We start from the raw sequence: 50692 nt of genomic DNA, 5'->3' as shown, positions 1-50692 counted from the left end.
AGTCAATTATCATCATGGTGGGACCATGGCAGTATCCAGGCAGGCATGGCACAGGCAAAGCTGAGAGTTCTATGTCTTCATCCAAAAGCTGCTAGTGTAAGACTGACTTCCAGGTAACTAGCGTGAGGATCTTATACCCACACCCAAAGTGACACACCTACTCCAACAAGGTCACACCTATTCCAACAAGGCCACACGTCCACATGGTGCCACTCCCTGGTCCAAGAACATTCAAACCATCACATAGTCGAAAGAAACAAGCTGGAGTAGCCATTCTAATATCGAATAAAATCAACCTAAAGTTATCCAAAATGATAAGGAGGGAAACTTCATACTCATCAAAGGTAAAATTTATGAAGATGAACTCTCAATTGTGAACATCTATGCTCCATAAAGCTCAAAACACACATAGCACCAAACACAATAATAATGGGAGATTTCAACACCTCACTCTCATCAATGGACAGATCCTGGAAACAGAAACTGAACAGAGATAGAGTGAAACTAACAGAAGTTATGAAACAAATGGATTTATCAGATATCTACAGAACATTTTTTCCTAAAACAAAAGGATATACTTTCTTCTCAGCACTTCATGGTACATTCTCTACAAAATTGACCATATAATAGGTCACAAAAAGGGCCTCAAGAAGATTGAAATAATTCCATGCATCCTATCAGATCACCATGGACTAAGGCTGATCTTCAATAACAACATAAATAATAGAAAGCCCACATACACGTGGAAACTGAACAACACTGTAATCAATGATAACTTGGCCAAAGAAGAAATAAAGAAATTAAAGACTTTCTAGAGTTTAATGAAAATGAAGACACAACAAAGGTAAAATTTATGAAGATGAATGTACCCAAACTTATGGGATACCTTGAAAGCTGTCCTAAAAAGAAAACTCATAGCTCTGAGTACCTCCAAAAAGAAACTAGAGAGAGCATACAATAGTGGCTTGACATCACACCTGAAAGCTCTAGAACAAAAAGAAGCAAATTCACCCAAGAGGAGTAGACAGCAGGAAATAAACAAATTCAGGGCTGAAATCAACCAAGTGTAAACAAAAAGAACTATAGAAAGAATCACCCAAACCAAGAGCTGTTTTTTTGAGAAAATTAACAAAATAGACAAACCTTTAGCCAGATTAACTAGAAGGCACGGAGATAGCATCTTAATTAACAAAATCAGAAATGAAAGGGGAGACATAACAAAAGAACCTGAGGAAATCTAAAAAAATCATTAGACCCTACTATAAAAGCCTATATTCAACAAAACTGGAAAACCTGCATGAAATGGACACTTTTCCAGACAGAAATGGACACTTTTCCAGACAGATACCAGGTACCAAAGTTAAATCAGGATCAGATTAATGATTTATACAGTCCCATATCCCCTAAAGAAATAGAAACTGTCATTAATAGTCTCCCAACCAAAAAAAAGCCCAGGACCTGATTGGATTAATGGAGAGTTCTATCAAAAATTCAAAGAAGACCTAATACCATTATTCCTCAAACTGTTCCACAAAATAGAAACAGAAGGTACTCTACCCAATTCGTTCTATGATGCCACAATTACTCTAATACCTAAACCACACAAAGACCCCCAAAAAGAACGAGAACTTCAGACCAATTTCCCTTATGAATATTAATGAAAAATACTCAATAAAATTCTCACTATCCAAATCAAAGAACACATCAAAATTATCATCCATCATGATCAAGTAGGCTTCCTCCCAGGGAAGCAGGGATGGTTCAATATACCGAAATCCATGAACGTAATCCAATATATCAACAAACTCAAAGACAAAAATTACATGATCATCTCATTAGATACTGAGAAAGCATTTGACAAAATCCAACACCCATTCATGATAATTGTCTTGGAAAGATTAGGAATTCAAGGCCCATACCTAAACATTGTAAAAGCAATATACAGCAAACCAGTTGCCAACATCAAACTAAATGGAGAGAAACTTGAAGCAATCCCACTAAAATCAGGAACTTGGCAAGGCTGCCCACTCTCTCCCTACCTATTCAGTATAGTGCTTGAAGTCCTAGCCAGAGCAATTAGACAACAAAAGGAGATCAAAGGGATACAAATTGGAAAGGAAGACGTCAAAGTAACACAATTTGCAGATGATATTGTAGTGTACTTAAGAGACTTTAAACATTTCACCCTAAAACTCCTAAACCTGATAAACAAGTTCAGCAAAGTGGCTGTATATAAGATTAATTTAAACAAATCAGTGACCTTCCTCTACACAAACGATAAACAGCCTGAGAAAGAAATTAGGGAAACAACACTTTTCACAATCATTAAAAATAATATAAAATATCTTGGTGTGAATCTAAGCAAGTGAAAGATCTGTATGATAGAACTTCAAGTCTCTAAAGAAAGAAATCGGAGAAGGTCTCTGAAGATGGAAAGATCTCCCATGCTCTTGGATTGGAAGGATTAATATACTCCAAATGGCTATCTTGCCGAAAGCAATCTACAGATTCAATGCAATCCCCATCAAAATTCTAACTTCATTCTTCAAAGAGCTTGAAAGGGCAATTTAACCCAACTTCCTTCCCAGGATTGCAAGCTGGTACAACCACTCTGGAAATCAGTCTGGTGTTTCCTCAGAAAATTGGACATAGTACTACTGGAAGATCCAGCAATACCTCTCCCGGGCATATACACAGAAGATGTTCCAACTGGTAATAAGAACACATGCTCCAAATATGTTCATAGCAGCATTTTTAATACTAGCCAGAAGCTGGAAAGAACCCAGATGTCCCTCAATAGAGGAATGGATACAGAAAATTTGGTACATTTACACAATGGAGTACTACTCAGCTATTAAAAAGAATGAATTTATGAAATTCCTAGGCAAATGGATGGATCTGGAGGCTATCCTCCTGAGTGATGTAACCCAATCACAAAATAACACACATGATATGCACTCACTGATGGGTGGATATTAGCCCAGAAACTTAGAATACCCAAAATACAATTTGTAAAATACATGAAAATCAAAACGGAAGATCGAAGTGAGAATACTTCATTCCTTCTTAGAATAGGGAACAAAATACCCATGGAAGGAATTGCAGAGACAAAATTCAGAGCAGAGCCTGAAGGAATTTCCATCCAGAGACTGCCCACTTGGGGATCCACCCCATAAACAACCACCGAACCCAGTCACTAGGCAGATGCCAACAAGAGCCTGCTGACAGGACCCTGATACAGCTCTCTCCTGCAAAGCTCTGCCAGTGCATGGCAAATACAGACGTGGATGATCATAAATTAAACAAAGCACAAGGTCCCCAATGAAGGTGCCAGATAAATACCCAGTGAGCTGAAGGGGACTAACGCCCCATAGAGGAATATCAATATGAATTAACCAGTAACCCCAGAGCTCCTTGGAGCTATACTACCAATCAAAGAAATCACATGGTAGAACTTGTGGCTCTAGCTATATATGTAGCAGAGGATGGCCTACTTGGTCATCAATGGGAGGAGAGGCCCTTGGTCTTGTTAAGGCTTTATGCCCCAATATAGGGGAATTCTAGGACCAGGAATGGGAGTGGTTGGGTTGGGGAGCCGAGGGACTGGGGAGGGGATAGGGGATTTTCAGTGCGGAAACTAGGAAAGGGAATAACATTTAAAATGTAAATTAAAAATGTCTAATAAAAAATTACAAAAGAAAGACACATTCACAGGCACAATGCATACCATACTCAACAGAAGCACACATTTACATCATCACTTGCATCACTGCACTCTACAAATAAAACACAATCACAAGCCCAATTGGTACCGCACTCTAGAGAAACACATTAAAATATCCACTGTGGTCCTGCTCTCTACAGAAACATACATTCTCATGCACATTACCTAAATAATGCCTGCTTGTTTTTTGCCAAATATATCGAACAATAAATATTCCATTTGGGGGAGGGAACCCTCCTTAAATGGTTTTACTTAAATTTCATAGAAATCATCCTCATACAACATCTAATATTATGTCCAGAATTACAGACTACATACTGCAAAATATACATAAACAGAAGTACAGAAATATGAACCTCAAACACATGAATGTGTGAGAAACTAGCAGAAATTGGTTACAAATTGAAATAACAATGACAGTGAATTAAAAGTAAAACAAGGCAGAATTTCTTCAAAACCAAGTATTCAAGTACAAAATATGCATGCATGCTGTTTTAAAGAAACATGTAACAGGTATATTTATCATTATGTTATACAAAGAATTATTCCTGTGCCTAATGTAAGTAAAATTAGCTGTACATTTGGGATATATATATATATACATATATATATATATATCCCAAATGTATGTGTGTATATATATATACATGAATATCATTTATATATTATATGTAAATTATAAAATATATGTATAATCAGACAAAAATCATTACTAGTGTATATTAATACCTTTATTTTTATGAAGGTGAACATACTGTGTATGTAAAATGACCTATTACCAAAATGTACTTATGGCAAAAATCTGTGATCTTTGTGTTTATATGTAAATTTGACCATGTAAGCTAGGAACACAGTATAGAATGGGCACTCTATGGTTAGTGGTGAAGATTTTTATTGTAGGTAAGAGAACACCCAGAGACATCTGGAAGCATCCAGAACAGTGAGAAAAATAAATGGACATAGGGCAGGAAAAGCAGGATATGGAGCAGTTATATTAGTTATAAGGTAGAAGAGAAGCTGAGGAGTAAAAGCCATGACCTGGACCAGCCTGGGATTTTAGAGTAGAGGAGGGAGTGAGACAGAACAGGATCCTAGCCCTAGCTTTGAGACCTTTAACAAGTGTAAATAGGAACTTAAATAACCTGGAGGACAGCATGGGCTTTGATATGGGATCACAGGTATCTGCCATTTGGAAAAGGAAGGAACTCCTTTTGGCTGCCAAACCAGTTTCTCTAGTTCCTGAGGAACTCTGACTTAACCTAACTACCAGCAATCATACAATATAGTTCAGTTTAAGACTACCTTAGATTCAAATTTGGACCAAGTGGCCCTGTGCTTTGAGGGGAAAATGGGGTGCCCTCTAACTATTTGAGAAAGAATTCATAGAATTTCAGAAGCAATGTGCCTGAAGCAAGAAAAAAGAACTGAGGAACTAAACAGGATGAAGAAGCCAGGAGAAGACTTACCAAAAAAGAATACTGAAAGTAAAAGTGTGAGAAAGACTCCAGGCATAAAACAAACCTACCAACAAAATCAAACTAAACCAACCAAACAAACAAACAACCAACCAAACAAACAAACAAACAAAAAACCTAAAACGACACCGGGCAGTGAAGAAACCAGGAAACAATAAAGCTAGCATAACATAAACCAGAGGGCACACTAATAAATACACAGAAAGAAAAATGAGCAGCAGGCTTCCACAGAATCTGCAGGTGGCAGGGGAGTTGTGTGAGCTAGACAGAAGGAAGCACGAGCCCACCAGCAGCACCAGGACAAGCGCGAGCCCACCAGCAGCACCAGGACAAGCGCGAGCCCACCAGCAGCACCAGGACAAGCGCGAGCCCACCAGCAGCACCAGGACAAGCGCGAGCCCACCAGCAGCATCAGGACAAGCGCGAGCCCACCAGCAGCACCAGGACAAGCGCGAGCCCACCAGCAGCACCAGGAAACCATCAACGGTCACTTCAACTGCTCTGCCACCGGCTCACACAACTCTTGCTGGTGAGCTCTCCCTGGGCTGGACTCCTTCACCTCACCTAGGGCTTTTAGCAAAAGTGGCCACAAAGTGTCTGGAGACCCCTCTGGCAGCCACTATCTCTGGCAGCAGGACACCAGAAAGGGTAGGCTAAAAGGTGGGCTTCCTGGAGCGGTGGGGGGTAGGGGGGAGGATGGGACGGAGCCCCACAGGAGAAACTAAGTAGCAGTGGCAACAGGCGCCCAGGGGAAGACAAAGGGAGGGGGGATCTGCAGTGAGCAGCAGGAACTGGGATGTCCTTCAGAGCCAGACTGAGGTTCTGGAAAGAGCAAGGTGGAGCCTGGAGGTAGGTACCTGGAAGCAGCCAGGGAAAGCAGAGAGGACTGGGGGCAGCAGGCAGGGGAGCTCAGGACACTAAAGTGGAGGGAGGAGAGGCACTTTACAGCTCTTCTGGACTTCCAAACAGATTTGCAGCTATCCTATGGGGGCAGGGCTCTAGACTCAGCAGAGCACCTAGTCTCTGGGAACAGAACAGCCAGTCACTGAGGAGAGTCTCTTGTTCCCCTGTTGGGGGATTCCTGATTCTATTGGACACCAGCCACCCCTTCCCCAGTGCACTCTCTAGTACTTCCTTCACAGGGGCGTTAGGGAACCCCAGAGACAGCACCACACAACCAGGTGCCAGGGCAGGTTTCAAGCTTCATCCTCAGGTTCCTGGCACCAGCAGTTAGGGACCAGCAAAAAGCATGGAAGCAATCACTGGGAAGAGTTCATCATTTACCCCCATAGTCAACTGTCTCTCCCCTTTCACACTGCAGCCTTGGAGCCCTCCAGGACCCAGGAAGCAGAAGGGCAGCAAAGCTGCATAACACGACATGGAAAGTTCAAAGCTGACCAAGAAAAGAGCTGGTCGGAAGAGGCAGAGGAGCAGATCTCCAGCCCTGCCCAAAAGGAACATCGTGGGCTGCAGAATTTCTCATAAGTGGAAAGAAGGAGATGAGCATATCACACAGTGGAATGGAACTGTGCTGGATCAGGTGCCAGTAAACCCTTCCCTGTACCTGGTTAAATATGATGGGATTGACTCTGTGCATGCTCTGGAACTTTACAAAGATAAGAGGGTATTGTCCCTAAAAGTTATCTCCAAGAGGGTGGTATCATCCGGAGTCACTGATTCCAGCTTTGCTGATGCCATAGTGGGCAAAGAAGTTAATCATCTATTTGAGGGTGAGCATGGCTCTAAGGAAGAGTGGAGGGGGATGGTCCTGAGCCAAGCGCCTATCTTGGATAACAGCTTTTATATTACTTATGAGAGAGATCCCATATTATACACGTACCAGCTTCTGGATGACTTTAAAGAGGGTGACCTACAAATCATGGAGGGGTTCAGTGACCCCCCTTCTTTAGACATCGACCTGGAGCTTGTGGATGGCCTGATAGGAAAACACGTGGAATACACAAATGATGACGGCTCCAAGAGGGATGGCCTGATCATTTACCAGATTGAAACCAAACCTAGAGTGTACCTCGTCAAGTATGAAGATGATGTCCATATACATGTCACTCACTTGGAGAAAGAGTTGTAATTATTTATCACGGCATTGTCACAACTGTAGAAATAAAGTTAATTTCTTTGGAAATAAAGTTGAAGTTGTAATTTCTAGATGGGCTCAGGTTGCTGTTCTTGAGTGTGTCCTGGGCTCAATGCAGGCATACCAGTTGTCTTGAAGAATGCAGGCTTCTGTGGGTATGGCATGCTGTCTGAAGCACTCTGCTGGGTGTGTTTGGTGAGTGGAAAATGGACGGATGGAGCAGCTGTCAATTCAGCCTGTGAGAAAAGTGAGCTAGTATCATAAGCAGTCATCTAAAAATGGAATGGGGCCGGCTGGGGAGGCGGCCTAAGCCACAGCAGCAGCGGTCGCCATCTTGGTCCGGGACCCGCCGAACTTAGGAAATTAGTCTGAACAGGTGAGAGGGTGCGCCAGAGAACCTGACAGCTTCTGGAACAGGCGGAAGCACAGAGGCGCTGAGGCAGCACCCTGTGTGGGCCGGGGACAGCCGGCCACCTTCCGGACCGGAGGACAGGTGCCCGCCCGGCTGGGGAGGCGACCTAAGCCACAGCAGCAGCGGTCGCCATCTTGGTCCGGGACCCGCCGAACTTAGGAAATTAGTCTGAACAGGCGAGAGGGTGCGCCAGAGAACCTGACAGCTTCTGGAACAGGCGGAAGCACAGAGGCGCTGAGGCAGCACCCTTTGTGGGCCGGGGACAGCCAGCCACCGTCCGGACCGGAGGACAGGTGCCCGCCCGGCTGGGGAGGCGGCCTAAGCCACAGCAGCAGCGGTCGCCATCTTGGTCCGAGACCCGCCGAACTTAGGAAATTAGTCTGAACAGGTGAGAGGGTGCGCCAGAGAACCTGACAGCTTCTGGAACAGGCGGAAGCACAGAGGCGCTGAGGCAGCACCCTGTGTGGGCCGGGGACAGCCGGCCACCTTCCGGACCGGAGGACAGGTGCCCACCCGGCTGGGGAGGCAGCCTAAGCCACAGCAGCAGCGGTCGCCATCTTGGTCCCGGGACTCCAAGGAACGTAGGAATTTAGTCTGCTTAGGTGAGAGTCTGTACCACCTGGGAACTGCCAAAGCAACACACTGTCTGAGAAAGGTCCTGTTTTGGGCCTTCTTCTTCGGCCAGGAGGAGGTCCAAATACAAGATATCTGCGCACCTTCCCTGTAAGAGAGCTTGCCAGCAGAGAGTGCTCTGAGCACTGAAACTCAGAGGAGAGAATCTGTCTCCCAGGTCTGCTGAGAGACGGTAACAGAATCACCAGAAGAACAATCTCTAAACAGAGTCAACTATAACTACTAACTCCAGAGATTACCAGATGGCGAAAGGTAAATGGAGGAATCTTACTAACAGGAACCAAGACCACTCACCATCACCAGAACCCAGCACACCCACTTCGCCCAGTCCAGGGAACCCCAACACACCTGAGAACCTAGACCTAGATTTAAAAGCATATCTCATGATGATGGTAGAGGACATCAAGAAGGACTTTAATAAATCACTTAAAGAAATACAGGAGAACACTGCTAAAGAGTTACAAGTCCTTAAAGAAAAACAGGAAAACACAATCAAACAGGTAGAAGTCCTTACAGAAAAAGAGGAAAAAACATACAAACAGGTGATGGAAATGAACAAAACCATACTAGACCTAAAAAGGGAAGTAGACACAATAAAGAAAACTCAAAGCGAGGCAACACTAGAGATAGAAACCCTAGGAAAGAAATCTGGAACCATAGATTTGAGCATCAGCAACAGAATACAAGAGATGGAAGAGAGAATCTCAGGTGCAGAAGATTCCATAGAGAACATCGGCACAACAATCAAAGAAAATGGAAAATGCAAAAAGATCCTAACTCAAAATATCCAGGAAATCCAGGACACAATAAGAAGACCAAACGTACGGATAATAGGAGTGGATGAGAATGAAGATTTTCAACTCAAAGGTCCAGCAAACATCTTCAACAAAATTATTGAAGAAAACTTCCCAAATCTAAAGAATGAGATGCATATGAACATACAAGAAGCCTACAGAACTCCAAATAGACTGGACCAGAAAAGAAATTCCTCCCGACACATAATAATCAGAACATCAAATGCACTAAATAAAGATAGAATACTAAAAGCAGTAAGGGAAAAAGGTCAAGTAACATATAAAGGCAAGCCTATCAGAATCACACCAGATTTTTCACCAGAGACTATGAAAGCCAGAAGAGCCTGGACAGATGTTATACAGACACTAAGAGAACACAAACTGCAGCCCAGGCTACTATACCCAGCCAAACTCTCAATTATCATAGAGGGAGAAACCAAAGTATTCCACGACAAAACCAAATTCACGCATTATCTCTCCACGAATCCAGCCCTTCAAAGGATAATAACAGAAAAAAACCAATACAAGAACGGGAACAACGCCCTAGAAAAAACAAGAAGGTAATCCCTCAACAAACCTAAAAGAAGACAGCCACAAGAACAGAATGCCACCTTTAACAACTAAAATAACAGGAAGCAACAATTACTTTTCCTTAATATCTCTTAACATCAATGGTCTCAACTCGCCAATAAAAAGACATAGACTAACAAACTGGCTACACAAACAAGACCCAACATTTTGCTGCTTACAGGAAACTCATCTCAGAGAAAAAGATAGACACTACCTCAGAATGAAAGGCTGGAAAACAATTTTCCAAGCAAATGGTATGAAGAAACAAGCAGGAGTAGCCATCCTAATATCTGATAAGATTGACTTCCAACCCAAAGTCATCAAAAAAGACAAGGAGGGACACTTCATTCTCATCAAAGGTAAAATCCTCCAAGAGGAACTCTCAATTCTGAATATCTATGCTCCAAATACAAGAGCAGCCACATTCACTAAAGAAACTTTAGTAAAGCTCAAAGCACACATTGCGCCTCACACAATAATAGTGGGAGACTTCAACACACCACTTTCACCAATGGACAGATCATGGAAACAGAAACTAAACAGGGACACACTGAAACTAACAGAAGTGATGAAACAAATGGATCTGACAGATATCTACAGAACATTTTATCCTAAAACAAAAGGATATACCTTCTTCTCAGCACCTCATGGTACCTTCTCCAAAATTGACCACATAATAGGTCACAAATCAGGCCTCAACAGATTCAAAAATATTGAAATTGTCCCATGTATCCTATCAGATCACCATGCACTAAGGCTGATCTTCAATAACAAAATAAATAACAGAAAGCCAACATTCACATGGAAACTGAACAACACTCTTCTCAATGATACCTTGGTCAAGTAAGGAATAAAGAAAGAAATTAAAGACTTTTTAGAGTTTAATGAAAATGAAGCCACAACGTACCCAAACCTTTGGGACACAATGAAAGCATTTCTAAGAGGGAAACTCATAGCTATGAGTGCCTTCAAGAAAAAACGGGAGAGAGCACATACTAGCAGCTTGACAACACATCTAAAAGCTCTAGAAAAAAAGGAAGCAAATTCACCCAAGAGGAGTAGACGGCAGGAAATAATCAAACTCAGGGGTGAAATCAACCAAGTGGAAACAAGAAGAACTATTCAAAGAATTAACCAAACGAGGAGTTGGTTCTTTGAGAAAATCAACAAGATAGATAAACCCTTAGCTAGACTCACTAAAGGGCACAGGGACAAAATCCTAATTAACAAAATCAGAAATGAAAAGGGAGACATAACAACAGATCCTGAAGAAATCCAAAACACCATCAGATCCTTCTACAAAAGGCTATACTCAACAAAACTGGAAAACCTGGACGAAATGGACAAATTTCTGGACAGATACCAGGTACCAAAGTTGAATCAGGATCAAGTTGACCTTCTAAACAGTCCCATATCCCCTAAAGAAATAGAAGCAGTTATTAATAGTCTCCCAGCCAAAAAAAGCCCAGGACCAGACGGGTTTAGTGCAGAGTTCTATCAGACCTTCAAAGAAGATCTAACTCCAGTTCTGCACAAACTTTTTCACAAGATAGAAGTAGAAGGTATTCTACCCAACTCATTTTATGAAGCCACTATTACTCTGATACCTAAACCACAGAAAGATCCAACAAAGATAGAGAACTTCAGACCAATTTCTCTTATGAACATCGATGCAAAAATTCTTAATAAAATTCTCGCTAACCGAATCCAAGAACACATTAAAGCAATCATCCATCCTGACCAAGTAGGTTTTATTCCAGGGATGCAGGGATGGTTTAATATACGAAAATCCATCAATGTAATCCATTATATAAACAAACTCAAAGACAAAAACCACATGATCATCTCGTTAGATGCAGAAAAAGCATTTGACAAGATCCAACACCCATTCATGATAAAAGTTCTGGAAAGATCAGGAATTCAAGGCCAATACCTAAACATGATAAAAGCAATCTACAGCAAACCAGTAGCCAACATCAAAGTAAATGGAGAGAAGCTGGAAGCAATCCCACTAAAATCAGGGACTAGACAAGGCTGCCCACTTTCTCCCTACCTTTTCAACATAGTACTTGAAGTATTAGCCAGAGCAATTCGACAACAAAAGGAGATCAAGGGGATACAAATTGGAAAAGAGGAAGTCAAAATATCACTTTTTGCAGATGATATGATAGTATATATAAGTGACCCTAAAAATTCCAACAGAGAACTCCTAAACCTGATAAACAGCTTCGGTGAAGTAGCTGGATATAAAATTAACTCAAACAAGTCAATGGCCTTTCTCTACACAAAGAATAAACAGGCTGAGAAAGAAATTAGGGAAACAACACCCTTCTCAATAGCCACAAATAATATAAAATATCTCGGCGTGACTCTAACGAAGGAAGTGAAAGATCTGTATGATAAAAACTTCAAGTCCCTGAAGAAAGAAATTAAAGAAGATCTCAGAAGATGGAAAGATCTCCCATGCTCATGGATTGGCAGGACCAACATTGTAAAAATGGCTATCTTGCCAAAAGCAATCTACAGATTCAATGCAATCCCCATTAAAATTCCAACTCAATTCTTCAACGAATTAGAAGGAGCAATTTGCAAATTCATCTGGAATAACAAAAAACCGAGGATAGCAAAAACTCTTCTCAAGGATAAAAGAACCTCTGGTGGAATCACCATGCCTGACCTAAAGCTTTACTACAGAGCAATTGTGATAAAAACTGCATGGTACTGGTATAGAGACAGACAAGTGGACCAATGGAATAGAATTGAAGACCCAGAAATGAACCCACACACCTATGGTCACTTGATCTTCGACAAGGGAGCCAAAACCATCCAGTGGAAGAAAGACAGCATTTTCAACAATTGGTGCTGGCACAACTGGTTGTTATCATGTAGAAGAATGCGAATCGATCCATACTTATCTCCTTGTACTAAGGTCAAATCTAAGTGGATCAAGGAACTTCACATAAAACCAGAGACACTGAAACTTATAGAGGAGAAAGTGGGGAAAAGCCTTGAAGATATGGGCACAGGGGAAAAATTCCTGAACAGAACAGCAATGGCTTGTGCTGTAAGATCGAGAATTGACAAATGGGACCTAATGAAACTCCAAAGTTTCTGCAAGGCAAAAGACACTGTCTATAAGACAAAAAGACCACCAACAGACTGGGAAAGGATCTTTACCTCTCCTAAATCAGATAGGGGACTAATATCCAACATATATAAAGAACTCAAGAAGGTGGACCTCAGAAAATCAAATAACCCCCTTAAAAAATGGGGCTCAGAACTGAACAAAGAATTCTCACCTGAGGAATACCGAATGGCAGAGAAGCACCTGAAAAAATGTTCAACATCCTTAATCATCAGGGAAATGCAGATCAAAACAACCCTGAGATTCCACCTCACACCAGTGAGAATGGCTAAGATCAAAAATTCAGGTGACAGCAGATGCTGGCGAGGATGTGGAGAAAGAGGAACACTCCTCCATTGTTGGTGGGATTGCAGGCTTGTACAACCACTCTGGAAATCAGTCTGGCGGTTCCTCAGAAAATTGGACATAGTACTACCGGAGGATCCAGCAATACCTCTCCTGGGCATATATCCAGAAGAAGCCCCAACTGGTAAGAAGGACACATGCTCCACTATGTTCATAGCAGCCTTATTTATAATAGCCAGAAACTGGAAAGAACCCAGATGCCCCTCAACAGAGGAATGGATACAGAAAATGTGGTACATCTACACAATGGAGTACTACTCAGCTATTAAAAAGAATGAATTTATGAAATTCTTAGCCAAATGGATGGACCTGGAGAGCATCATCCTGAGTGAGGTAACACAATCACAAAGGAACTCACACAATATGTACTCACTGATAAGTGGATACTAGCCCAAAACCTAGGATACCCACGATATAAGATACAATTTCCTAAACACATGAAACTCAAGAAAAATGAAGACTGAAGTGTGGACACTATGCCCCTCCTTAGAAGTGAGAACAAAACACCCATGGAAGGAGTTACAGAAACAAAGTATGGAGCTGAGATGAAAGGATGGACCATGTAGAGACTGCCATATCCAGGGATCCACCCCATAATCAGCTTCCAAATGCTGACACCATTGCATACACTAGCAAGATTTTACTGAAAGGACCCAGATGTAGCTGTCTCTTGTGAGACTATGCCGGGGCCTAGCAAACACAGAAGTGGATGCTCACAGTCAGCTAATGGATGGATCACAGGGCTCCCAATGGAGGAGCTAGAGAAAGTACCCAAGGAGCTAAAGGGATCTTCAACCCTATAGGTGGAACAACATTATGAACTAACCAGTACCCCTGAGCTCTTGACTCTAGCTGCATATGTATCAAAAGATGGCCTAGTCGGCCATCACTGGAAAGAGAGGCCCATTGGACACGCAGACTTTGTGTGCCCCGGTACAGGGGAACGCCAGGGCCAAAGGGGGGGAGTGGGTGGGTAGGGGAGTGGGGGTGGGTGGGTAAGGGGGACTTTTGGTATAGCATTGGAAATGTAAATGAGCTAAATACCTAATAAAAAAAAAAAAAAAAAACAAATTAACTGTCATTTGGTAAAATGGTACCCAGGACCTAAAAAAAAAAAAAAAAAAAAAAAAAAAAAAAAAAAATAAAAATGGAATGGGACTCATCTGGTCTGGTCTTGGTGGGGGAGAGGAGAAGGAACTGGAAATGGGTGGTGGAGGATTGGGCAGAAGGATATGACTGCCCAAAGAGAGGTGGAAGGAAGCCAAAGAGAGAGGGGTGGCAGAGAGACACTCCCTGGAAGAGGAACAGAGTGAAGAAAGAAATATAGATTGGGAAGAGGTGTGGAAGCAGGGTGAGGCATGGTGGCACCTTCTGGCTTTCAGGAAAACTAAGGAATTCAAGAAGAAGGATACACACAGCAGTGTAAAGAGGTATACAGCAAGGGTGGGCAGGGTGAGCCAATCAGAGAGGACCCTGAGGAGAGGCTCAAGGACCTGGGAGTCCAGAAGGACCGATGCATACCTAGTGATGGAGACATTAAAGAGGTAACCCTGGGAGAAGCAATTCCAAGAAGAAAGGCTGTCTCTGGGTGGAGAGAGATAAGGTAGCTTGGTGGGTAGGTTTGGGAGGTGGGGGAGCACGAAGGCCCAGGGGAAAAATGGCCTTGTGAGGGCATGCAGGTGCACTGAAGGGACACTAAAGGCCATTTCAACAGGGACTACTTGGACAGTTTCAACCACAAATCAACATTGCATATATCTCAGGCCTTTCTTTTTTCAGAGTCTGTGATAGCCAGCAGCCTGAAAAAGCTAGTAAGAGTTCCTAGCTTGCTCTGGGCAAAGGACAAGTATTTTTTCTGGGAAATGGTCCCTTAGTGGATCCAGGAATAGCAGTCTTGTCACTGTCCTTTTGCTGCTGGAATTGTCCTTGCCTTCCTGGGTGGGAGGGCGTCTGCTGATTGTGCCTGAAGTCTCCATGATATAGAGAGAACTTGCCTGTTCATGTTCTGTCACAGCTGCCTGAAGCCACAGGTGGCTCCATTCCTTGCCCAGGCAAAGGGAAGCTGCCCTTTCTGATTAAACTCCCTACAAAACCTATAGCTCCTGACACCTTCGAGGTACCTTTTATTCAAACAAGTTTTCCCTTTCTGCTAAAACTGAGAGCTAACCCTGAAGGAAATGTGTGTACCTCTCTGAAATGGAAACTTATGGGTTCTTTGGACAGTCAGTTGTGTTGCATGGTGTTTGTCTAAGGCAAACAAATGAAAGAACATTTTACTGAAGCAGACACAGGTGAAAGGATGTTCTGCTAAACAAGCACATGAAAGGATGATGTGTGATGAGGGACTCTTCACTAATGAAATATGTGTGTTGGTCTGCCTTACATTTTGTAGTTAGACTTTGTTTGTTGGGACTCTATGGGGAGAAACTCACTGGAGAACTTCTGGTGGTGTCCTTTGGCTTCTTACCACTTCTGAGGACTCCAACTGATGGTCACAGTTATGTCAGCTGAGGGAGACTCATGCTGAGACAAGAAACATGCTGTGGCAAGGCCCATAGACATGTGATGTTTGGAGGAATTATAAGAAGGGCTAGATGGACAGGGAAGGTGGCTGAGCTTGGCTTACTTACATAGCTAAACACTTCTTGATCTTGTGCCTTTGCTGATGGTATTTTCTTGAGAGAGGCACAGTGGGGAACTTTCCTTGGGGTTCTCTTGGTCCTGGTCCCTCTTGCTGACTCATGCCAAGGCTGAGGCCTGGCTCTCTCTGCTAGTTAGTGTCACTGATACTGATTCAGGTTTGCTAGCCCAACTCTATAGAACTGGACTGCTGGTTTATCCATGAAGTGTTTGGGAGTAGACTGAGATGCAGTTGCTGACCTGTGAACTGAACTACTGATTTCCAGAAAATATTGATGGAAGTTGCTCCAAAGAACTATTCCTAAACAGGTGCACTTCCCCTGTATCCTTTCTTTTCTGCTACCTCTGGTGGGTGGTGGGCTAAAAGGGAGGTTAAAGTATTTATTAACCATCATTAAAAGCAGCCTCTTAAAAAAATTAAAGTTATGCCTCTATTTTGGGGAAGGGTTCTATAAATACAAAAGGGCTATGGCTGTGAACCGTGGCTTTGTCCAACTAATTTCTTTGACTGTATACTGCTGATTGGAAATGTTTGCTTCCTGGGAAGAAGACTTGTCAATGCCAGCCAAGTGCTTCAGTGCTCTGCCATATATATATTCATGTAGAGTCCAGGGCATGAGTCTCTGTCCTCATGCTTTCTTTGTTTTCCTTTCCCATGCTTCTAAAGCCTCTCTGAGGACTGTGAGTGTGTCCTCTTCCCTCCTTTAGCAAGCTTTGTTATTGCCTCACAAAGGAAGAATGTTTCTTGTTCCTGATGCTGAGTTCTTCCCAAAGCCACACATGGAAGAAGCAAGGGTCTTCCAGACATTGAAAGAAGGTGTCAAATCTTGTTGATGCTCACTGCCTACCAAGCATTGACTCAATAAGTTCATTGCATCAAAAATGACAAAAGACCAGCACACCTCACCAGGGCAGCTGTAGTCTTCTTTTCTACATCATGTGTTTTTGCTAAACCAACACCAGCAGTTCCTCTTTCACAGACCCATTTCTGCTAGCTTAGATGGGTATTTCTGGCATTAGTGTTTTGTTGTATTTAGCATCCAATTTGACTGTTTTTAATTTTAATTTTATTTATTTTTCAAGTATTCACTTTACTTCCTTCTCCCTACTCACCATCTTTGTCCCTCCTTCCCTCCCACAATTCTCCCACTTCCCTTTCTCCTCTGAGTGACTGGGGACCCATTGCATATCCCTCTATCCTGGCACTTCAAGTCTCTGGGAGGCTATGTGCATCCTCTCCTACTAAGGCCAAACAAGGCAGTCCAAGTAGAAAAAAGATAACCCATGGACAGGCAACAGCTTTGTGGGTAGGTCCAGTTCCAGTTGTTTGTGACCCACATGAAGGTCAAACAGCACATCTGCTAGATATATGTGGGAAGGCCTAGGTTCAGCCGGTATATGTTCTTTGGTTGGTGGTTCAGACTCCAAGATCCTCAAGGTTGCAAGTTAGTTGATTTTGTTTGTCTTCTTGGGGAGTGTCTATACCCTTTGGCCCACAATCCTTTCCCATATAAATCCATGAGTCGTCAAGCTCCATTCATTGTTTGGCTGTGGGTGCCTGTATCTGTCTTAGTAAGCTGCTGGTGGAGCCTCTCAGAGGACAACATGCACCTGTCATGTATGTATATCCTATATAGGATTTTTTTTACCTCATTCAGGATGATATACTCAAGTTCCATCCATTCTGGCTACTACAAATAAACCTGCTTTAATCATTGCAGACCAAGTGTCTTTATGGGATGTTGGAGCATCTTTCAGGTATATGCCTAGGAGAGGTATAGCTTGGTCTTGAAATAGAACTATTGCAAGTTTTCTGAGAAGCTGCCAAATTGATTTCTAGAGATTGTTCAAGTTTGCACTCCTACTAGCAATCAAGGAATGTTCCCCTTGCTCAATATCCTTGCCAGTATGTGCTATCTCTTGACTTTTTGATCTTACCATTTCTGATGGATACAAGATGGAACCTCAGAGTTGTTGTGATTTGCATTTCCCTGATGACTAAGGACTTTGACCATTTCTTTAAGTGCTTCTTGGCCATTTGAGATTTCTCTTTTGAGAATTTTCTGTTTAGCTCTGCACTCCATATTTTAATTGAATTATTTGGTTATTTGTGAATATGGATATTAGTCGTCTGTCAGATGTAGGGTTGGTGTAGGCCCTTTTCCCATCTATAGGCTGCTGATTTGCCATTTGACACTGTCCTTTGCCTTACAAAAGCTTTTCAGTTTCATGAGGTCCCATTTATCAATATTTGATCTTAGATCCTGAGCCATTGGTATGCTGTTCAGGCTATTGTCTCCTGCAAAAATGGCATTCAAAGGCCTTTCTACTTTCTGTTCTATAAGATTTAGTGCATCCTGTTTTATGTTCAGGTCCTTGATCCACTTGAATTTAAATTTTGTGCAGAGTTATAAATATCAATCAGAGCTGGGGCGTGGTGACACATGCCTTTAATCACAGCACTTGGGAGGTAGGGGTAGGCAGATTTCTGAGTTCCAAGTTTGCCTGATATACAAAGTGAGTTCCAGGACATCCAAGGCTACACAGAGAAACCCTGTCTCAAAAAACCCCCCAAAATAAATAAATAAATAAATAAGTAAATATGGATCAATTTTCATTCTACAGGTAGACCAGGACCATTTTTTACCACTTTGTTTTATGTTGCTGTTGTTTTGTCTTGGTTTTGTAAAGATTTATTTATTTATTTTATGTATACGAGTACACCATTGCTCTCTTCAGACACACCAGAAGAGGGCATCAAATGTCATTACAGATGGTTATAAGCCACCATGTTGTTGCTAGGAATTTAACTCAGGACATCTGGAAGAGCAGTTGGTGCTCTTAACTGCTGAGCCATCTCTCCAGCTCCCTAAAGTTGTTTTTCAGCTGTAGTAGTTCTCTGGTGGAATTTTGGGGGTTACTTATATATACTGTCATATCATCTGAAAATAGTGATACTTTGCCTTAGTCCTTTCCAATTTGTATTCCCTTGATTTCCTTATATTGTCCACTTGTTCTAGCTAGAATTTTGAGTACTGCATTGAATAGATAAGGAAAGAGTGGGCAACCTTGTCTTGTCCCTGGCTTTAGTGGAATTGCTTTAGTTTCTCTCCATTTAATTTCATGTTGCCTGTTTATTATCAGTATATTGCTTTTATTATGTTTAGAAATGAGCCGTGAACTCCTGATCTTTCCAAGACTTTTAACATGAATGGGTGTTACATTTTATTGAAGGCTGTTTCAGCATCTAATGAGATGATCATGTGGTTTCTTTCCTTGGGTTTGTTTATATAGTATATTATGTTGAAGGAGTTGCATATACTGAACAATCCCTGTATGGGATGAAACCCACTTGATCATGGTGAATAAAGGTTTTGATGTATTCTTAGATTCAGTTTGCAAGAATTTTGTTGAGTACTTTTGCATCAATATCTGTCCCGTCCAGCAGACCCAGTTATTCGTGGGTGCAAGGGGGACAGAAAACCTGGAAGAGAAATGAGCAAGAAAGAAGAACAGAGACCAAGGAGGATTCCTGTCAAGGTCTCAGTTTATTAGGCTGAAATGCCAGGTTATAAGCACACATCGAGGGGAAATAGGGAGAGTCTGAGGGGTAATTAACAAAGAACAAAGAAGTGGGCATCTGAGGACATGAAGGCCGAATTCAGATTGCAGGCGGGAGGCACTCTGAGTCTTATCTCCGGAATGTAGATTCCTCCTTAACTGTCCTGGGTTTCAGGCTGGGCTCAGCACATAACTCATGTCCTTAGAAGTCTTGGGAGTCAGGAAGAGATAAGGATAATTCAGTCTTTTTAGGGTCTTTGGTGCCAGCATGAGATAGGGAGGAGGAGGCGACCAGCTCCTTAACACAAGACCATTTGGCTTATTAGGATGGGAAGCTGCGAAAGGCTTCCTTTCTCACAGTATGGTCTCCAAAAAATATCCATAGGCAAGATTGGTCTGAAGTTCTTGTTCTTTGTTGGGTCTTTGTGTGATTTTAGGTATCAGAGTAATTGTGGCTTCATAGAATAAGATAGGTAGTGTTCCTTTTGTTTCTATTTTGTGGACTGGTAGAATTCTGCACTAAAACTGTCAGGCTTTTTGATTGGGAGATTTTTGATACTTCTATGTATTTCCTTAGGCAATATAGGACTGTTTAGATAATTTACCTGACCTTGATTACACTTTAGTACAGAAAGCCATCTAGATTTTTCAGTTTTGTAGAGCTAAAGGCTTTTGTAGTAGCTTTAGCTGATTTTTTAAAATTTCCTCAGATTCTGTTGTTATGTCCCCTTTTCATTTCTGATTTTGTTAATTTGCGTACTGTCTCTGTGCCCTTTAGTTAGTTTGGCTAAGGGTATATCATATATATCTTGTTGATTTTCTTTAAAAACTAGCTCTTGGTTTTGTTGATTGTTTGTATCATTCTCTTGGTTTCTCCCTGGTTGATTTCAGCCCTGAGCCTCCAACATCCTGACATCTACTCTTCTTTGGAGCACGTTGCTTCTTTCTGTTGTAGAGCTTTTAGGTGTGCTTTTAACTCGCTTGTATAGGATCTCTTGAAATTTCTTTAGGAAGGCATTTAGTGCTTTGGATTCTTCACTTAATGCTGTGTTAATTGTGCTCCATGATATTTGGTATGGTATGTTTTCACTTCAGTTGAATTCTATAACTTCTAAAAGGGCAGATGAGTAGCATTGAAAAAGAACCACTGCCAATAAGTTTCTGGTTCAGTAACAAGCCATTCCCAGCATAGAGGCTACTTTCTCCTCTATAAAACCAAAGTGGGGAGGTGTGGGGCTGGAGAGCCTTTTGACTGGGGGAGCCAGTCCATGGCAAGGGTGAGGTGGAGACATGTCCAAACCCCGAAAGCCTGGTCCTGAGACCACGTGGAGCAGGACTGTCTTCCTCCTTGCTCTGGGCATGCATGTCCCAGGCGATAGAGACTGTGTGACCCCTTACCTTCCCCACCCTGGAGGTAGTCACACAGCCAGCAGGCCAAAGTTACAGGTCTAACTTCCTCTCTCCTTATAAGGCCATGTCCAGCATGCACCCGGAATTACTCTTCATACAAATGAAGCATTCCCAGCACCTCAGAAAAGGTTGTGCACTCAACCCCCAGACCCATACCCACTCCCCAAGGTTTATATAATCCTTGTTAGCCCCCAGTAAAGGAGAACTGCTTCACTGAAAACCTTCTCAGAGAATGCTGTTTGTGTGTCCATCCAACACTCACAGCTGCTGACCCACCAGTACTTTTCTGCTGAAATCCAACTGGCCCACCTAGGTAGGCTACATTCCTTCCAGTTCTGCCCAGTTGCAAAACACCTGCAACATACTGGTCATTTGTGTAGGTCTATGATGGGCCATGAAGGCACAAGTGCAAGCCCGTCTGGTCCACCAGGCCTGCATAAGTGGTGTGAGAGCTTCAGTCATTTTTCCTCCAACAAACAGATTTAATTTAAGGCTGCTGTGTCTGCTTTTTCTTGTTCCCTCCTTTCCACAGAGTTCCTTTTGTTTTTCCATAAGCATTCTTGCAGGTAAGCTTTCTGGGATTCATGAAATGCTTGCACACCCAGTCATCTCTAATTCTGCATTCACCCATGTTTCTCCATTTCTAAATGTTTCACATTCTCACTTAAGAAAAGACTGGAAAGTTGTGCCTCAGCTAATAATGAGCAGCCAAGAACCTCCTGTGAAGGAAGAGAAGAAGCCACCTAGACCATGTCATTTCTTACTGTCTCCCCACACCTCACAAGCACCATCCTGCACGTCACTGCCTACTTTGAGACCTTGGCATCACTATTTTATTTTAATTTATTTATTTTACAGAAAGAAATTGCCTGCTAAGGTACATTCAGTTCGCTCCTTTGTTCCTTTATGAGATACCAGGATTATTCTATTACAAATGGCGGGCCCCTGTTTCTGTGACTGTGTGGTTCTGGCCCACCTGGACCTGCAAGGTGCCTGTGTGGCAATGAGCTTGCATTCGTTCTTGCATTAGGTAGATCTCTCCAGAGATCTCTAACACCCCCGTTATGTTACTGAGGCATCTTTCTGAGGCCTATGTTTCAGCCTCCCGAGGCCTGGGCAGGTACTTGGTAGGCTTTCACAATTCTCCTCTGGGTAGTTAACCCTGGGATCAGGAGAATGTGACTGGCCCCAGCCCCCACACCTGGCACGAGAGCTGAGGTGAACAGCAGGACAAACCACCTCTGGACTCTTATCATATGCCATCCTCAGTCTCGGTCCCTGGACTCTTCTACAGTCCCTTTTTCTTGGCCCCAACAAGCTTCAGATGCACAGAGCTACCTGCATCCAGTCACCCTTCTGGGCGATCCTACATAGCCATATTCCCCTTTGAGCCTCCTTCTCTCCCTTGGGGTGAGCAAACATACCTAGTTATACTCTACCTCCCTGGGTGTACATTTCTGATTGCCTGGAAAGAGTTGAATGAGCACTCCTGAGGAGCTTACCAGTGAGGTGGGCCCAGTGGCAGGCCTGCATTCCTGACATGGTCCTAGCATAACCCTTAGCATGAGGTGGCCCCAGCATGGGGGCCTGTCGGGTGTAAATGAGCAAGTAGGACCCACAATAAACATGGTGCAAGCTCCAGGTCCAGATGAAAGTGAAGCTCTTAGATATCACCTAGGAGGCCAGTGTGGGCTCTGCTTACTTCTGACCCCACTGTCACCCCTGAAAAGTTTGGATCCATCTTGGCCACTTGGACCTATCTCTGAAACCTCAGCAGATGGTACCCTGATATACAATTTCCCACTTGCCATTCTCACTCTACTGCCTCACACAGAACCTTCATCCTCAGAAAGGGAAGATATGCAACCAGTCCCTCTCTACCCCAAGAGTGTATCCCTCTGACTGGCTGGAACAGGGTATATCTGAGGATGCTCTAGCAGGTGGGGCTATCCTTGTTATGGGCCTAGCACATGGCCATGTGAGTGGCTGCGAGCGCAGGCATGTATGACAGAGGCTTATGTGTGAGCCATTCCTGAGAGAGGCCTACCAGGTGTGGATACACGAGGCAGACCAGATGAATGTGTGAGGGGACTCCATCAGGTGCTCACAAGGGAGGCTGTCTAGCATGTGCTTACATGCATGAAGCAGGGACCAGCAGGCTCCATGAATTAGGCCTTGTGCAGGCATTCTGAGGCTTGGCTATGAGAGTTTAAAGCAGCAGTTCTCCACCTTCCAAATACAGTTCCTCAGGTTGTGGTGTCCCCAGCATCCATAAAATTATTTCCATTGCCACTTAATAACTGTAATTTTGCTACTGGTATGAATAGTAATGTAAATCTCTGTGTTTTCCAGTGGTCTTGGGTAACCCCAAGAAGTGTCAAAGGCTCCTTCGATCCCCGGTGGGTCATGGCCACTCTCAAAGGGTGCCATCACCAGTTTCAACTCCCTAGTCCAGGCACCAACATCAAGGGCACCAAGTATCATCTACCACCCTGCCAGCCCCACCTCCCTCTTGCTGAAAGTTCCTTACATTCCAACACTCTCTGTAGTGACCTATATGACAACAGCTATCATCTGGCTCACAAGTCACAGAGCATTATGAAAGAAGTGTTGGCTCTTAGGCTAGTGAAAGGTTCTTGAGTTCCCCAAACATTTCCCATTCAAACTCATAGAACGGGAGGAATCCTCTTGCATATTCAATCACATGCCTGCTGCTAGGGATACAATAATTTTGACATTCTGAGAAATGAACTCACTTGCTGCTGTTCCAGAAGACCCAAGATCAGGTAGCATCACCCACTTTGGGTAGCTCAAGACCACTTTTAACTCAAGGCCCAGGGGAACTCAGGCCCTCTTCTGGCCTTCAGGGTACTGACACACATATGGGAAAGTGCTCACAGAGACTCAACAAGTACACACATTACAACAAAACCCCAAATACCTCATATGTGCTGAACACAGACTCTAAGCATTCATTTTAATAAATACAGCATAGGGCAAGGATAAGAGAATGAATGACTAAGGAGTTAGACAAACACACACATACAGGCAGAAGGACTTGATGAATAGTAGACTCTCTAAGGAGAACCCTAGAAAACACTCATGTAAAGACCCCTCCAAAACACTGGAGCCACAAATGCTTACACAGATACAGGCTGATAAAATGCTTTCAATCCAAAGGTAACCAGTGTTGAAGACAGCTTTGAAAATGAGTCTGGGTGTCTTTGGGAAATGCCACAGCCCCACAACTAGCATAGAGTCAACACATTAGGAATGGCTCTGTCGTGGGAATCGTGTTAAGAAGATTTTTTTTTAACACTTCTGAGCACACAAACATGAGTGTGTTCAGCAAGTCTCGGTGGCATGTTGGGTTGATTTTCCCATTGCAATGGAACGGTCTCTGTGACCTCATGAGAAATGAAAGCATGCACAGAAAAATGGGTCCCATCTTTATTCACTTCTTCCTAAAATAAGTAAGGTAATGTTCACTTTGGAACAGTGACAGAGAATCAACCACAAAGTCAAATGACATTTGCTTCCAAAATGTAATTGCCACTACTGGGCAGAATGAATCTCCCTTGCTGTCATGGGCCTGGATGATCCACACTTAACTGTCCTCGCTACTCACAGAGCTGCTGGGAGTTCACTTAATGATTAACAGTGTCTCAGTCTCAATTGTAACAAAGTAAAGAGAAAGGAGCTGCACTGGCTACTACCAACATCTTCTTAGCATGGCTAACGCTTCCTTCCCTGTGTATCCTATGTGTGATCTTCAGATGGTTTCTTCAGAGCTTTCATGGATCAGGGACTGAAGGTATGTTTCAACCATGGCTATGTCTTGATCTTGCTGTTTGGAAAAAAAAAGGAGATTTAGAGGATCTTCATTACATCTCTGCTAATAGGAAGGTAGCCCAGGGCGTAGTGTTACAGACACACGACTTACGGTTTCCATGATTACTCTGTTCTGCACCTTGGAGATTTCCTTCTCCACAATAGTCTGCTGACCACCAATAAAGGTTTTTTGACGTTTACTCAAGTCGTTGGCTTTCTGGAACAAACCACAACAAAAGAAGGTACTTGAGCAGGAAGCCCCAAGCCCCAACTTGACACCTCACCTCATTTAACTTAAAAGTACAGACTTTGCGTATCCCAAAGGATCCTTGTTAGGAATCAAAGTAAGTAACAGTGGTTACTTCTTGTGCATCTATATGAACTCTCCACCAAAAGATGCAGTTCCACATTTGAGCTCACTATCATTATGAGAAGAGAACACCACCTAAGGCACTTATCTCAGAATATGGACAGATGGGCAGGTAAAGGCCATATAGACCAGGCATGGAAAAAAAGAGGCACAGGCATGTGCTGGAGACCCCCAAGGTTTCCCAGGGGAAGGAGCCATTCATTTGCTGTGTCCATGGAATGCAGTTTTCACAGAGAAGACAGAGCATGCAATCACATGCCCTTTTAAGCTAAGACAAGCTGAAGTGAGGAATGTGATCACATCTCTCAAGGAATGCTGCAGTGGTGGATACAGAGGAGAACAGACTGTGTCACCTGTCCATACACCACAAAATGCCTGTCCATTCTCTGCCCTATTGCCAGGGCCCAGAGGAGTTTAAGAGCATACGACATGTATGCTGGCTGAAAACGGGTGTGCAAGGGGAGCCTGCTGGCTATGTGACTGAAGAGGACACCCATGGCAACTTCCAGCGATGAAAACAGAGGATTTCCATAGGGAAGACAAGGCACGGGGATCTATATCTGGGCCAAGAGCAGAGGCACAGCATGGACAGGGGACAGGAGTCGCTTCAGGGGAAGCTGGTGCATGGCGAGGAGGGAAGACAAGACAGAAGCAGCCAGAGGAGCTTTTGGAGGAGGGGTGTTTGCAGAGGACAGAGCAAAGAGGGAGAATTAAGAAGGAAGGCCACTGGGAACTATGGGAGAGGGAAAGGCCCTGTTTGAGGACAACAACTCAGCGCTGAGGTCTAGGGAAGTACAGAAGCTTGAGAGAAGCGGCAGAGGGAGATCGAGAGAGCAAATTCCCAGTCAGCAGCTCCCATGCTACAACACTCTGCACTAAACATCATCACTTTCCCAGGCTAAACAAAACCTAGCTTTTTTCCTACGTGTGGGGAAAATATTCCCATGAGAACGTGAAATTACTTTTCCCACAAACTGAGAAAGGGCCATTTATTCTGTCTCCTGCTTTTAGAGACACATAGTGTGACATAAATATGTGCTCTGTTCTCAAGTTCAATCTACCAGACCTTCAAAAATGTGTCACACATATCTTTAGCGTTTTTGAGCTTGGTTTCATGGTCCTCTATAGCCGTCTGTAAAATCTTCATTTGCTGCTGGGTTATAAACTGAAATAGAGGAAATCAATGATAAGATGTCAGCAAAACTGGACATCCAACCCAGCTGCTTACAGCAGTTGCTTCCCGTGCTGTTTTGTGGGTTCTATCATTCAAGATCGAGGTTGAAGACATGGCCTTCAATACCAAAAACAACCTGACAATGTCTGACGGGTCACAGAGGGAGACATTCTGTCCCATCTGGGCAAAATTCCCATGAAAGAACTACTCATTTTGAAATTAATCTAAGATCCATCCAATCTGTAGATTCCCACCTCAACAAAATAAAGTAAAAAATTAAGGTCTCTTGTGGCTCAGTTTTCTTAAAGGATGAATCTTCTTGTCCAACTCAATGGGCAGGTAGATTAGCTTCCAAGGGAACAACACCTCTTTCCAAAGGAGTTTTTCACCTAAACCTCCCTCATCAGTCAGTGTCTCCCTACATTGTGACACCCCATGACTACAGTATCAACCAAATGAGGACAGAGCAGACCAATAGCAACCATATATCAGCTCCTGCTGTTGAGCATTCCACAGCAACAAAAATTTCAAGAGGTGAAACCATTCAATACACAGGTCTAGAAGGCAGGGTTTCTCCACCAGTCTGACTTTACTTCTACGAAACTGAGGCAGACAAGTTAATGATTTTCCTGAGTTTTCAAAATGAGCAAGCCTCAGGACTATGGCTGCATCCTAATCAGTGGGTTCTGGAGAACATGTTCCTCACCGCCAGACTGGAATCTGTCTCCATCTCCATCAGTCAGAATCCCCAGGAGACAGCTCCATCCTCCACCAGGAAGAAAGAGCCCCCAGAGACAGCACTGAGTCCAGTTACCAGTCCCCCAAAGCCCATTCTCATCTCCAGGCTAAAGGTGACCCTGTCACCATCGCAGGTCCATCCATCACTGCATGGGAACCTTTCCCTCTTCTCCTCTGGGACAGGGCCTGTCTGAACTCCAACCACACTGGCAGCTAAGTCTCCACCTGCTTCTCCACAGCCCCATGAACTGCTCTCACTCTCCATCCCTGATCACTGTGTCAGAAGGCTAGGTGGGGCCCTCCTACTCTTTGTCCTCTGTACTGGGTCGATCCTGAAGGGTCCCCTCTCAAAATACAATCCCATACCTCCTCCTGAACTCTGTAGACAGAACCTGCTCTTCCCCCCACGCCTGTACCATGCGGGCTCCTAACCCATCATTACCCTTGTCATCTTCCCACAGAAGGGGGATAAAAAACCAAGTCAGGGAGGATGGCCAGTCTCTCCCCTCCACATCAACCACCTTCCTTGTCTCCCAGAGCTCATGTCCTGTCCCTTCCCTCCAGACCTGCTGCAGGAAGCCCTGCCACTAGGGAAACTGACACAGCAGAGGATCTGTTGCTAGCTGAGACTGCTACTCACACTGAAGTATTCTTCTTGGTCCCTTGTTCTGTCCATCTCAACCAGCCAATTGTGGTACACCGACCCAAATCTTTCACAGTACAGAGACTTAAGCTCCTGCCTGTAAAACACAGTACTGATTACAAGCATGGTCACACTGGTTGAGGGTAAGGGAATGACAAACACTCATAATTATGAAACAGGGACTAGGAGCAAAAGAGAAAAGGGGCATGAATTACACGTGACTCTCAACCCAAGAACTTTGTCTTAAGCTGCTACTAGAGACATTGTTTCACATGTCTTCCCTCTCAAACACTGAGGATGCATTTGTGCATACCTCACCCGAGATCGCACTTCTGCCTTAAAATTAGACTCATCCTCCCTTCCCTTATGGAGTAACCTATAAATTCTGAGAGCCCAAGTCCTTGTCCTGAAGGCAACATACCCTACAGTGTTTTACAGACAGAAAGTGTGCACAGAACACTTTCCACGGTGGGACTTGCATGAGAGAGCTCTGGTGATATCTCCTAATAGGTACAGTTTTGTAGACCATAAAGGACTGGCCTTCTGTTATCCTAGAGGGGAGAAATGGCTGTCTTGCCAGTCTTGCACCTGACACATCTGAGTTCCATAAAAGGGGCGGGGGTTCCCATTGGTTATGAATAGGACCGGGTCATAGGGAAAAAGGCAGTGCTCCAGAGATCCCATCAGCTATTCCATTCTGTGCACGATCAAGATGGCAGACAGGAGTGACTCGGGAAGAAGAGGAAAGGCTCTACGGGTGCTCAGAATGTTACCTTGAATTCTGCTGAGCTTTCAAAATGCTCTGGAGGTTTTCATTCAGACTTCTGAAAGAGGCATTTACATCCTCTTCAAACTGTTTCCTCTTTTCCATAAGAAGTCCTGTACCATCATCACCTGTGTGAGAAGGGAAAAGGCATCATTTAAGTCAAATATACAGAGGAAGAAGAAGAGTTGGTTCATCCCAGACACACCACCTACAGGACAGCACGAATAACTATGCATCTGCATAGGTTGTCTTTTTTTTTCTTTTTTAAGATAGGGTCTCTTGTAGCCTAAGCTGGTCTCAAACTTGCTACGTAACTGAGGCCAACCTCAAGATCCTGATTCTGTCTCTACTCCCTAAGTGCTAGGAATACAGGAGGAGGCATCCTGCTTGACTAAAGAATGCCACTGACAAACAATTTTCTGGACATGTCAAACCCAAGCAGTTCCTCTGCAACCAGAAAGAGCAATGCTGTCAGACTTCCTTGCTTGTATGAGCTGGCTCTACACTCTGGCTAAGAATTGATGATGGCTCTCTAGTAATGCTGTCTGGGTTCGCCTATAGAAGTGAATAAAACCTGCCTCAGTTGGAGGGGCATGTGGTACACTGGGGTTGTTACCGTGGACGACAGAAAACAAGCTAGTGTGGCATGCATGATGTGCACAATACAATCTATCTCGCTTTTCTTCCCAGTGCTGCCTTCAGAGTTCCCTGACAGGTTCCTAAATGTCTACAGACTAAAGGCTATTTTACCAGCTCTCCTTTTGCAGGGGTTCCTGGAGGAGAGCAACTTTGGAAAGGCATAAGAAATGACTTGCTTCAGAACTTGAAAGAAAGCTGTAGAAATCTGACATACCACTCCTGCAGTAAGTTAAAGAGCAGAGATATATCTGCTTGCCCATCATCTCTAGTGACAGTCTCCAGCCATGCAGGAAGCAGGAAGCAGCCTGGGCTACAGCTCCAACCTTTCCCCTGCTCACATCAGCATGTTAAAGGTAAAGGAAACCCCCGAAGGCCAAAGGACAACTTAGTCTTCAGAAATAGCCTCTGAGCCACAGAACTGTTCCAGAGTTCTCTTGTCTCTCAGCGACCACATTCTCACTGTGCGTAAGTCAGAGGGTTGGAAAGAAAGTTCTGGGACTACCAAGGTCTGCTCAAACCTACCTTTGAAATCCTGCATCTTCTTCTGAACAGGCTCCCTGTGGGTAAAACAACACAGAATTATTTTTTTTAATTAGGTATTTATTTCATTTACATTTCCAATGCTATCTCAAAAGTCCCCCACCCACTCCCCCATCCACTCCCCCACCCACCCACTCCCACTTCTTGGCCCTGGCGTTCCCCTGTACTGAGGCACATACAGTTTGCAATACCAATGGGCCTCTCTTTCCACTGATGGCCGACTAGGCCATCTTCTGATACATATGCAGCTAGAGATATGAGCTCTGGGGGGTACTGGTTAGTTCATATTGTTGTTCCTCCTATAGGGTTGCAGATCCCTTTAGCTCAGAATTCTTAATTGAGGACAAGCATCCTAAGTTTGCTTTGAAGGAAAAGGAGAGGCGTGCCGTTTTGCAGAGGCTAGAGCTCATGTGGGGTAAAGTCGGGTTTTCCTCTCTGGGTCAATAATTTTATTACTTTGTCCTTGTTTTCGTACTGAGCCAAAGCGTCCTTTGCAGATAGATACATATGGGTGCATGGCTAAGGGTTACTTCTTGTAGCACAATTGACTGAGAGCCTACTGTAGTCCCAGGAATCCCACCCCAGCTGGGTTTGGGTGACTCATGGGAAATCACACCCCAGGTGTTCCCTGCCCAACTGCAGGCAGCTGCACAGAAGTAGGGGATTTTATAGTAAATGTTCACCAGGATCCTTTCACAGTGCAGCACAGGGTTTCATAAAGGCATCCTCACCCATGTGTCCTGCACTCCAGCCACATTCACTCTCCTTCTTCCTCAAGCCCCTCCTGCAGCTATTCCTCCTACATCACCCAGACAGTGTCTCCTTAACTTTTATCCCAGGTGACCGTGTGCCACCCCCAGAGTCTGCCTCGAACCACCTCCCCTCAACTCCTGCAAACCTTCCCCTCAACTGGGTATTGCCTGCCTCTTGCCACTCTCCCCTCTGAGTTCAGGTTGTATCATTTTAGGGACCTACTTGTAATCCAGGATCCTCAGAGGAGAGACAACAGGAGGCAGTATTCTCTCTGATGCTGGCCTATTTCACTTAATAGCAGACCCCGCCGTACCCCAGCCCCCGCCACTTAGATCCACTTCCTGGGAGAGGGAACTTTTTGCTTTCTGTATCTGCATACAACCACACTGAAACTACCTCACGTGGGGAAGGCTAACCCTTGAAGACCTCACCTGGCCTCTTGCATGTCTGATCCTGAAGAATGGCTGCCCATCCCACTGGTACCAACTGCTGGTTTGTCAGCTGCACGGAGGGGGAAGGAAAAACCATTGCAAATGAAGCATGCTGCTCTCATCATACTGCATGGGAAACGGCTCCACTCAAGAGTTGGTTGAGCCCAGATCCAACACAAAGGTTTAGAAGCAGTCTTCCAGGAACTCACACCATTCCCCCACCCCCACAGGTGACACTCAGCTTGGCCCCAGTCTAGGGACAGCAGATACATGTACGTGCATGAGCCTTACAAGAAAATTCCCTGTGACCCCTGGGCTTCTTCAGAGGCATGTTGGTCTCTGTGAGCCTTGTATCTATCTCTGCCACGGGCTGAGAATGTCACGTGGGGACCAAAACCCAGAGAATGCATGAGAATCAGAGGTCAGAGTCTGAATCGCCCCACGCCCCACCCTGTCCTCCATGCCCGCCCAGCTTCAATACCATGGAATAGCCTGATGAGTATCGGACTGCCCCCATGTTCCCTGTGCCAAGTAGTAGAGTGTCCCCACGGTGGGGCCCAGCCCCAAAAGCCCCATATCAGTTGTTACCAGGGTTAACTTCATCTGAGTTCTTGAAGTCATCTGATGGGAGGGTCTTATGTACCCTCTGGTGCTTGCCACTTTTCTTCATGGCCTTTTGTTCCTTGTTTGACATGGCTGGAACCTTCCTGGGTCAGACAGGACTCCTGAAAGTAAAGACACTGACCTGCATGGGATACGGCTCCACTCAAGTGTTGGCTGAGCCCAGATCCAACACAAAGGTTTAGAAGCAGTCTTCCAGGAACTCACACCCCTCCCCCCACCCCCACAGGTGAAACTCGGCTTGCCCCAGTCTAGGGACAGCAGATACATGTATATGCCTGAAAATTTCATGACCCTAAATGAAAACAGGGACCAGGACTCCACAGGATGTGGCCACGTGTGCTGGAGCAAAGAGGAGGTGGGAGTGTGACATCAATATCCCGCCAGGTCCAATCACGTCCTTTCCCATTTTTCTGGCTGAACGCAGATCTGCCACAAGCCAGTAGCCCTCAGTCTCAGCTCTTTCCCCTGATTCCTTGTCACCAGGTTAGGACAAGCTGGACTAGACCCCGAGATCCAATGTTGGTGTCTAGTCACAAACACCAATCCACTGGTGGCCAATGAGGTCACTGGAGCCGTGCCCTGGCAAGCAATGGTTGAGCCCTGCTGCGCAGTCAGGTGAATTTCGAACCACTCTCAGTCTAGATGCTTTGGAAGAAACTCAGGGACCCAAGCCTCCAGGAGAGACCCAAAAGAATACACCAGAGGCAAATGCAGAGATTCCCTGATGCAGTCACCCAAGATGACACACAGCCTGTGGAGGGCATGAAGTCTCTGTGCTCACAGACAAGGAATATAGAAACCAGGGATGTGAAGCATGCAGGCAGGCTTGTCTCTTCAACAGAAGGGATGTATATGCCTCTTTTCCACCCAGAAGGCTGGGAGTGGATTTTGTTAATAGCCTGGTGGTCTGTGCCACCTGTGTGGTCAGGTCACACCCAAATCCCCCTGACTTTTACATTTCTCTCAGCCTCTCCCCTTCCTCCCCCACCAGACCCTCATCCTTAGTTTTGTTTGTCAGTCAGTAGAGCCCTGTGGGACATGTGGAGCTGTGTCACCAGACAAAAACTGGGAAGGCTGAGCGCATACAGAAGCCCCTGTAAATTCTCATGTAGGAGAGTGGGAAACGTCCACCGGGTTCCTGTACTGGAACACGTGATCACAACACCCCCACGTGGATATCATGAGCACTAGTCACATAGCCCAGAACACTCAGTGCTCCATGCTAACGAGGTATCCAGATGGACAAGGCCTCAGAGTGTTTAGCCAATAAGCTGCCCTTCACCGACATTCCTTCCTGCGAGATGTATTTAATCTCTGGTCCACCCTGAGTGAGTTGCATGCACCCATCTTCCACAATGAACAGTGAATAAATAGTGTGGACAAGCAGAGATCGTCTCATCAGGAAGGGCTGTGGGTGGGGGGAAGCCTTCTTCATACAGAGTCCTTGCCTTCTAAGTCTCCTGCAGAAGGACCCTCTGACCTTTGGACAAGGATACTCCGTGGCCCTGGCCCTGGGCTCATCACTGGCTTGTGCAGTTCCCTCTTTCCAGACTCTAAGATGTTCTCAGCGGTGACTTGATGACTGGGATTTGGGGGACCCCTTCTCACTGGCCTCAGCCTCACAGCAACTCCCACCCCCCTCCAACCCCCCTCTTGCCCTCGAGGGTCCTCACAGCTGGTGAGATGCCACTTTCTGGAGTGTATCACCATGTGTCTCGGGATGCAGAGACACTAAGGAAGGGAAATAGGCTCAAAGCAGTGCCCGGGAAGACCCTCTTCCCCTCGAAGGTAGTAAAAGCTAAGGAGACATCTTTCCTGGAAGGGTTCTATCAGAGGTCTCGCGATACCTTGTGTCTCAGCTGGGAAGAACCTCCCCAAGGCGGTCTGTGTCAACCTTGATACCAGCCAGGGCAAAGTCACTTGCAGAAGTGACTGCTGAGGGTTCCTGATACCTTGCCACCCTAGGTAAGTACACCTCCTAAAATCCCCCAAACCAAACCCGTTACCCTCCAGAGTGGGTACGGACATTGCATGTTACTTCCGGGAGGGTCTACCTTGGGTCTCGAGACATCTCCTCACTCAGCTGGGGAATTAAACCTCCTCCAATCCTCCCCCCCACCCCACCCCACCCCGCCGTCAACCCGTTTCCCTGGAGACTGCTTGCAGTGCTCTGCCATCACTTAAGGAAAGGTTACCTCCCATGGGGCCTATGATAGATACCAGGTCGCTCTGCTAAGGACATACACCTCTTCCAACCCCCTCCCCCCACGTCCCTTTGACCCTCCAGGGAAGGCTGACACATTCCAAGTCAATTCCGGAAGGGGTTTCCCTTCACTGCTGTGATACCTAGTCACTCAGATATGTAATTACACCTCCTACAATCCACCCACAATCCTCCCCTCCTCCCCTCCTCCTTTCCTACCCTCCTACCCTTGGGCCTCTCCTGGAGATACCTGGCCGCTCAGCCAGGGAACTAAACCTCCGAAGATCCCACAAAGCCCACTCACCCTCGCGGGTGGGCACGGTCATTGGACATCACTTCCGGAAGGGTTTTACCTTGAGTCTCGCGATACCTTGTTCCTCAGGTAGGGAATCGCGCCCCCCCCCCCCAGTCCCACAGAACCCCTCTTACTCTCGAGGGTGGGCTGGCCATGGCATGCCGGGGAGGGGAGATGATGCTTCCGGAAGGGCTTTACCTTAAGTCTCGAGATGCCTTGTCGCCCACCTAGGGAATCGCACCCCCCACAGTCCCACCGAACCCCTCTTACTCTCCAGGGTTGGGCCGGCCATGCCATGCCGGGGAGGGGAGATGATGCTTCCGGAAGGGCTTTACCTTAAGTCTCGAGATGCCTTGTCGCCCACCTAGGGAAATGCACCCCCACAGTCCCACCGAAGCCCTCTTACCCTCGAGGGAGGCCACAGCCAGGGCAAAGTCACTTCCAGAAGTGCTGTGCCAGGATGGAAAATGTGTGCACAATGCAGGAGACTCGCCAACTTGGTTCCAGGCAGAGGCCCGTCCAGCAATCATGCATGTGTGACTTGGGGCTCGGGGTTACGCGTATGTCCACCAAAAAATCCGCTGTCTTAAGGTTTTCAAGGGACCCGAAGAACCCACACTGTTTTCAAATAGCCCAGCTGCAGACACGCGGACCCAGAGAACTTGTGCAGTACCCAAAGACCTCAGAGAGACCCATGCAGAAGGTCCCAAGTCTTTCCCCACGCACCCCTGCTGCCCGGCTCACTCCTCTCAGTCACTGCGACCCTCAGAGGACATTGTTAGACAGTGTTCCGGGGGCCTCGGCCCCTCGCTGTGGAATTCGGGCACCAGACATTACCTCGCAGAGGCTATCCTGGGTCCTAATATCTGCTCACTCGCCTAGAAGACACACACCTCGCCACGGTTGCCCAGAGCCCTGCTTCCCCTGGAGGGTGGTCACAGCTGGTTGGCCCTCATTTTCAGAGAGTATTCGCCCTCTGCAGACAAGCGTGGGCACATCCGTGCTCCTGTCCAGTCCTTGTCCTTGGTTAGGCTTGTTGGAGTTCAAGAATCGGCACACAAACCACGTGAACCACTGACCTCAGTTAAGTAAGAATAGTTTACGGAAAGCACACCACAGTGCTGGTCAGACCAGGGACATAACTCAGGGTTATCTGAACTATGACAACGGATATATTTTTCTGTCAGCTCATAAAGGAAAAGAAAGCACACAAAATCCACAATGAGTTCATATGCAGGTGCAGGAAGTGCTGCCTGGTGGTCAGCTCTGACTCAAGATTTTTCACATAACAGTTCATATTGACCTTTGATTTGATGGGGCCTATGTAAAGCTTTGTGGAATTTCTTCAGATTAGCGGATCTCATCCAGAACATCCAGAACAAATCTGGCTATGTGGCCAGCCTGTCCCTGCTCTGAGCCGAGTCGCTCCTCCGTGTCAATGACTGGCAGGCATGTTAAAGCCACAATATGAAATAGCTGGCAGGCATGGAACAAAATGGCTACAGCTATTCTGGGCATGGGGGATCAGACCATAACAGTCCCACCGACCACCGCGCATGCATGCGTGGACAGGAAACGGTGCCCTTGAGGCCTGGGAGGACCTGAAACACCCACACACCTACCTGTTTTAAGTAGGCCCAACTGTGGTAGTGTGGACCTGGATGAATGTCTCCTGTGCCCAAGGATTTCAGACAGGGCCATGTGGCAGATCCCTAGTCCTTCTGCAAGCACACGGGCTGTTCTGCCCACCCTTCTCAGTCCCTGCTTCCTTGTATCAAAGCTTTCCCACACCACCCTTCCCCGCCTCCTCCACTCCTCCACTCCTCCACTCCTCCAGTCCTCCACTCCTCCACTCCTCACTCCTCCACTCCTCCACTCCTCCACTCCTCCAGTCCTCCACTCCTCCACTCCTCTACTCCTCACTCCTCCACTCCTCCACTCCTCCACTCCTCACTCCTCCACTCCTCCACTCCTCCACTCCTCCACTCCTCCACTCCTCCACTCCTCCACTACTCACTCCTCCACTCCTCCACTCCTCCACTCCTCCACTCCTCACTCCTCCACTCCTCCAGTCCTCCACTCCTCCACTCCTTCACTCCTCCACTCCTCCAGTCCTCCACTCCTCCACTCCTCCACTCCTCCACTCCTCCACTCCTCCACTCCTCACTCCTCCACTCCTCCACTCCTCCACTCCTCCACTCCTCCACTCCTCCACTCCCTGTGGAATTCGGGCTCCAGAACTTGACCTCAGTCAGGACTCTCCTGGCTCTCCATATGTGATCATTTCACCTACTTCATCTACAGGGACACATGTAGCTCACCACAATATCTAAGACCCTCTTTCTCCTCCAGGGTGGTCCCAAGTATTCCTCACTTCCTCTTGCCCTGTGGAAAACCATGTCTGCCCTGTGTGAGCCTGGCAATGTGCACCTCTGCCATAGCCGGCACGGCCTGTAATAGCGCACGAGTGACTTGGAGCTCTCAGTTGTGCGTGCATAAACCTGGAACTCACCTAGGAAGAGCCTAGTGTGTCAGGAACATCTCCGCTCCCTGCTTTCAGTCACCCTTAAAGTCTGACTTCATGGAACTTGTGTTCTGATCCCCCAAGCTTCGTGCATTCGCATCCCATGATGTGATGATGAAGCATGGTCAATATGGGTCCGCAGCCCTTGGGTGAGGACTGGGACAGTAGGACCATGAAGTGTTCCTGCAAGACAGCAGGAAGCATGGACCTGTGCAGAATCGAGAGAGTACACAAAGGGTACCGGAAGGGTCATGCGGAAGGTTCCTTGTCTCTGCAGGGGCAGACATGCTGTCCTACATGCACTCACTCCTTAGAGTCTCTAGCACCTTGACAAGACTTTCCAAGGGTGGCCCTCTGGGCTTTGTTCACTCCAGTGTGGGCTTGAGGCCCGTGGCGTCACCTCATTGGCCCTAATAACTAGTTGCTCACCTATACAGACATCCTTCACTCAATCACCCAAGACCCTCCTTTTCCAGGTTTAGTCCTCACACCCAGAAAGTAAGGGATGCTAGCCTCTCCAGAAAGGCAGAAAGGTACTTCCGGCCTTTCCTAGGCGACTTTCCAGTTCACGCATGCACAACTGAAAGCTCCACGTCATGCGTGAGACTGGATGAACTGATGCCCACCAAACAATCACACGACTGTAACTTGACACTTGAAGATGATGTGCATGCTGGACTGGTGTCTATAGCTATGCCTGCACACTGGGCCGCAGTAAGCCCCTCCTGTCTAAGTGTCCCTTGTGGCTGCTTCTCCGGAGGACTCGGGTGGCCAGTGACGACTGCAAAAGTACACAAGGGGCAGAAACAGGAGGCCCCTCGTCCCATGCCCACGGTACCGACTCCTGACCAGCCTCTTTAGGACTGCAGTACTCAGGGCCCCCTTTCTGATCGCCTTCCAGAGCTTTGTGTTATCTACTGTACAAGTGAGACACCTGGCTATAACGCTATTGTTCAGCTCTGGCTCTGACACTTCATGGTCCTACTGTCTTCTTCCAAGGGCTGTGCATCTATGTCGACCACACTTCACCGCCACATCATGTGTGCATGCACATCTGTGTGTGGGGGCTCAGAACGCACATTCCATGAAGTCAGACCTTTGAGGACGCAGGAAACAAAGAAGGACAGGAGTTAAATCCAGCCAGCCGCCACTTGACTATTTAGGAAGGGAATCAAGAATAACTGTGAAGGCCCTGTTGCTGTGGGAATTTTCAATGTTTTATCTACTGTGAGGAGGACCTCTGTGTTCATCAAAATGGGAAATGCTGCATCAGCCCATCACAGGGTCCCGCCACCTCTAGGTAAGTGCCGCTTCCCCATATAGAGGCATCCAAGTGAATATAGGCGTGTCAAAGCTCAAGACAGCTGAAATCACAGTGGGAAAGTCCCGATTTAACCCTGCACGACGAAGAGATGGGCCAAGCACTCTACAACCACACAGCAGGATATTATCCAAGCCCTCAGAAGGAAATGCATTGTCTCTTTATGGACATGAGAAGCATTTTCAGTGAAATCGCTCCAACAAAAGTCACTTTGTGTAAGGATCCATGTATGAGCCATGAGCAGAGTAGAAGAACCCCGAAGAACTGTGTGTCCAAACTGGTGTCATCTAATCTGGTGAGAAAACATCTCACTGGATGAGGGCATGGCTGCCTAGAGTGGCAGGCATGCCTTGGGACAGCTTAGTGGAACACAGTTTCCTCTATGCCTGTGAATGAGGGTGGGTGTATGCATGTATTCCCCTCTCCTCCCCTCCCTCTCCCTCCCCTTCTCCCTCTCCTCTCTCCCTCTCCCCTCTCCCTAGCCCTCTCCCTCCCTCTCTCTCTCCTCTCCCCCCTCTCCTCCCTCCCCCTCTCCCCCCTCCCCCGTGTCTCCCTCTTCCCCTCTCCCCCTCTCCCCCTTCTCCCCCTCTTCCCCTCTCCCCTTCCCTCTCCCTCCCTCTCCCTCTTGCTCTCCTCTCCCTCTCCTACTCCCTCTCCCACTCTCCCTCCCCTTCACTCCCTCTTCCTCTACCTCTCCCTCTCTGTCCACTCCCTCTCCCTCTCTGTCTCCTTATCTCCTTCTCCATCTCCCCCTCTTCCTCCCCCTCCCCTTCGCCCCCCCCCCCCGTGTATGTGTGTGTATGCACATGGGTGGTGGTGGTAGTGGTTTGAATGAAATATCTTTTGCAGCCTGGGGCATTTGAATTCTTCCTTCCTAGTAGATGGTGCTATTTTGGTTCGCTTGGGAGGTGTGGCACTGCTAGAGAAAATGTGTCACCTGGGGGGGGGGGGCAGCAGGCTTTGAGGTTTCCAAAGCCTCCTGCCATTTGAGATGCTTTCTCCCCTTCCTCAATGAGATGCAGGGTAGGGTTGTTTTATTTGTTTGTTTGGTTTGTTGCTGCTACCACGTGCACTCCTCCTGTACTGCTTTCTATCCTGTGCAGGTCCATGGTCCTCCACGTTTTCTGCCCCAAGTGACCTGGAAAGCTTGTTTGCATCAGGAGAAACAAACAATGTGCCTGCCTTCCGAATTCTGGCAGGGGAAAAGGTGGCCTTCTCAGATGTGGGCCCTGGTCTTATTATTTTAGAAGGCAGGATGGAACCTGTGATCGCTTTTCTTGCCTTGTCACAGACCCTCTGTGGTCAAGTCAAAGGCCTGGCACACTGGAATGGCAGTATCATCTTTGTACTGTGTGCACCCTTACTTACTTTCATGTGTGCAGCTGCAGGGGGTGGTGGGAGAACCAGGTGACAGGGATGTAAGTGAACAGTCAGCCTCCTGGGTGGGTGGATTAGTACTTCCTGATTTCCTCAGCGAACTGGCTAGTAGGAGAGAATGTTTTCTGATGACACTGTGGTTGCCATGACAACGGGGACAAGCCATTCTTTCCTGGTTACAGATACATTTGCGAAGGACACTCACAGGCTGGAGAGGTGGAATGACTAGACAGACACGCAAGGCATGTAGGTAGGTGCCTGCAGCCAACCTGCTTGTGTGTGAGAGCTGAGTCTGCGAGTGTGCCTTGCGAGCTTGTTTGCTCTACCCCACCCCCACCCCGGACAGGGGAGGTTCTCTCACTACTACTGTTTGGAGAGAAGCCCCAAGGACTGGCTGCTCACTCAGCCCTGTCTCTTTGTCCTCAGGTAACACTTCTTTGCTGCTAGCTTTATCTTTTCAGGCCCTGAGAGCATAGTTCGCCATTGTAAATGGACACCTCCTTTCAGTTTGGCAATGATTGTCACATGTGCTCTTCTTGACAGGATGACCCTGTTTGTGTGACAGCACCTTACCCTGGATAGTTGCCGCTTGCTCGCTCGTGTTGTCTGAGAGAGAAGCTGGGAGGCATTTGAGGAGGAGGTAAATGGGGCTGGGGGTAAGGTGTGGGTGGGGGAAACCTGCAATTCCCTTGGAGAATGGTTGAAGCCCAGTGGTGACAATACTCTCTTGGCCCGGAGGCCTGCCTGACACAGGAAGTAAAAAATGCCTCCCAAAGACAGCTGTCTCTATCTGACCACTAGTCTCAGTTAGACAGAAGGAGATAAAGATCAGTGTGGCATGAACCCCCAAGAAAGGGGCAGAGTCTGTTCCCTAGGCAGGTAATTAGTTTGCTTCTGTGTCTGACTGAGTCTTTACCTTGCTCACTTCACACAGTTGGGTGGAGCATCAGCTGGGTTTTACCTGGTGTGTGGCAGGGGCTGCTCTCTGAACCACCAGCACATCTGGATCACCCTGTGTATCTCTGCCCCCCCCCACCCCCCGTGTGAGAGCAATAGGCGTTGTACTCTTCTTGCACCCTCTCATCAGACTGTCCCCCGCCTGTCTGTCTTACTGCAGGGAGGGAAGCCATTGTTCCCATCTGGAGAAAATGTGAAAAGACACAGCACAGAGGGAATGTGTGCAAGTTCTTGATAGAAGGCTTTTGGTCCCAGGGCCAAAGTGTGTGTTGAGACAGAGATTTCAGGATTCCACCTCCCAGACTTCTCTGTGTGCCCCTGGGGAAGTTAGTGTGCCCTTTTCACCAGAAAGGCAACTCTCACAGAAATTTCGGAGAACCTTTTGAAAGTAGTGCGCCGGAGGCGGCGCCTGGAAACAGTGGAGGCAGGTGGCCATACTGCTAACGTCTAACCAAGATGTAGGAAGGATAAGGACTTTTATGTACCCAGGAGCAGTAGGCATGCACAGATGGAATACACACTGGGGAGAGCATGGCCCTATATGAGTGCAGACACATTTCTTTATGACTGAGTTACAGATGCTACACGGATACCCTGGTTTGTGGGCTTGAACACATACTTGGTATTCCCAGTTATGCTTTCTAACTGAAATTAGAATTATGTGGGGCTGAGAATGAATTATGTGGGACTGAGAATGCCCCACGGGAGGGAAGCAGAAGCATGTACAAGCCTGAGAAGGGTAGAAGGCATCATGTACTCTATAAGTGTGCCTCGGGCATCCGTGGTTTCCAAGGGTACCCTCTGAGGGGTGGGTGGGCTCTCACGTGCTCCGGGCATGGTTCCTGGATGGTGGAGAGGCATGGTTGGACTTGATGGGGGTTCATTTAGCCTTGCTGGAAAGCATGCGCAAGGAAGGTCCAGCAGAAGGCAGCCTAAAAGTAACTGAAGCGTTCATGTTTTCCTCCATTTCCTCAGGAGATATCCGTGTGACAAGGGCCAGGACTCCAAGGGGGTTGGATCAGAGGAAACCAGCCCCGGGAGATGACACAGCCACCTAGGATGAAGAGCCACTGTCGTCTGTGATCCCTAAGTTGAACTCCATACCTCCACAGTACACGTGTGCTATTGCGTCATCCAGAAGGTATGCCCTGAGACATTCCTAGACTGCTTTATGTAGAAAGCCACTTTAGGCAGCGTGAACTCGGATTTGAAGTCAGTAAGACATGGGTGGGAATACAACAGAAGGGACACTGCACGTTTGTGGAGTGAATTGGGAGCTAGAGTGTACCAGCAGGTGTTTGTGGATACAGAGGGAGGGAAGGGAAGGACCGAGGGGATCACGAGAATATCATCTGTCCTCCCCGCCCCCATATTTCTGTATGGTTGGAAATTCCTACAGATAAGGTCTGGAGTGCCATGATGAGCTCCATTGGCCCATGCTCACGGAAGGGACAAGGGGTAACAGGAGTTCACAAGAAGAGCAGCGTCCTTAGGAAGCTGTTTCAGGAGGCCAGAGTCCACCAGTGCTCTGCCTCACTGTGCTTGCTGGGGCCCAGGTCATGACCTGGATCGCTTGCTTCCTGGCATAAACAGTGAGCAGCGGTGGCATGTGAGCCCATCCTGATCCTTCCTCCGTGTTGTAGTCCATACCTATCAGCAAGCACAGTGGGCCTCTTTTGAGGATCAGACAGGTGAGGAATTTGTTTCACACAGGCATGCATGACATACACACTGCTGATAGGAACCAGACTGGTTCAAGGCAGAGGCAGTCAGTAACACAGTAGCCAACCTGCCCTTCACACCCCCATACAAACCAGACACAACACACACACACACACACACACACACATACACACACGAGAGAGAGAGAGAGAGAGAGAGAGAGAGAGGGGGGGGGGAGAGAGAGAGAGAGAAATGGGCCAAGGAGAAGAACGTAATGAGATTCCACTAAGATGGCTGTGAAGGAGGAACTCTGTTGAGAGGCAGAGTATGGGGGAACATGAACAGAAGAGCTATGTTACAGATGAGTGTGAACACCCCTGGAGTTAGGGATGGGCAAGGTACCATCCAGGCCATTAATTTTCTATGTGTTTAAGACCGTGTGGATCAAAATTAGGCCACAGAGCTCGTGTGCAAGAGAGCTCTGTGGTCTGGGGTCTCTTGTTAGAACAGTGCCCATCACAGGCAGATAGGGATGTGCAGGGTCTCCTGCAGACTTGAGGTTGCAGCATGCGGGTGCACAATTCCAACAGAGGCACTGGCTTATTCTGTTGAGCTCCACCTGATCCTGCTGAGAATGCCAATTAGTAAGCATTTCTCCACAATGAAGTGCTTTCTCTTTGGGGCTCTCCCCGGGTGTGCCCTGCGAACACTTGATCCCATAGTGAGGTCCATGCTGGAGTAGGGAACAAGAGCTCTGACCAAAAGATTGGCGTCACAGGGGTGGGGATTGGGGTCGGGGACTGGGACAGAAGGAAGCCAGCAGCTATGACAGCAGCCACACTTACTTGCAAATCACCATGAACATTTCCCCAGCCCCATTGCTCTTTAACCTGCTAACACACTGGCCTGGAAGGCAAGTTCCCTAGGAGTCCAAGGGCTCCTGGTGTCAGCAGCACAGGGCTACCTCCCTAGGAAAGAAAACAGTGAGGATGGCTCCCCCACCCCCAGGGAATCCCAGTGAGCCCCAAGACACTGACTGGGTGGGCAAGAAAACCACAAGCCTTGTAAAGACACCCATCTCTCTGGGAGGATGTTCGCCACCCCAGCCTCAGGTCGAGGAACAAAATTGTTGTGACTGTCTCCCACAGATGCTCTGGAACCTTCCATACCTTCTCCCACATCCTCCATTCTGTAGAACAGACTCTGTCAGCTCCCTTGATTTCTCATGCCTTGCCTCACTGAGGTGCTGCTTCCTTGTCCACTAAAGGCAATCTCCTTCCTAATGCAGCTCTGCTTCCCTCTCCCACCCTACAGGATAAGCGCGTACAACCCTGAGCGACTTCAGTCAGTTCAAACTTCTCTACCAGATTCTGGAGGGAGAGCAGCGCCACAGGCAGGAGAGCAGAGCCAGAGAGGACCGGCGGGCAGTCACAACAGTGCCCAGAACAACCAAAGGAGTCACCCTGTCCTGATCAGCACAGCCCCAGAGTCCAGTCGCCATGGACTCTGCAGAGTATGTACTCTGTGGCTGGAAGGGCCAGCTGTGGCCTGCAAGGGTGTTGTCCAGACCCAGGACCCCAGCCAATAGTAAGAGGAGAGGGGCGCCCTTCCTGGAGGTCCAAATACTGCCTGTGGGTGAGAAGATGAGAGTGAGGAGCTCCGAGGTGAGGCCCCTAGACAAGTCTGAAATCATAAGCATCGCCTCCTTGGCAGGAAAGGAGTCACGGGGCAGGGGCTCGCCAGGTCAGACCAGGGCATACAGGAGAGCCCTCAAGGTGGCCCTGGATGTTCTGGGCGAGGGAACCAGCTTGTTTCAAGGAGGAAGAGCAGGTGGCCAAAGAACCAGCACCGTGGCTCCAAAGGTTCCAAAAGAGCAGGCCAGCTCCAGCAGCTCCAGCCTAGGTCAGCGCCTGTGCCTCCAAGGGCGCAACCAGAAAGGCCAAGGGCTCTCCCAGAGGAGTCCTGGGAAGCGGGGCCGCCCGGGTCAGAGTCCTGCGATGATGGGCTCCCAGAATGTGCCTGCAGTGCGAGCAGGGGAAGCCCAGGCTCATACTGCTGTAGGCCTCCCGCGCTCTGAAATGCAAGGGGATGTGTTAAGAGGCACCAGAGTGTGGCCAAGTTACTCGGAGACACCCTTGGGAAAAGCTGGCGGTAATCCAGGGAAGAGAAAGCCAGGCACATCCAAGCTCAGGTCTTTGAGTGCCCCAGCCTCCAGGGAGGGTACCCGGGCTAAAAACGAGCAGCAGGCTGCCTCTGGACCACTGAGGCACATCTCTATCTCACCCAAAGCTCTCAAAAAACGAGTTCAGTGTGCTGGCCTAGAGATCCGGGCAACTGGAGCCCAAAGGAAGACCGCCCTCGCAGAGAACAAGGACCATCCTGGCCCGGGGACCCCAAAGCCAGACTCAAAGGGGGCATCGGCAGCCTACACGCCTCCAGTCCCGAAGCTACGCAGGTCACTCCGCATAGCTAGTCAAAAAAAGAAGCCCCATGTGCTGTGTGCACTGTGCGGGCTCCCAGAACGGGAACCCCAAGTGCATTCAAAGGTGACCAACACCAGGTTCAAGAGGAGAGGGGCCCGAGTTCAAAAAGATGCCAAAGCCACCAACGTGGCTTCTGCCCAGGGGCCCAGCACCATTGAGCGAGGAACGCTGGTCTGGTTCAAATTTCAGGACCTTCCTTTCTGGCCAGCGGTGGTCAAGAGTGTCAGCGAAAATGACAAGATGGCGAGGGTGCTGTTGATCGAGGGCAACATGCAGTTTGAGCGCAGGGGTATCCGTGTCCCTCTCCGCAAGTTGAAGCACCTGGACTGTGGGGAGAAAGTATCACTCGTGAGGAGAGCCAGCAGACTGTACGCCCAGGGCATCAACTGGTGCTTCTCAGTGATCGACCACTACAGAGAGGGCCTTGCCCATGGCTCCTTCCTGGGCTCCTTTATGGACTACTACACCACCCAAGCCAGTTACCCGCTAAGGAGAGCCGTCCAGGAGGGCGACCTGCATATCGATTTCCCCAAGGTGAGCTATGCTGAATTGGAAGATTGGGAGGAGGAGACCGCCCTGGGTGGGAAGGGGCCCTACAAGAAACTCCTGCCCGACCGCATGAGGGCCGCTTGGGACAGAGCCAACCAGAAGCTCGTGGACTTCATCGTGAAGAGAAAGGGGGCCGACCAGCACCTGCTGGACATCGTGAAGGGCAGAAAACCGTCCAGGTGGCTGGACGATCTTTGGAAATCAAAGAGGGAAGTCTTCTGCATTGAGACCTACCTGGAGGACGAGGACCAGCTGCATCTCGTGGCCAGACATTTGCAAGAAGTGGCCAAGGAAGCAGACGAGGCCCTGCTCTCGCTGGCAAGAGGAGACAAAGTGAGGTTTACCATGGAAGTTCTTTTTCCAGAAGCCATCATCTGCTCCATCGCTGCCCTGGATGAGCTCACCTACAAGGAGGCAGAAGAGAAGTACCTGCGTGGCCCACCCGTGCACTACCGTGAGAAAGAGCTATTCGACAAGACCATCTTAAAGGCGGCCAGGAAGAGGTCAGCAGCCAGGATTCGGGCTGCCAGGGACCCTCCTGTGCCCACTCCTTAGAAGGGATCGTCCTCCTTTCAGCTGTCACCCCTGAGTCTCCCAAGACAGGAGACAGGAAGTGCCTCCAAACTGGAACATCTGGGAGACCGTGGGGGCACACAATGGCTGCTGTCAAAGCTCCTCACTAAGTGTTTCTTTACCCCCTCGAAATAAATGTTCACGTTCCTGCTTGACAGTGTAGATGTCTAAGACAGCTCTACTGATCCTGTAAGCTTCAGTCCAGGCCTGGCCTTTTGGCTCTCTTTCGCCGGTGCCCCAACACGCACAAGTCCCGTGGGGGTGCCTCTCTGGAAAGTCATTAGCCCTGTGTGGAGTGTTGGCGAGCTAGAGCACAGGCTGCCGCCTCTCTGCACGGACCCCATGCACCTAGACAGCACACCAGGTTCCTGACGACACTGGGTCTCTGGCACGTGTTCCCCTCTCCAATCTTCTTTCTCTCTAGGGTGCTGCTATGGATGGGGCTGGGCTCCACTCTTTTCTCCATTACTTCCTCCTTCACTCACTCATGCAGAGGGAGAGGAACAGATGTGTGATTTGAGGCTGTGCTTTGAAGTCATAGAAGGGGTTGGAAATGTTGTGACCCTGGAACAACAACAATGCAAAGAATAAGAGGCAACAAAAACACAAGAAAACAGTCTATTGTGCTTTACAATGTCTCTCTCTCTCTTTTTCTTGCTTCTCTCTCTCTCTTTTTCTCTCTCTCTTCTCTCTCTGTCTCTCTGTCTCTCTCTCTCCCTCTCTCTCTCCTGTGTGTGTGTGTATCTGTCTGTCTGTCTCTCTCTCCCCCAACTGTCTGTGTGTCTGTCTCTCTGTCTCTCCGTCTCTCTCTCTCTCTTGTGTGTATGTGTATCTGTTGGTCTGTCTCAATCTCCCCCCCAACTGTTTGTGTATCTGTGTGTGTTGGGGGGTCTGTTTTTCTGTCTCTCTCTGTATCTCTCCGTATTAATGTACAAGTGTGTGCGTGCACAAGTGTGCGGGAGTCATATGTCAAGATCTGATGTCTTCTTCAGTTATTCTCTTGAGTTTTTGAGACAGGATCTCTGACTGAACCTGCTGCTCGCTGATTTTTCTAGAATTATGGCTTGCCAGGCTGCTCTTTTGATCCCCCTGTCTCTGTTACCCCAGTGCTGAGATTAAACATGCCTGTCTGCATACCTTTTTTTCCCCCTTTTGTATGAGTACTGGGTAATGAACTCAGGTTTTCACCCCATGCAGGAAGCACTTTACATTCTCAGCCATCCTCCACATGCCAGAGACTTCATACTCTTTTTTTTAATATATTTCTTTTTTTTTTAATTAGGTATTTTTCTCATTTACATTTTCAATGCTATCCCAAAGGTCCCCCATACCCACCCCCCCCAATCCCCTACCCACCCACTCCCCCTTTTTGGCCCTGGCGCTCCCCTGTACTGGGGCATATAAAGTTTGCAAGTCCAATGGGCCTCTCTTTGCAGTGATGGCTGATTAGGCCATCTTTTGATACATATGCAGCTAAAGACAAGAGCTCCTGGGTACTGGTTAATTCATATTGTTGTTCCACCTATAGGGTTGCAGTTCCCTTTAGCTCCTTGGGTAATTTCTCTAGCTCCTCCATTAGGGGCCGTGTGACCCATCCAATAGCTGACTGTGATCATCCACTTCTGTGTTTCCTAGGCCCCGGCATAGAGAGACTTCATACTCTTAATCTGTGTGTGTGTGTGTGTGTGTGTGTGTGTGTGTGTGTGTGTGTGTGTGTGTGTGTTTGAGAGAGAGAGAGAGAGAGAGAGAGAGAGAGAGAGAGAGAGAGAGAGAGAGAGATTTGTTGACCTTGTGGGCTGACTGTCTGCAGCCCTGCACCAGGCATTGGTATCTCAGCTTTTCTCACATTTCTGAGATCAGAGACTTCTGGTGTTTGCAGGTAAGGGAAAAGGCCTGCCTTTCTTTGGAGTCACTGTTCCTGGGGTGTACTGATGAGAAGAAGCCCTGACATGCCTCCCACAAGACCCTGTTTCCTCCTCTTATGGTCTGTATCCTTGAATTTCCTTGGGAACATGGGACTCCATTCTTGTCCCAGGGGTCTCTGAAGTCCTCTCCCCAGTAAATTAATTTTCAGTGTTCCTCTGCTTATTTTTAACCCCGATGACCTCTGTATTGGTGGTGACTGGTATTAAAGTCACTCACTATCTGCGTACTGGTCTTTAACTGTGGCTTTTCATTTTTCCATGAAATTATGTATGCCTGTATTTGCTATAAACAGGGGTGGGCTGTTTAGCTGGGTTGTCACAGTGACAGCAATACTATCAGATCTATACTACCTGCAGAGGCACAGGCTCACCCATGCTGCCACAACCAGGACTGTATATAAATAATAGCATAAATGACCTCTAAGCTATCTGTGTGGCTCAGACCATGAGGGATCCTTCCTGAAGCCCTAAAGCTAGCACAGACAGCCTAGCCTCAGAACCCATCTTCTTGGAAGAAATGACATGTGCCCTGGGTGGCATTTTCGTGTAATTATGCTTCCTTGTGCACTGGAGTTTGTGGTACACCAGGAAACTCTTTTCCTACTTATACCGTGTTGAATGTGCTGGCAACAAAGCACCTGGCCTCTGGTCCCTGAAGTTTGATTCCAGCTGGCCAAATGGATCTCAAAAAGGTGAGTTTTTATTCTCATCTCTTTTCTGAGCATTTCCCTGCTTGCGGTGACACCTACAGAGACCACACACACACACACACACACACACACACACACACTGCTGTACAAACCAGTCATGCTGCCTATCCAGAGGTGTAGTCATAGGCAGTAGGTGAAGGGCATGTGAGTTCATGAGTTTTCCAGCTCACAAATGTCAGAAAAATAATTACTATGTCATGAAGGTTGAGTTGCCAGGGTGCTTCCTGGGAAACATGAAAGTTGTGGAGTCGGCAGGAAGGAAGTGTCAATTCTGCCCTTGTAAGTGACATGAGATGTAACATGGTCATGGGGTCGCGACATTTTTTCCTGGAAGCACAATTGGATTGTTTCTGGGTTCCTCCAAAATATACTACAACCCTACAGGTTTTTAAGGCTTCTAACCCCTATCATTTCCAGTGCATGTGCCTAAAAGCAGGATTGCCGTCACATGTCAAAACCCGAAGTGAAGACATCCTGTAGGACACAGGGGCATTCTGAATGTGGGAGATGATGGGCAATGGGAAACACAGGCCCATAGAAAGTGGGGATAATATCGGCTCTGTTTTCCTGCAATCTTGCCTTTCTCATATGCACCAAGGCATGGGGTATGAGTCAGCTGAGTTTGTGCACTTTGGTGGGGCAACTCAGTGTCTGGTTCTTGTATGGTGGCCTCTTTTCCAGACCATGACTAGATGACCTGAGCCTTCTAACTTCATTTGAAGCCCTGAGGATTATAGGAAATTGGTAAACAAAATCAGTTTTGCCTATGTATGAAATGTTTGGTGTGTGTGATTTCATAAGGTCAGAAACCACTGTTTATGCAATAACTAAAAATTTGATTTAGTTTTTCTCCACCTTTCTTTTTTAAGATTTATTTATTTATTATATGTAAGTACACTGTAGCTGTCTTCAGACACACCAGAAGAAGTCATCAGATCTCATTTCAGATGGTTATGAGCCACCATGTTGTTGCTGGGATTTGAACTCATGGCTTCTGGATGAACAGTCAGTGCTCGTAACCTCTGAGACATCTATCTATTTCCTTCACTACCTTTCTGTTCACAATAGAATGTACTTCATCAGAATGTACAAATTCACCTGTGTTTTTATTATGCTGAGTGGCTAATGATACCGTGTTGGCAAGATATTCAGGTCTATCCTTGGTGATTTTCAAATCATCCAAGGAATATATGTGTTTTTGATACTGGTTAAAAGAAAATTTTCTATTAAATGACAGTATCTGAAATGATATTAGAATTTTAGTATTACTGAGACCAAGTTGTACTTTCTTACCAAGATCACATGTACAGTTCATCAGCACCTGAGTCATTCACAATGTGGTGCAAAGAATATCATTCCTCATCAACAGAACTTTTTTCTTTTTCTCTCTCTCCTCTAGACACTAACTCCCTGGTAGTCATCTATTCATTCTCTATTTTCATGGTCTGGAGTACCAAAGGTGCCTTTGGGTTGATTCTTCAATTATCTATCATTTCATGTTTTATCCCTTATATTCAACAAAGTGGCCTCCAAATTGGTGCCTACACTTCCAACTGTCAGCCTTACTGGGAACTTATTGCAGACATTAAGAAGCAGAGCAAAGAGTAAGATAAGGGCTACTCCTTTGGAAGTGGTAATTAGAGTAAGCCTATAGGATATGAAGGAAACAGGATATTCACTGAATTGGCTTTTTGTTGATGTTTAGTTTTAGAGGATACCAGAATGTCATTTCTCACATTCCTTAAGTGAATAACCATTTGTGAATCTGAGGAATTCCTCCAAAATTCCACACCTTGACACACTGGAAAGGTTTTAAAGCTCTGACTTGCTGAGCAATGCCAATGCATAAAATTGAGGGAAGGGGAAACCCACTATTTCCTGATCAGTTAGGTCAAATATATCAAACAGATTCCTGGAGAGTTTGTTTCCCATGGGGTGGTCATGGATGCAGACTCCTCAGACACGTCCAGATACCACAATGAAATACTTGATGGCCCTTTGGTGCTCGTTAGTCCTTTCAATGTGTAAAAGAAAAACAGGTAGAAGACTGTTTAGTCTTTCACTCCTGTCTCAGGCATAATGAAGAAACAAAATGTTCTGTTCTGGTGGTTTTATGTCAACTTTCAAATTAAGAAATGTAGCTCAGTCTGCAAATAACAAAGGGTTTTAGTAATTCCCATCGCCAAGGTAAGGTGTCAGAGCAGCGTGTAAAGTCCTTGGCCTAAAAGCCCCAGGACTTGAGTTTAATCCCCAGCACCCATTTGGAAAGCTGGACAGGGTGGCTCTCACTTTGATCTCAGCTTTGAGAAGGCAGAGACAGCTGGGTCCCTGGAGCTCCCTGGTCAACTAGCCTTGTGTTCTCATGGAATCTTAGGGCCATGAGAGATGTTATAGGAGAAAACAATGTAGACAGTTCTTGAGGAATGTTACCTGAACTTGACCTCTGGCCACTACACAACTCTTCACAAGCATGTATTCCCACTGACACATAAAGACGAACCTGGACACATCAGAGCACACATGTATGTGCATGCAAACACACACACAAACACACACATAGAAAACAGAAACACACACACACACACACACACACACACACACACACACACACACACAACAAAACACAAAGCCACATAGAAACCTTCTAGTATAAGCTGGTGTATCTGTAAGAAATTCTAGGATTCACGAATGAGACAGGGTCTCTAGGAGATCTTTTCCTGGATAGCAGGTGTTACTTAGGTACCTGCATGGAATTTTTTGTGGGTCTGGTAGCAGAAGCAATTCTGCCTCTGTGCAGTAT

The 50692-nt window shown here is 46.8% G+C and overlaps 3 protein-coding genes across 21 annotated transcripts; 2 read left to right on the top strand and 1 right to left on the bottom strand.

Moving 5' to 3' along the window:
* The first annotated feature begins 5650 nt into the window (after positions 1–5650).
* Spin2d (spindlin family, member 2D) lies at positions 5651–7338 on the top strand. Its single transcript, NM_001243002.1, has 2 exons — positions 5651–5847; positions 6521–7338. The coding sequence occupies exon 2, from the start codon at positions 6578–6580 to the stop codon at positions 7286–7288; it is 711 nt and encodes a 236-aa protein (NP_001229931.1). The 5' UTR covers positions 5651–5847; positions 6521–6577; the 3' UTR covers positions 7289–7338.
* Positions 7339–23753: 16415 nt separating this feature from the next.
* Positions 23754–34856, bottom strand: Xlr5b (X-linked lymphocyte-regulated 5B). 10 transcript variants are annotated; one of them, XM_006528221.4, is made up of 9 exons: positions 34649–34856; positions 31278–31414; positions 30690–30759; positions 29488–29522; positions 28334–28454; positions 27558–27657; positions 26072–26170; positions 24748–24852; positions 23754–24651 (listed from the first exon to the last, which is right to left on the bottom strand). In XM_006528221.4, exons 2-9 carry the CDS (start codon positions 31381–31383, stop codon positions 24577–24579), a joined length of 711 nt encoding a protein of 236 aa, XP_006528284.1. In that variant the 5' UTR covers positions 31384–31414; positions 34649–34856; the 3' UTR covers positions 23754–24576. The 10 variants fall into 10 exon arrangements, with proteins under 10 accessions (XP_006528284.1, XP_006528286.1, XP_006528281.1 ...); XM_006528223.4 differs by lacking the exon at positions 34649–34856 and adding an exon at positions 34218–34555; XM_006528218.4 differs by lacking the exon at positions 34649–34856 and adding an exon at positions 33821–33887.
* Positions 33174–45417, top strand: DXBay18 (DNA segment, Chr X, Baylor 18). 10 transcript variants are annotated; one of them, XM_006528193.3, is made up of 7 exons: positions 33174–33278; positions 37335–37951; positions 38760–38863; positions 39216–39283; positions 39577–39673; positions 40966–41131; positions 42967–45417. In XM_006528193.3, exon 7 carries the CDS (start codon positions 43152–43154, stop codon positions 45237–45239), a length of 2088 nt encoding a protein of 695 aa, XP_006528256.1. In that variant the 5' UTR covers positions 33174–33278; positions 37335–37951; positions 38760–38863; positions 39216–39283; positions 39577–39673; positions 40966–41131; positions 42967–43151; the 3' UTR covers positions 45240–45417. The 10 variants fall into 10 exon arrangements, with proteins under 10 accessions (XP_006528256.1, XP_006528260.1, NP_001020555.2 ...); XM_006528192.2 differs by lacking the exon at positions 33174–33278 and adding an exon at positions 33819–33898; XM_006528197.3 differs by lacking the exon at positions 37335–37951 and having other exon boundaries at positions 33179–33278.
* Positions 45418–50692: the final 5275 nt, after the last annotated feature.

Source organism: Mus musculus, chromosome X (assembly GCF_000001635.26).
Source record: "Mus musculus strain C57BL/6J chromosome X, GRCm38.p6 C57BL/6J".
Taxonomy (NCBI): Eukaryota; Metazoa; Chordata; class Mammalia; order Rodentia; family Muridae; genus Mus; species Mus musculus.
Note: the sequence above shows the minus strand (reverse complement) of the source record. Positions and strands in the feature narration are given on the sequence as shown.

Coding starts and splice junctions, on each gene's coding strand:
- Spin2d (NM_001243002.1), top strand. CDS start 6,578: ATGGAAAGTTCAAAGCTGACCAAGAAAAGAGCTGGTCGGAAGAGGCAG.
- Xlr5b (XM_006528221.4), bottom strand. CDS start 31,383: ATGTCAAACAAGGAACAAAAGGCCATGAAGAAAAGTGGCAAGCACCAG. Junction 30,760..31,277: donor CTCAGATGAAGTTAACCCTG/GTAACAACTGAT, acceptor CCCTCCGTGCAG/CTGACAAACCAGCAGTTGGT. Junction 26,171..27,557: donor ACCAAGAAGAATACTTCAGT/GTGAGTAGCAGT, acceptor CCTCTATTTCAG/TTTATAACCCAGCAGCAAAT.
- DXBay18 (XM_006528193.3), top strand. CDS start 43,152: ATGGACTCTGCAGAGTATGTACTCTGTGGCTGGAAGGGCCAGCTGTGG.